Source organism: Gallinula chloropus (genome assembly GCF_964237585.1).
Source record: "Gallinula chloropus genome assembly, chromosome: 2".
NCBI lineage: Eukaryota > Metazoa > Chordata > Aves > Gruiformes > Rallidae > Gallinula > Gallinula chloropus.
Window position 1 is genome coordinate 124,410,611 of NC_140086.1, and position 72,089 is coordinate 124,482,699.

The window sequence follows — 72,089 nt, forward strand, 5'->3', positions numbered from 1 at the left end:
CTAGCAATGGTTCTTTTGATGCAGCCCAGGACAGTTTTTACAGGAGGTATCAGCTCTTTGCTGCTCTGGCACAAGGCAACCATGTAAAAGCAGGACCTGGTAAGGCAGCTCCTGCACAGGTGACCGTGCTTGCCTGGCTTGGGCTATGCCAGTGCTGTTCAGCTGCACTGAGGCAAATGCTACAGCCCCACTGGTCAGGTGCCAGTCCTGGTGATGCCGAGTCCCCACCATGGTTTCTGCACACGGGTATGATGCATTCACTATCAATTTTCCAGGGGAGGTGCAAGGTTGGGAGATTAGTCAGGAGGATTGAGAGCAGTGTCATGGCATCAGAAGCACATGGGAAATGGGGGCAGAGGGAAGCACTGGAGGAGGCACAAGCAGGGGGAAGGCATGGCAAGGAGCAAAGCCGGGGAGAAGGAAGAGGCGGACAAGGAAGCCGGTGCTCATTCAGCAAGAATTCGCAGCAGTGAGGCCTGTTTATACATATTAGCTGATAATAGCGTGATGAGAAGCGCAGGAAGACGGTGACCTCAATTTTACATCACGCGGCCCTTCTCTGCCGCCTCCTGTCACCCGCAGGCATGCATCTTCTCAGTGCTGGTTTCAGCATCAATAACAGTCACCATTTTCTAAGACTAAAAGCAAATAATAAAAACCGAAACCTCATGGAGGAAGGAGTTCAGGACTAGGGATTGTGCAAGTTCAGTGCTGACTAGGACAAAAGTAAGGAAGAAGCACGCTCTGGGTGGAGATGGGAATGACATGTGTCAGAGGGAGATGACTGCATATAGGACTCTGCTGTTTGGATACAAACTGAGACCCAGGATCTGATTTGTACCATCTTCACAGATTTAAAAAAAACAAACAACCAAAACCCCTGAGATTGTAGTGTCAAACTGCAGAAACAGAAAATAATCTCACCTTGCTATATGAACAGCAAGCAATTGCAAACGCCACAGCTAGAGAGGGTTGCCAGAAATATGAGATTTACTGAGATGACTATATCCCCTGACAAAGTTCCTGTTTTGCATTCTCATGTTCTGCCCTTCTCACAGACAGGGCAGTGTACAGCCGAGGTGAAAAAGCCTCCCTTAGAAGGAGGACTAAAGCCAAACCAAGAGGCTCTTTGTTGTAACACAAACAGTAAATATGATTTTTTGCCCTTGAAAACACCTGCAATCTCAAACTGTGGTTTGATCCCCGCTCTTCTACATCTTCTCATTTTTAATTTTTTTTTCCATCTGCTTCTATTTTCAGCTCAGCACATTAAATAGTGCTGGGTTTTGGCTCCCTAAATAGGCACAGGGAAACTGCAGTGAGCTAGAAAGCTGAATTTTATCTGTCTGAAAGTGCTTAAGCTTTGTATATTGTGTTGCTAGTATCTCACTGTTATCCTTTAACCTGACAGCAAAATACTTGTGAGTCTGTATCTGTTCCTGATTAGGGAAATGCAAGGAGAGAAAGAAATTCAGACTAATCTTTATACTTTGTAAGAGATCAGCAGAGGAAATGTTTCCTTCTGTATTTGATTTTTACAAATTTTTCGGCTATTAACATAAGCAGTGTATGCTTACTATTAAAAAAAAAAACCCCAACACACAACCAGAAAACATCTGGGCTGCCCTTCTAATAATTACAAGCAAAATTATTGCAACTGAAAAGTTGTAGCATATCTCATTCTACATGAATTATTATGTAAACCATCCTGGTTATTTATACATTGTAATAAAGCGGGACTGGTTTGGTGGTCTGAAATTGTGATTTGTTAGCAATTACACCCACTTACAGAAGTATAAACATCTATAAAGTATGTTTGTCATGAATTAAGTTTACTGAGGTCAAACTAACATTTTGTTGAAAGTTTTCTATTTCCTGTCTCTGTTGCAAGGGGCTTTCATAGACATAAATATTGAACCCATTTTCCAGTTTAAAAGTCTAGCAAAAAGCAGCTTACCAGACTTTCTGTATGTGCCAGTCCTAATTTTCTCAAGCTTAAATGCATCATCACAACGACAGCAGTGAAAAGGCTCATGCCATCTCCCAGTCTCAAATTCAAGCTGTGCAGAATGAAGGAAAAGGGATCTGTGCAAACATGTCTCTCCCTGCTATTTTAATCACGCACCTCCTTACCTTGCCCTGCTAAAGTGGTGTGGCATTTCAAGAGGGGGCTGGTGCTCATCCCAAGCTGGTCCTACAGCAGATTCAGAGCGGCAGACACTGGCAAGCTTGTCTCCGCAAGGACATGGTATACCACAGCATCATAAGGGTTTTCACAGTGCTACCACCCTCTACTTAAGAGATTAATTATAACATCTTAAAAAGAAAAAAAAATATATCTCAGCTGGTCTGAGGCACTTGATTCTTTAAGATGTATTAAGATTAACTGGAGCTGCAGGGAGTTGGGGCTTTAACGGTCCTGTAATTCTCAAGCACTTGAAGGAATTTCCTCAAACAACTGTCACCACGGGGAGAAAGCGCATGTCTTCAAAGACCAGCCATGGAAACGCTCATAACCCAGAGGTGATGAACAGAAATAACGAGAGAGAAGAAAATGTACTGCCCGGCTGAAACCCTGGAAGAGACAAGAGCTGCAAAATAGTTACTTTAAGGTGTGGCTGTATCAAGTAGAGAGAGAGACCCAGAAAATGGATGAGGCTGAAGCAGGATGAAATTGCTGGAGGTTGCTCTTGTAATGATGCTGTGGGCTATTACTGCTGCTACACTGCTGCTGTTTGCCCTGGCAGCGGATTAACAGCAGGCAACAGCAGTCACTGAAAGTCAGAAATCTCAGAAAGCAGAATTTGATACAAGCCTAAAACATGCACATTTTTGTATGTTATTTCTCGTCCACACACACATAAGTGCTAAACACTCAGTAAATCAAACTTCATAAATATAAACAAACACTACATTTTCATACTTAGTAGGCAGATGATGTATAGGCTGGCAAGCTGAGTTTCTTACATGGTGTCAGGATGTTCTGTGCTATTACAGTGTCTTTACACCTATGTTACGTGCTCATTTAGGGGGAGGGGATGTTACACAAGCAGCTATGCAGCTTAGCTGCAAACCACTTTATAGGGGACAGCAGCTATTCAAACAATTTTAATTGCATTATTTCATTACTGAAACACTGATATTTCCCCTGTAGGTTATATATTACCCATTTCAAATTCTAGGCAGAATTATTCGTGCTGCTACCACTAGGGTCACCTCATGCTTTCAGTAACTTAAAACTGCCAGATATTAACTGTTTATACTGAAATTTCCTAACCCTGAAGCAGACTCATTTAAAAAAGTTCCAGGTAACGAGGTTTAGCTGTTTCTGAGGACATGATTCAAAAAAGCCAGTTTAGTTTGTATGAAACAAAAATTCTAATAACTATTTTACAGAGAAGATCCAACATCATCGGGTTTTGAACCAGGGCTTGGAAATTTGGCTGCAGTGCATCTTTTGCCGTTCCTGTAAAACTACCCAAATCAGAGCAAGTTACAATATTTAAAGAGAAGCGTCAGTTGCTGGTGCTGAGCGGAAACATGCCAGTGCAGAGGTGCTGAATAGAGGCAGTCCCCTCCGCACCGTCTGGCTGGCCTCTGTCAGAGAGTACCTCACCAGCTCTTCTACAGCTCTGGCTCTTAGGTTTGTAGCTCCAGGTCCCTAAAAGTAATCTTGTATTTTGTCCTGGTTCTCAGTACTCCCTTTGCTAATTATGGGAGACAAGTGAAGGTATCTTTATGTACACGTATCTCCATCACTAGCAGTAGAAAGGTATTTGGAAGTAGGTATGCAAGAGAATGTACCTGTGGGGCTGCAGAGAGCCCCAAGAGTTAGGAGGTAACACAGCATGAAGGAACAAGGAGAGACACTGGTCTGGAGGAAGGGGAGACTGGAGCAAGGAGTTGAAATGGGAGGAGGAATGTGTATGCGGTCAGGAGGAAAATACCAGCTCGGGCTGGGGAATGGGCAAAGAGGCTTGTGCCAATTAGACCCCACATCCTTGCAGTACCTGCCCTCGATTCCACAACTTCAGCCTCGTTGCTATTCCATGAGCTCTGCTGTGAAGCACGTCTCTCCTTCCATCCCGATGGCTGGAGAATAGAGGACGTGTGCAGCTGCTCAGTGTCTCCAGTGGAAGAGCAGGGGTGTTCCCCACAGACCTAAAAGCTCAGTGCTCGGCCCACTTGATGCTACAATAGCAGCTCTTCATTATGCTTCCTTGATCTAGCAACTGAGATTAAAAAAAAAAATCCATCTCATGTTAAAAGAACACAAACACTGCAAAATCTAGCACTTGTAAGCAAAAGAAACAGTACTGTCCACCTAAATGTAATTTAGCTTCCATGTGCCTAAGTACAACAGTAGATATTTTTTCCCACTGCCTCCTAAATGCCTCACAGCTAGAACTGGTGCCAATGAGGGTGAGATTTGATTAGATACACACCAATGCTTCTGGCCCTGTTTGATATCCCCAGTGCAAGACTGGCAGATTTTTTGCATCTTAATCTTGAATACGCCTTTATTTCCCTCCCAAGTAGGAATCACACTCCACTACCATGTCTGGAAAGTGATGAATAGGTACAGGAAAGCTGATGAGGAAGTACACTTCCAGTTCCAGCAGCGTGAAGGCACAGGGCTATGCACTGAATGACAAGGAGGAAACAACCAAGACCTCACTAGTTAGAAGAATATTCTAAGTTGTGCCATGAATTCTGTATTTCCAAACGTTTCACTTCTTGAATTTGCTGCATCAGTGATTTTTAACAGTTACAATTTTTTTCTATAATTTCATGTGTTTCCCTGTTTCTTAACCATGTGTGCATTACTACACTATGATGCAAAACTCAGTTTATAAGAGAGCAAGGACAAGGCTAGTAGTGCAACCTAACACTACAATACTGAAATATCAAAATACAAAAACTCCTAACATATTCACCTCCTTTACAGAATGACATGGGAGGAAAATCCATGACACAAAATGGACCCACCTGATTTTGAGTATTCCAGAGATGAAGATCAGCTGGAAAACATCACAATTGCACCTGAGAATGATGATTCCAAGCACATGTCAATTCTTTGCTCCATATGTCAACAGAAAATATATCCGTATCACCTTCTTTATCATAAGACGACCCACAAAGCCCTAACCCTGCTGGGCTTTGAAAGCCTACAAACACAGACTGACAACAAAATACTTCTAGCTCAGAGACAAAAACTAATTTCAAAATTGACCAAGATTCCTAAATATTCTGAGACACAGAGACAGAAGATCGACAATTCATTTGAATTCCTTATGAACAGTCATGCTCCTGCATCACATTGTGATCTTCCTAGTATTAGCAATCCTAGTACTTTTAAGAAAATAAATAATTCTTTAATAAAAGCCTTAGCAATTTGCCAAGATAAAAATTCCACATGGCAGGGAGACATGGAAGACAGATTTATTGTGCTTGATAACTATGGAAATAGGTCAGATACATGTTTTCTGGGGTTACTCGATGGCTCTCACGGTGCAACAGCCGCAGAAACAGTGGCAGCAGAGCTTCCACTTCTATTTCTTGACCAGCTTGCTCAAATGGATTCCTCCTACAAGAAGACTAAGGATGAACAGCAAATTCTAGATTCTTTTGCCACAGTAATCAATGCAGATTACAGGGAAAGAGAAAAGATTTTCTCTGACAGACCCAGCAATGATGACACCAACAAGGCCAATCCTTATGAGTGGATTCACAAAGCCTATGCCATGTCGTTCTGGAGAATGGATAGACTTTTACGACTGGGAAGGAATGAGGTTTCCAAAGTTCGCTGGCGTGGCTGTTCAGCTGTTACCTGTTTGGTGGAAAGAGTCGACAGTGAAGAGGCAGATGGCACCAAGGAAGAAGAAAAGAAACATTTTGAAACCACCACACACAGTCCATTAGCCAGGACAGCCAGAGGTGCTGGGTTACTGCACGTTGCCAATATAGGTACGTATGTTTCACACGAGGATTTTTGTTTCTCTCTGACCAATAAAAAAATAAGCTCATCCAGGGATTCATTGGCAGTAAATATTTAGAGATAAAAAGCTGCGATTGCTTTAATAACACAAAGGAGATGTGATAAATTCCATCGCAACTGATGATGGTATCAGGCAGTACGTTTAAAGTTTATCTAAGTACCACCTTTAATAAGATATTTGAGTTAAAGCAATAAAGTCAATTTACTAATGCAAAAGACAGCTAAGGAATATTCAGTAACACACAGGTAACCCCTGTAAGAGTAGTAAGGGTAATTCTAAAAAATACATAGTTTTTCAATTGGGAGTAATTTTACAGCATCATCATTTTAGGGCAATGATAAACCCTCTGATTTTTGGTATGATAAATCCCTTGTGTCAATAACACATGCTTAAGATATTCTTTTTGTTCATTTGTTTCATTGGCAAGGGACACATTTTGCTACCAGCAAACCGAAAACATGATCCGTGGGGACCATCTGAATGATTAATTTCTGAGATTGGAGTTGTTTTTTATTTACTGATCTATTAAGATCCTTTTTCTTACAAAGAAAAGCCCTGCTTTGCCTCTCCATAGCGTAGAAGCCTAATTATTAATTACAATCAGAAACACTGATGCATTCCTAGTGCTTCTCCACCCTGCTGCAGGCAACACTTGGCAATGCTCTTGCAGTTCTCAGCAAGTCTACTTTCTACATCTTCTCAGAAATTTTTGTTACCAGTCAAGTTCTCTTGCACACGTAACACAGCTGTAGAATTACAAGATGTTTGCTCTTTCATGAAAGGAAGCAAAATTATACTTAAGGAAAAGCTGTTGGGGGAGTAGTTTCAAAAGAGTTTGTGCCTACAGTTACATCCTTTCATGCCTTTCAGTCTCTGAAGGATGCACCCAGTACTAGACTGCTTTTCTATCACTCTCCCCAGTGGTTAGTATTGGGCATGCTAACACGGCAACCTTCTGTCAACAGGGGCACTCCTTCCTCTTCAGATGAGTGTATTCACAAAACACACTAAGACTTCTTCATATTTCTTCACATGTAATTTGTCCAAAATCAATCAAGAGGGTCACAGATCAGTAAGGGAAGGGAAAACCATTTGAGAGGCTTCATTTCTTCAGGAGGAAAAAAAGAGACACCAAAACCCAAAATCCAAACCAAAAACACATTCCACTTTTGGAAAAGGTGATCCCAGGAGGTTGTTGGGTTTTTTTTTAAAGAGATGATATTTTTGCTTAACAATAACAGTCAATCCTCTGACAGCCTGAGAAACACCATAAACCAACTTGAACATGTACTGACAGTGAAATAAGGACCCAGTCTATCCCCTCCCTCTCCTTTCCTCCACTGTCCCCATGCTTGTTGCTATAGCCATACTTCCTCTGCCTCTGACAAGCATTTTTGCAGCTTCCAGAACTTTACTGTTGCTGGCACCAAAGTCGGTAGGTTAGCTCTTAGAAATTCTTGCAGAAAATGCAGTCACATCTATGATGGGATACCGGAGTAACTCAGATAAAAGTTGTAATGCTTTCAGAGCTAACAAATGCATTTGTTTTCACCTTATTGGGAAAGAAACCCATTTTTCTTAAAATGAGCTTGAGAGGTGGATGAAGGTAAGACAATTTGGTAGAGAATTCACCCAACCTAAATTTCCTGGTTCTAGGCATCTGCCTCCACCCTTCCCTCCCAGATGATGTTTTATACTGGCTGCAATTAAAAGATACCGTATATCAAGCTCTGTCATTGAGTTAAGGCTGGAAGTTGATCAGACATACTTTAAGCCTTTCATGATTGAAGTCCACATTTTTGAACCACTTCTAAATTCATATTTATTTAATCTAATACACTTAATTTTCCACCAAATGTATCACATCAAAGATTTGCACAATATCAAGCTTCATCTTTCCTCCCCCCCAAAGGAATGTGTTCTTACACAACTACAGACATGTTCCTTCAGCACCAAGGTAAGCAACTGAAGAGGATGGTCAGATATGAGAAGCAGGAGGTGGTGACACTGACCAGCTTTATCTTCTTCATTTAGTCCCATACAGATAGGTCAGTTAGCTTTTGTAGATTCTTTTGCCCTGTTCTCTGGTTTGCAGACAAGAGACTTGCATCCAAAAGAAACTAAGTTTTACTCTCTCACAGTCAAACTGTTCCACATGGGTTATACTGCACCCTTTGTTAGGCTTATAGCTGGTGGTCTTACTCAGAGGGTTCAAAGGAAATTTTAGACAATCTAGCTCTCCATGGAAATTGAAGGAAGGAGTAAGCACAAGGAAACATTCACACAGCATAACTTAAGGTATCTACATTCTATAATCAATAAAAATAGGTATCCTTCAGTTTGATATTCTGAATCACCTTCTAGAGAAATCCGCCTTCACAGACAGTGGATTAGCTGTCTCCTACACTAGACAACGCCAATACTTTCCAAGAAATACAACTATTGAATAAGCACTGCCTACTTATAAACACTTCTCATAGATCTGTGCCTTAGTATAGCCAGACGACATTAAATATATAAGTGAACACCCTGCACCCAGCTCAGTGCCTGGACAGCTACCATCCCACTCAAGTTCCTTCAGTAAGACATCACTTTCGCCCTCAAAGCCAAAAAAATGGTAGCAGACTGATCACCTCCCCTGGCATAAAAAGCAGTCCTCTCTGAGGGCAGCCACAGACCATCTTGAATAACATCACTTTGTTTCACAGCTGTTTTGCTTTACGCTCTGCATTCAATCTGACAAGATTCTAGTCACCAACAGTGTCGCAGTTTTTAACACTTTGTATCCTCACCCTGAAGGTTTCAAAAGTGTTGAGGGAAAGCTAAAGTACCTATTCCTACCTAAAGGAAAGAAGTTAGTCCTCAACTTCTCACCATGACTGAGAACTCTGGTTCCCTTAGGTCCCTTAAAGGAGATTTAAGGCATCACGCAAATAAACCAAGTTCTACACAATGTCCAAATTATTTTCAGGCACTAGAAATTTTATTCTGCTATAACAGTCTGAACCTGAAAATTCTTCACGAGATCATTCAGCCGTATTTTGAATGCATACACTCGCAAGAAAAAAGAGTACTTGAGAAAAATATGCACTCTTGCTTAAATAAAAACAGTCAAGGTGGAACATTTCTACCAGACTGCACCTTAGGCTAAACGAAAATGTCACTTAAAGAGTTTCGCTGTAGTCAAAAAAATAAGGCTCTGGAATAGCCTTCTGAATAATGGAAGGCAAACAGCTACACAGAAAGCTTTGCTGTAAAATAGAACTGATTCAGTGATGGACACCTTGCTACCTGTGGGAGTAGAGAGCTGAACTACTACCGTTTTTTTACCTAGCTTTTAGGAGAAGGCTGTTAGTTTGACAGCAGTATCTTAAAAGAATATATGCTCAAAATGCTATCTAATTCAATTTTAGGTAATGTACATGCAGTCTTATGTAAAAATGGCAAAAGTCACTGCCTCTCAAAAGAGCACAGCACTTCTAACGCGAGCGAGAGAAAACGTGTGCTTCAGAGTGGTGGAAACATCAGCACCAACGAACCGGACGGGTTAGTAGAGGGGTACCTGAGAACTACACGGGGTCTTGGACATCATGGAGATCCAGTGCTGAAGAGATCAGTCATACCTGTACCTCATGCCGTATCTGTCCCTATTGATGATACCTGTCAGTTTCTTATTTTAGCTTCCAATGGGCTTTGGGAGGTTTTGGATTACAATGAAGTACTTGCATTAACTCTAACAGCATTCACTCATTATTTGAGAACGCGTGAATGCGTTCAACAAAAGGGGACTTCTCCACTTAAGTGTCACTATGCAATGCCACTCACTGAAGACAACTTAAAGACTATTAAAGACCTGCACAATGGAACTGAGATACTGCCTTCCAATGATGACTTTTTTCTCACTGACTCAGAAGGTAACGTGAAGCAAAATAAGCCAGAATGTTCTAAGAGGAGCTATTTGCCAAATGAAGATGGGGTTCCTAAGGAAACCGATGACCACAAAAATCAATCTGATCCAGAACTATCATGTTTCAGTAACAATGAAGTAAATTTGAGGAACAGAGAGATAAACCAGTGTGATTCTAGCACACAAGGTAGCTCTGAAGAACTGAAACACTACGACAGAAACATTTATCAATGTGACAGCTTTCCGCCACAGACTGCATTGCAAGAAACAGTGGACACTGATACTTCCTGTGTGACAGATCCAGGTTGCACCCATAAACAGCTGCAGAAGAATGTACAGGCAACAGGGTCTACAGACATCACACAGCCCCCAAAAGACACAAAAGCATGCCTACCTAGTTATGACTTGGGTCCACAACTGGCAGAAAAAATGGACTCCAAGATATTTTGCAACGAATTTGCAAGTTGCACTGCTCAAGAACTAAGGACTGTATCACCAGAGGGTTCTAAAGCATTGCCACAGTTTGAAGAGGATACAAAAACATACCCATCCAATTGCAAATCACAAACTGCAGGAAAAGGCAGAGTCATCTCTGAGACACTCTATGACAATGCAGCAAGCTATGTCAGTGAACAACTGGTACAGGCTGCATTAGCTGCAGGCTCAAGAGATAATATTACTGTTTTGATTGTACTTCTAAATGGATGTGATAAGATACCAAATTACCTCAACATTTAAAAATTTATCATAGGATAAGTGGAGTGCCACAGTACATACAGTACAATTTATCTGTGTCATGAATTTACTTATGATCTTAAATGCTGACCTATGTAGTAAGTCAGACACCTTGTCTGGAACTGCACAAGCACAATAAAACCTTCTGAAACTCTCAAGAAGAAACAGTAATCAAATCTAATTTTTTTTCTTTTAAACCACTTTATTCAAACCTGAGCACCTCAATATAAAACTAAACACTGGTGAACTGTCATTTTCCTTGCTAAACCCAGATTACCGCAAATTTAAAATCTGCACAAGTAAGCTTCTGCTATCAGTTCAACATTTAAATAGACTAATTCATCTCTTCTGACACACTTGGTAGATTTCATATAATGAAAATAACTAAAAGAATTAGTGCAATATACCAGACAGATCAAAATAAAATGTACTTTGGAAAACAAAGTTGCAAAGTTCATTACTGACAGACAGCAGTACTTATGTTACAGATACAGGAGCATCGTTTATTACTGTTCTAGCCGTAAAGGAAGAACTTAGAACCCCCTTTGATTAGAGAGGAAAAAAGTTAGCTTTAAGTAACTGTACATTCTGTATACCTTTAAGCAACTCTTAAATATTACAGAAAGTATTAAACAAACGTAGACTACAATGCAGAGTACCTATTTACAGTACATTAATATCCAAATTTAAAATCAAGTTGGATGTACATAATCATTAGTGCACTATTTTTTTTCCTTAGGAGAAAAACATAAACTGTAATGGCCAGTAATGATCAAAACCAAGAAAGAAGTCACAGACACCAAGTTTGTTGTGGTTTTACTTGAAGAGCTCTTACAGTTTGTAGAGAAAAAAAAAAAATTCCTAAGTCGCAAGGTTGAATTTACTGGTCTGTACCCTCTGAACAGATTAGAAATTAAGTTAACTTGATTTATCACTAACTCCTTTAGATAACTAACTGGGTTGATATAATTTACATACAGTGTACCAACTAAAACTCCACTTTCCTGCAAGCATAGGGTTCTTAAACTTGTTAATGCAAGTATTATTTGTAATTAAATTATTAGACTATGGAATGTATAACTAAAGAGTAGATACCTGCAGAAACAACCGGTTGCATCAATACTGTGAATTAGTTTAAGTAATTTTTAGACCCTGCTTCTAAAAAGATTTTTAAAGCACAATTGAGAATTATGGAAAGTCCCAATTCTATTTATTATAACAGTAATCAGTACCAGGGCTACAGGAACCGGCCAATTAGGTCCATGGAAAGTAGTTCTTCTACACCCCTAACAGTAAGTGATTTTTTAAAACCATTCAACTGCAGGAAGTTAATTCCGCTTCCATCTCTCCTCTACTGCTGAAACATTACAGCCAGTGGTGGATACATGCATGTTAAAATTTTAGGTCAAAAGAAAACTCTGTATCATGAACTTGATTATTATCGTAAGTCTCTTCGCTGTTTGGAAGCTGTACTGGGCCAGGTTAAGCACTCCAATCCCATGGTTATTAACAGTTAGGAAGCAGAAGAATATTCAGAATAGTTTAAAGCAACTGATGTTTTAGTTACTACAACATTGACTCTTGGGTGGTTGTGTGGGTTCAGTAAGGTCTACTCCTCTTCCTCTGGCAGCGTTGGCTCCTGCGTTCTGTGGTTCGTTCTTGGGCAATTTTTTGGCTATAAAATCAACAAAAAGTAAGAGTTAAAAATGAGATCATAACCAAGATTAAATCACCTCAGTACACAGTCAACACTTTACTCTATAATCACATCATTATAATCACTATAAAATCTGATTTGATTCAGTGCATTGGTAATAAAAGAAGTTAAGACACTCAACTCCTTAATGATTAACTAGCTTATCTATGATTTTCATGAGTGAAACACAATAGCAGCACAATGCATTTGCACAGGTATGCCATGCCAGCAAATGATGGCTCTTGCAGGAATCTGCCTATAGAGATAAGATCAGGAAGTTAGTGATAAAAGGTACAGAGGGAAAAAAGGGCACAAAACACAGAAAGGGGTCAAACTACTGCCCAACTATCTAGCCACAACAACTACTTGCATACAACATATAAAACAGCCCTCAGCACTATATCAAGTCTCTTTTTTCCAAGCTCTCTTGTCTCCAAATCTTGAGAGTCAATTGACCACAATAATTTCTTTGTTGTCCTTTTAGCTCCAGGGTACCTCCTTGGTCCTGACATCAAAGACAAGGGTGACAGATGCTACCCTTCTGAGCAGTAGCTCCTTTTAACAATTTTCTGATGGAGAGAAAGCTTAATTCTACAGAAAAGGACTTGCATGGGGCTGTCTTGCCCATGTTACCAGGGACAAAAAAAAACCTCCCAGCAAAACCAACAAAAAACCCCACTGTACTGTGAATTTGACAGAGCCCTGGAACAGGCTGCCCAGAGAGGTTGTGGAGTCTTCTCTGGAGATACTCAAAACTTGCCTGTACATCATCCTCTATGTGAACCTGTTATAGCGCGGGGGTTGGACTAGGTGATCTTGAGAGGCCCCTTCCAGTCCCTACCATTCTGTGACTTAACCATTCCTGTTGTACAGTTTGGCTGCATGCTTTGCCTCTAAAGTAATTACTTTGGCCAGCTTTTTAAAGAAAACATAATCCTAAAAGGAGTAGTATGCAAGTATTGACATCCATAAAAACCAGCAGAGTACACATCAACACAATGTGGTGCTGGATATCCCAGGCTGTTAGGTAATTTCATCTGGGCTCCCCTTCCCATGAAGCACTGGGCCAGATTATCTTCTTGAGGTCCCTTCCAACTTCGGCTGTTCAACCATTCTACGATAGAGCCTGAGTTCACGTGGTACTAAGCTGCTGTGATAGTACAACGGGACAAACCACCAGCACAAAAAATGCCCTCAGAGTGCTGTCATTCCAGAATCTGGGTACACTCTAGAATTGTACGTTAACATTAATTTTTTTTCAATTGGAAGTTCTGAATGAGCTCTAAAGCAGCTAATTAACAAACAGCCACAGCTTGCATTCCTCAATTCTGTCCCATGTTATAATTTTTCATTTTCTCATGTTTTTGAAGATCATCGTCCTAAGAACTACACCCATGCTGTGCAAAAGGCCATTCCAAGGAATACTTATAACCTCGCCAAGATTTCTCTTCAGAATGCATTGCAGCGGAGATCTTGGTCTGATGCACTGACAGCTGAATTTTGCTCATCCATGTGAAAGAATACTCACACAGACAAGTAACCTTGCAGACAAAATATCGAGGTACTTAGTTGGGCATTGTTTTCTCAGATTTACTTTGTATACTTCATTTAAAAAAATGGAAAGGTAAGAATTGTTATTGATAGAACATTTTTTAAAAAATTTAAATAAGATGCAAACTGCACCTTTGCACAAATTAATTTTAAAAATTCACCAGAACAGTGTAATTTCTGTATCATTAAATGCAGGCCTATCTCTACCATTTGTGAGAAAACCTTTCCACTCATAAATCACAGAATCAAAGAATCAACTCAATCCTGAGTTGGAAGGGACCCCATATGGATCATCAAGTCCAACTCCTGGCTCCACACAGGACCAGACAAGTCAGAGCACGTGATTGAGTGCCTCGTCCCAACGCTTCTTGAGCTCAGTAAAGCTCAGTGCTGCGACCACTTGCTCTGAGGACCCTGTTCCAGTACCCGACCACCCGCTCACTAAAGAACCTCTTCCTAATATCCTACCTCAATCTCCTGTGTCACAGCTTCTTACCGTTCCCTTAGGTTCTATTACTGGTTACTAAAGAAAGGAGATTGATGCCTGCCCCTTCACTCCCCCTCATCAGGAGCCTTAGGTTGTGATGAGGTCTCCCCTCAACCTTCTCTTCTCGAGGCGGTACAAACCAAGGGACTTCAGCCTCTCCTCATAAGACTTCCCCTCCAGATCCTCCACTATCCTTGTCACCCTTCTCCACAAAGTTATAGTATGATTTATAGTTAATATGAAAAGAGTACTGTTATAAAGTGCTGCTATTGTAATAATTTGTATCTGTTACAAGTTTGAACCACACCACAAATTACTTTTTTTGCTTTACTGACTTAGAAGTAGAGGGTTAAGAGCACTTCAGAAACTTTTAACATGAAAGCAACGCTATGGGACAGTGAGGTCACTGTAGTGAAAAATATAAAAAAGATTTAAGAAGGTTATTTGACACTATTACATTATCATTCTCCCATTCTGAGCTGTTTCCACTTTCATTTACCACTGTATCATAAATGGTACATTTTTGCAGCAGGTTCTGCACCTCTTCCACGCAGGCAGCGTGAAACCTGCTGCAAAAACATACTATCAAAAGGCACACATTTATACACTTTCACTTATATTAAGACCCTAATTTGACTAACAAATAACAAGTACATCTTAATTAAGAAAAGCTGTGTAAAGTTTATGGTTACTTGTGCCATGGGAAAAGTAGGTTGTTTGGTTTGGATTTTTTTCTTATAACAACTAAATCTTAATTTTGCTTGAGACTGATGCAGTACAAGGTTTCATCATGGAATCAAAAAGGCACCCAGAACTTGCTGACAGAATTCAAAAGTAACCATAGAATGGTCTGTGTTGGAAGGGACCCCAAGGACCACAGGGTTCCAATGCCCCTACCACAGACAAGGCCACCAACCTCCAGTCCTGGATCTACACAAGGTTGCCCAGGGCCCCATCCAACCTGGCCTTGAACACCTCCAGGGACGAGGCATCCACCACCTCTCTGGGCAGCCTGTAAAGTAGCTTAGCTAGCTACATAGCTTAGCTATTCCAAGTTAATAATTCAAGTAAGTTTATCTAACTTCTGAACATCAAAAAGCATATGAAAGAGCCTTAGGAAACTTCAGCGCCAGAAATAATGTGGGTGAAAACCAAACATTTTGGGTTACGAAGACTGTGATGGTATGAATCTCATGGAAACAATTCCCTGAAATTCTCAGCTTGTTCACAAACTCACCAATTGCCATGAATATTTCATTTACGTTCATAGATGTTTTGGCAGATGTCTCCATGAACAATAAGCTGTTATCATCTGCATAAGCCTGTGCTTCCTGAAAGTTAAAGTAAGAATGCATTATTTCATAAAAAAAAAATTACACAATCTTTACACATTATACTTTTATTGCTACTAAGGAACAAGTTCTACCCCATTTTGAAAGAAAGTTTAACACTCATGTGACAACGTGCTATTCATCAGCTACGAAGAAGTTATGATTGCATTAAGCAGCTAAACATTTAGAAATGCAAAGTTAAAAATCCTTACTCATCTTAAAAATATCCAGATGGAAAAAGTCTCAGCCAAAACTAAATAATTAAAAAAATTTATAAAGACAACCCTGATCCAGATCACTAGTTCTGATAGCAAGAACAAATAAACACCAGGAAGCACATCAGAAACAAACATGAGAAAAGGCTGTCACCCTGGGAAGAAGGCAGTTTGGGAACTATCTTGAATTTTTCAACTACTAAAGCAGATGGATCAGAACAGTTTCATTATACTGGCATAAATTCACAACTGTACAACAAATAAACAGCATTACATGTCTTGCCACATTATCTCTCTTTTCAGTCTTACTTGTGATCTGAAATACACAATTTCTGTGAGGTTTCTTATTTTTGCCACTTCCCATTAGCCAAATCAGCTGAGAATCCCCAGCTTATTATGTAACTGCCATCACATTCAATAGGAAATGTGCAAAAAGCCAAAATATAAAACCCCTACAATGAAAAAAATCTACAGAATTCTATATTAAAGTGACACCTCCTAAGATCTGTTACTGTATCTGAAATAACACTGCAACAAATACCCCAAAACATCTTTGCAATGAGTCGCGCCTGAAAGTAGCCCATAAATGCAGATTAATGTGCACACAACACAACAAAAAGAACATTTGAAAAACACTAAGATTGAAATTAGAAAAAAAAAAGTAAATGTAGTTCTATATTCTGGTAATTCAATTTGATTAAGCTTTTGACTGCACACACACATGAAATTTTTGTTAAATACCACAGTTTTTCACAAAACATGAGGGTCAAACTGCTTTGTCACAACTGACACAGAAGTACAAAATTAGAAAGCCCAGATGTTGGAATTCTAGCATTAATACACCTGAGACACTGCTAACCTTCACACTCCAACTCCTATAGTTACAAAAGGATTAATTACTATACACAGCAGTACCTCACACAGTGCCACTAAATACAGATTAAAACTGTAAGAGAATTAATGACTAATAAATACAATCTTAATTCACATTCATTCAGAACTCCCTGCAGGAAGTTTTATATGCTTTGGAAGCTATTTCCTGATGACCTGGTTAAACTGCCTAGAAGATAAAAATACTGCAATGAGAACAGAGATATATTCACTAAACCAAAAAGAATGCCATGAAAAGCTCAAGTACAACTCAAACACTGCAAGTAAGTTAAGCACAATTAATCAGCTTTGTACCCTATGATAATAAAAATTCTCCAGCTGACAAGCCAGAGAGAAATTAATCTCAAACTAGTTACTGGTAATTTTGGATAGAAGTCAGGAAGAGGTCAAATCAAAGAACAGAAATTCAATTAACCTTAAAGATGGGCAAATAAATTAGTTATTCCTCAAAGTCAAATTTAAGTATTCAAAAAAGTCCATTGCTATATATTCCTTGTACAGAAGTAGATTCTTTAGCAGCATGTGTAATTTAATTAGTCTCAGCTGACGTTTATATTTAACAGCATGACCTCTGTAACAATTAGCTAGGCTATGCACATAAGCTCCTCACAGGTCTATTTACTTTGAATTCCAACAAAATGCTATTTCTATAAACAGAAGTTATGTACATACCTGGAAATCCACAGCTCTTTTGTTAGCTAGATCAGCTTTGTTTCCTGCTAAAGCTATTACAATGTTAGGACTTGCTTGTCGCTGAAGTTCTTTGACCCAATTTTTCGCTCTGGCAAAGGACTCCTGTTAATGATTGCAAAACGATGCAACTGAGTTTTATCATCCTTTTGTACTCACCTATTATCCCCATCTCTGTTATCTATACTTCAAGCAAAAGGCCAATGCAAGGCTGCTATCTTTGTCCAAAGGCACACTCCAACTTGCCAACTGAGCTTTTAAAATGAAACATTCCTACCTTAGTTCTCAAATGTGCTTAGTTGGGATAATGCTGAAAAAGTAAGTAAAGATAGGAAGATCTTTATGTAGACAGAGTAAGGAAAGAGAAGTGGTTAAGAAAGAAAATGGGAATTTTACTTTGTCCTCTAGAAGAATCAAGTTTAGGAACTGCTATACTGAAAGAGTCTCAAAACACTTAATTACTGAACACTGTTCACTATGGTATTTGGTTTCAGGGTTTTGGTTTTTAAGTGTCACTAACAAAACCAAGTGAAGCTTATCTGATCTAAGCTCAAACAACAAGAAATAAAATAACCTTAGGTTTTGGTCTCAGTGGCTTGTGCTACCTTTCCCAACCTTACCTGTAAGTTGCAATATTAAAATAAGGTCTCACTATCAGAAACAGACCGCCACCAGTAATGTGATGAGTAACAGCTCAACTCCAGGATTTAAAGGTGGGTTTGAAACACTTCTATAACGGAATTTCCTTTCTCTCCTTTTTCTAATACAATTTAAAAACACCACTGCAAATGGTCTTTTTGCTAAGTAAAGTTTACACACACAAACTAATATTACAAAATCCAATACAAAATCAGCAACCTGATCTGCTGAAAGATACCCCTGCCCATGACAGATGGGTTGGAACTGGATGACTCCTAAAGGTCCCCTTCCAACCTAAACCATTATGACTCTATGAAATTATGAATTCATTAACACAAGCCAGTGAGAAAAATTAAGTAAGGTTGATACAAGACTGCTGCCTTGCAAATCCCCCTTGTGCCTCCCTAATACAGCACTTACCTCATTTGTAATGTCGTAAACCACTATAGCTGCTTGGGCTCCTCTGTAGTACATGGGTGCTAAACTGTGGTACCGCTCTTGCCCAGCTGTATCCCAAATTTCAAATTTTACCGTTGTATCGTCGAGACATACAGTCTGGGTTAGAAAAGCAGCTACAAAAGAGATAAAGGTGCTGAAACCAGACATCTGCTTATACTTGCATATCCATATAAAATCATGTTCAAAAAGATGCAAACGATTTCCTTAAACAATTCAGTCCTATTATTAAAATACAACAGGTTTAAAACAAGCATTAGCTAACAGACTGTAACTCTTACCAACACAGAACAGTTATTTAAACAGTTTTTCCTCAAAGACATAAGAAAGCAGTAATTGGCAATTCCTTTTTCTATTTTGTACTAGTGAATTTGAGTAACCACGAGCCTTAAGTCTTCTAGATACATTACATCCTGCTTCAATGAACTATACATGATACCAGTAACAGCATCCCATCGTCCTATAATCCAACAGTTCAGACATTTACAGTTCTACACGTTTTCCTTACTTGAACTGTATCTTGAAGTCTTAGCTTCCAGTTCCTGACAACTCCACCTTAGTTAATGGGTATAGAAGAAAGGATCACTTCTTAAAAAGTTCTTGGTTCTTCAAGTAGCCATATTTTTTTACTGTGCATACAAGCGATCAACAACTAATTCCAGCATAATTTTGACAGCCTACAGTTTCAGGGAAACCTACACCCACTGCCACTACAGCTAAACGCATTACCACAGCTAAGTGTCTTCTAATTACATAAAACACTAAGTACCTTATTCCAAATTTTCAAACAGTTACTCTGAATAAAGATTTTCCATTCACATTAGGGTACGTGTTAGGAATATGGAAGCAAGTAACCCATATTGCAGACCTAAGCTAGAATCACAAAAATTTCTCAGAGGGGCAGGGAAGCAAGATTTCTTTCTACTGAGATTCTCTTCTACCTTAGCTTTTGAAGTGTAAAAAAAGCACACAACTATCACAGTGTCTGACAAGCTGTCTTCATTATGTGCTTTACAGTCATGTTGCTTTCCCAGTTACAGCAGAAAACGCAACAATTCCAAGAATTTAGATGAAAGTTTGAGCAATCCAGCATAAATGCTTGCAGTTGTTTTTCCAGTCACGACAAACATTTAGTGAAATACTGTGGACTGGCTTTGCCCTTGCTCCTTCCACAGACAGTAACATAAACCCCCGAAGACCAGGGCTCAATGAAACGTTAAGGGAAGCCCCCTTACTTGGCTGAACTGGGGACCCTCATCACTAACCGTATTGACAGATTGTGGTGGATTTAAATTGAACATTTGGAAATGCAGTGACCCATAACTTCTGCATAGCTGGGACGTTACCCCATCCCACATACTCTATGACATCACAGCCTATGAATCATTCCAAGAACTGCTGCAACTTTAAACTCAACTTATTAAAACAAACCAAAAGCAAGTCAATCTTGCTCTATAAAGGACACTAACTGCCATACAGAAGCTGAGGTCAGGTGCTCCTGCTTCAGGGGTATTAGCATCCACCACAGGTGAGCAGGCAGGTTGGAGAAAGTAAAGGCTTTGATGTTCCAATGTTAAATCACTGTAAAACTCTCTAAATGCTAAATATCCAAGCACTGGTAAAATAGGCTCCTCCCTGTAGGGAGCAGCCCAGAACCCAAATAAAGAGAAAACCCCATACATACTGCACCAGGCTAAGGGCTTCCTCCTAACAATCAGCTTAATGTTATATTTCTCCAAGGCTGAGACAAGATGTTAAACAAGCAGAATCTGAACATTATTCTCTTCCACACAAGAATGTACCTACACTCTGCAAGTAAGGAGAAGTACTCAGGAAGAGAATTAAAACAAGGGATTTATTCTATGATAACCTCTTGTTTTTGTTGAACATTTCAACCACCATGAAATTCCACTTCATTTCAGCAAACAAGGTAGCTTCTATCTTCCAAGGCCACACTAAATTGACAATTAATCAGCTGTGTTAATTATCTGAAAGCCTATCATCCTTACTAATCATACCTTCGTATTAAGCAACTAACAGGTATTGCTGCACCAGTCTGAAGTGGCAAAATCTAGATGTCAAACACACCACCACCCAACATGTCTGCCTTTAACTGCAGATGGTTTTTATTCAGATTCACAATGCACATAATCCTCTCTTTGTTAAAAGGCCCTTTTTAATACAAAGAAAATCATGCCTTAGGCAACTACAAGCTATTAAGTTAGACAGCTTTCTCTACAGAAAACTTTTCTGAATCCCAACATTTAATGTGTCTCAGCTGTATTGTATTGCGTTTCCTTGTTTTCATTCTATATAAAGAGGTTCAATTTAACAGAGAGATTACGTTAAACTCTATATATCTGAACTTTAACTTTAGCTGCTGTTTAATCTTTGCAAAGATTTTAAACAGCATAACAGAGTTTGTGTTATCCCTAGTTCTAACCAGGCACTAAACAAACAAAAAATCCCCCAAAATCAAAAAGGAGGTGAAATGAACTGGAGATTGCTGAAATTGAACAATGAATTTCACTTAATTGCTTATTAAATTTAATATCACATTGATATTGGGAAGATAATTCTTTATAGATCATTGGGAATGCTCTCTGTGTTACCATGCAGATGTATGAAAACACAGAAGCCTTTCCCACTAACACTTATCATAAAGTCATTACAAAATGCACAAAACCAAAAGTGAACATTAGACTGCTAAGAGAAAAAAAGGTGGCTCTCCATTTATGCTGACAGATACATACAAAAAATACATGTAACAGCTAAAAACAGGGGAAAAAATGATGGAATGAAATTCAGCTTGTATTTATTTTTGTAACTTTGGTAGATTTTTTTTACAGTTCAACAACTGTTCACGTTAAAGGCACATACAGACCACCAAAAGGTCTTCACGTAAATATTACAAGGGAAAACTGATTCATGCAAGCAGCAACAGGGACTACCAGAGAACATTTATTAATATATAGAATCCCTATTTTGCTTAAGTCTTTATGGCATTAGGTAGTTTTAGGATAAGTTTAAATTTATCAAGGTGGAATACAGCTCAAAGCACAAACAACTTCAGCATACAATATGACAGAAGAAATCTGCCAGGTGGGTGAGAAAATCTGTTCACAGGTATTATTTTTTTAAATTCTACTAGCCAGCACCTGTTTTGTTTGAAGTCACAAAATGTAAAAACAGCACACTGGATTCTGTCATTACTAACAAAGGGAGGCATATCCAGAAATGCAGAAAGTTGTCCCAAATCAAAAGTGAAGCCAGGATGCATAAATGACAGTAAAACCCTTTTGAAAGATACAGTACTTTGTTTTTCATAGAATAAAGTTCTTAATTCTTAGTAAGCAGTTATTCAATGCATTAAGCATACAGCATAATTAAAATACCCACACATCCACCCACAATCAAATGTAACATCAAGTCCAGCTTACAAAATTATGCAGTTCAAGCACACATTTGCTTTCCTCACTTGATGTGGATTCTTGCTACAGTCTTGTGCCAACTGTAACTTTTAGTTTACAAAGTTATGGTTATCAATTAGAGCCACAGAGCTCAGATTTGACTGTGCTGTCAATGACCCATTCTAGAAGTGCCATTACATTCAAGTTTGACAAGGGCAAGGACAATATAAACTCAAGGTGAAACAAATTAACAAGGTAATTTTCTCACCTCCAATTGTACTTTCTTGAAACTCATGAAACTGTCCTTTTACAAAACGAAGCACCAAACTTGATTTGCCAACTGCAGACTCTCCTAAAAGTACTAGTTTAAACTGGCAAATTTTATTTCCAGCATTTGGCCCATTGGGTCTTGTTGCTCCTCGATTAGCCATGCCCAAATTAGAAAGAAGTCCTTTGTTTCAAGCTCTTGAAAGCAAGTTCCAGGATTCAGATCCCAGTGGCGCTTCTGCCAGTAACAACCTGCTTATGAAAAGACAGTGGGTGGTATTAGATTTACAGATCAAGTAAGAAGAATCTAATTTGCTAATGCAACATATAACTGATCCTGATATTTACCAAAGCCAAGGGTCCAGAGTTACCATTACGATGTCGACTATACACAAAATTTATGACAAAAAAACCCAAGTTATCTTCTTCAATACCTACTCCTCCCACTAAACCTTCAAATTATGACACAGAAATCCAATTATACTTCTTCTTGCAGGACTTCATTCTCATTTCTTAACATAGCAAGATTGAAGTGTCAGGACTCAGACTTTCATATTATTGGTAAAATATCAAATGACAAGAAATAATATTTTTCCCTGTAATTTTGCTATTCTTCAGCAATATTTCAAAGTTAGCACTTATTAAAATAGTAGTAACAACCACGTCAAGTTCTTTGCATATACTCTTCAATCTGCTTCTATCACAAGTATCAAATGCAATTTCCTTAAATAACAGTACTGAAGATCTTGATGCACAAATCATTAATACCTTCTGTAGGTAACAACTGTGCTTTGAGAAGCAAATTATAAAGCCATACGTTTTATTAAAAGCAAATTAGATTCCATATGCAGTAAAAGGGATTCTCTTGACCAGTAAGAATTCCAGATCACTTTGTGGAAGCCACCAGAACTACCACATGAATATAAACTGCTATTTCCAATACCAACACATGTTAGCAGATCAATATTCACAACAGAACTAACTAATCTTCTTTCAAAGTCCTTTAAACCCCCCCCCCATATTTATTCAGATAGATAGGGAAGCTTCTAGGCTCTGTTGGTATCACTTCTGAACCCAGTATTTATGCTTTTACACACTAAACAATAGAGATTAAATCTTTTTGCATGTAGGCCTTGCTGTATGAAAGACTAGGACAATATTTTTTCTGGATTCTCTTTACTCCTCCCAGTTCCCGAAATGAAATTCTAAGCAAGGCCACATGAAATATACCTAAGCGATGGTCACTCAGGTCTTAGCAAGAACCTCTGCTTCTGTCTTTCTTCTAAAAACCCCCCACAAATCACCAATACAAAAAGTCAGCCTATACCTTTGCACTACCTGGGATTTAGTTGAATTGTGCACTTTGTGGACCATACTGTGCTTTTGGCATCTCAGAGGCAAGCAAGTTAGTTTATAGCATAACACAAAAAATGGCTTTAATACGTATGTTGCAAAAAGTAAGCAAACCTACTACTAACTTCAAATGACTTGTTGCTCTTTCTTCCTTACAGTATAGCACCGACATCTTGAATCAAGCAGTAGTCTTCAGATGTGCTCCCATTTCAAACCACTTCGCACATTTATCAGGCACTTCAGCACTCCAGTTTGCGACACACCTAGCTCAGACACTAGGCCTTCATTCTCCTCCCTAACTGTCCCTTTTGTAAGCTCAAATCCTCAAGAACTGTCTTTTCTGGAAAGTGCTTCTAGCAGAAGAACCCCATCCTCCATTAAGAAACCCCCTTACTAATTCCTGCACACTGAGAAAGTGAATGAATAATGCCAAGATTTCTCATGGTTGAAAAATTATTATTTTATTTCTCCACTGCAAACAGAAGTTGAATATAGGTCTTAGGAAAAAAAAAAACCTTTAAGATGTCCCTTTTCCTATATCTCTCAAAATAACTTAGCTTCTTCCAGATATCCTGAACTGAACCCCGTCTGTCCTGAGTTTGTGTGCTGGTTGACTATTACAGCACCTTTAAATCAAGAGATTTTATTTTAGCTGCACATAATCTAATAAATACGTGTTTTAGATACACATTCTTACAAACATGTGAAAGTATGTTTCTATGCAACAAAAAAGCCCCTGCACATCCCACCACATTATTATTAAATACCATGATAACTAGATAATAAAATTGGTATTCATTAAATTAATTTTGTTGAGTATTCTAGAATACAGGAATGGTGCCTGTTATTTTAGAAATAATCAGACCTTTCATCCTTACAGCATAAACCAATTCACACACAGCTCGTGCTGGTTCTCAGACAAGACTCTTCTCCCCCATGTGCTGCTGAAATAAATGGATCAGTGACAAAAGTTAATCTGTCCCTAATTATACTACAAGAGAGAAAGCAGCCAAAATACAGGTAGCTTAGAATACTGTTAGCCATTTGTTTATCTTTTCCTTTGGAAAAGTAATGAAGACAATTAAGTTATTTCTGGTTTAAAATGAAACACATGTGCTTGCTATAGCATTCTATTGGGATAAGCCTGAAGTAATTAAGAACCCTTTAAATTTAATTCCTCCCATGTTTTTCTAGACTCTGCAGCATTAAAAAAGACATAAGGACTACATCCAGTGACCACTCGAGTTAGTACTCTTCAGAGCAAGTGACTTCTAGATGACACACAGCAAGGAAACCAACCCACTACACTGGTTGCTCAGTATTACTACTTTTTTTGCCTACTGTTTCCCATATCAAAGCAAAAGGAGGTATGATAGGGAACCAGGAAAGACTGACTTAACCCACATAACATCTGTTTGTTCTAACTGGTCATTTACAGCTTTTAGTTATTCAGATTTACATCACTTACAAAACAGTAATTACAATACTCTGAAAAGCTGCTTCAAAATCCAAAGCTGAAACAGGTTGTCAAGAAAAATATCTAATTCAATATTTATAGATGCCCCAGCTACAGAAGCTGTAGCTATCAGAGAACTTCAAAGTTTACACCCTTATAACACCCTTTCCCCCTCAACAGAAATATTTCTAGACATTCAAGATGCCACGTACAAAAATAACCATCTCTCAACCTGACAGAGCCCATGCTACCTGAGAGGGAGGCCATCAAGCCCAAGAAACATAATGCAAACATCATTCAATAATCACATCTATACATCTCATAACTTCATAAACCTATTACAGCCATGCCAACCACTTTTAAACATCTTGGGATTAAAAAAAATTAGTAACAATGAAAGGCTGAAAACATGACAGAGCACATCCAGATGATTTTGATACATTAATAACAGTCACTAACATTTTGTGTAACTTTATATGGAAATTTTAAGTGTCAGATGATATTGAAACTGCTCAGTAATTTCAAAACACACCAACATACAAACAAGAAATATGAGTGAAAGATTTTCTTCAACTAAAGAGAAGCAGTAGTACAGTTTGACATTGCCATTACAGAAAGTTTTTGGCCTCTTCTTTTCACATTTGCATCCTGAACATAGTTTCTGGCAAGGATTTAAAAGTAGATTTCAATGCTATGCTCCAAGCCTCTGCTCACATTCATTCTCCCTTACCATAAGTCATCTGTTAAATACTAGTCTTGAGAATGGTAAAAAAAGCACCACACAAGAGAGGAATACTATATTCTCTGTGCATGCTATACACACCCCAAAAATTGAAGTCTTTCACTTTCAAAACAATTCTGAACACTTATTTCAAGGGCTTAGCAGCCATACTTTTTTTTTCTAAACCCCTAGCTTTGGTGAAAATTTCCAAGAAAAGATCACTAACATCCTGCTGTGATTTTTGTAGGCAAAGCAAACTTTGTAATCAGTATGTCTGGAACATTTGAAGAAAGAAAACCTCGATAAGACTTTTCATTCATCTACACAAAAGCAAGTACACAATTGCTTGACTCGATCACAGTTCTTACACTGATACATATGGAAGTTATGTAAGGGAATTACTTACAGTAAAAAAATCTGCTGAGGAAAATACTATCAAAGTTTTAGATCAATGGCTTCATATGGATAGAAACAAGGGAGATTTTCTTACTTTTATGGAGTTTAATGTGAAAACTCCATCATATATTAAAAGCAAGGCCCTTTTGCTGTCTTGGGCACTATATATACACAGATCCTTCTGTCAAGGACTCTCACTCTCCTCTTGAATATCCCCCCTGAAAGGCACAGCAACTTCATGCTGAAATGCCAGAACAACAAACTCTGGAGCATACTATTAAAGTACCCCAGTTAATCCTACCAAGTAATTTACCAGATGCTGGATATTTTCATCACCCTAGAGCAGAAATTTATATGCCACTAAACAGTCTCTGTTGCTGAGTTTTATTTATGAGAGTGATCACTGTTCTAATACATCATCACATAAGTGTTATGTTTGAGTCTGTGTACAAAATACCAACAGACCTAGCCAATACCTACAAATACAAATACCACAACAAAAATTTGCAGTAACTTTAACACTGGAACAGTCAACCACTTTTATATTTCAGGGTAAATGACAGTGGTTCTTACCACAAGCCCACTTACTATTGTAGTAATATCTAATAGACCTTTTCACACTTTGTGAGCACAGATCATAAAATGCTGAGGTTGCAACTATTCTCTACTTCAAATTTGTTTATATTGGACTGTCTTGAATGTTTCAAAAAGCATTACCTAAAAAGCCTTATTAGGCATGCCTGCTAACCAAGTTTTTTTGCTATCCCTTTCCAGGTTTGGCAGAATTAGGGTGGTATCTCACTGCAGCATTCAAGACAGAGATACACACAACTATCAAAACACTTGTCACGTGGAAGTCAGTTTATATTGAAACATAATTAGTCAGTAAGTTAAACAAGTGAATCAACAGCCAATGAAAAAAAAAGCCTAGACAATAGCTATCACATAGGCTCATATGAATGATGCATATAGTACCAACTGCTTTCAGATAATCTGGTTTATTACACAGGAAATATAAGTAATGATGACTGTACTATCACTGTGTGTAGCTACCTCACGTCAGACAACATTTTGTTATTACAGAACAATAGACACAGGCCATCTAGCCTGCCTGCAACTCTGAAGCCACTACCGAATTGGAAAATACAAAGATGACATGCTTTTTACTCAGTCTGAATATCACATGTAAGAAGCTGATCTATTTCAGCTGCTTAAACAGCTATTTAGCCTCTCCTTTCCACCCCCAAGCTCTGAAAGAGGCATTAAGTAGAAGAAAAAAAGGCAAACCCAACCATTGAAAATGCTGAGCATAGCCTTTCAGGGCCCTATTGTCTGGAACAACTTGATAGTTCTTAAACAATTCAGCTCCCTAAAACACAAGAGGGCACAGATTTCTTTTCCTCCACCACGCTCTACCTTTATGTCCAGTTTTAATTAAGTCTAACGCATAGCACACCCAAGACGCTAGGCCTGTCGTGATGGCGATCTGTTGTCTGAGTATTTTACTTCCCACCTTATTCACCGTTCCTTCTCCAGTCGCAAGCGAAAGGGAAAGCTGGGACCCATCACTCAACCTCCCCTCCCATGTCTCACAAGCAACTCGAAAGGAACAATCCTGCCTTCGTAGCCGGACCCAGGCGGCGATACCCCACTGCAGGAGAGCCCGCACGCAGGGAAAGATCCCCGCTCTCCCCTTATTGCCACGGCCCAGGCCCAGCCCTTCCAAGCCACCCCGCCGCCGCCACCTCCCCTCCCCCGCGGCTCCCTTCCAGGCACAGGAATAAGGGGAAGTGGGAAAATCGGGGGCGCCATTTTGAGACGCAGAGGGAGAGATTGGCCTCTCCTCCCCGCACGCCGGGTTGCCCACCTCGGCAGCCCGCACCACGGCCCAACGTCCTCGCAGAGCCCGGCGGCGGCGCCCGGGGGAGGCTGACGCCGGCAGGAGCCCAAACAACACACGCTCCCCCCTCCCCCTCGCCGCCGGGACCCCCCTCCTGGCCCCACGAGCGCGGCCCGCCCGTGGCGGCGGGGCCGGACGGGCCACGCCGCTGCCTCCTCACCTGGCCGGGCCGCGGCGGCCGCGCGCGGGGGAAGGGGAGGAGGGGGAGCCGGGCGGCAGCACCGCGACGTCCGCCTGTTTGTTTATCCGTGCGTGCGTCCGTCCGGCGGAGCTGGCGGGCGAGCCGGGGCAGGGTGAGTGGAGGAGGGGGAACAGGGGAGGCGGCTCCTCGGCGGGGCGCAGGAGAGGGGGTGGGGGCGGGGGTGCAACCGTGCCTCACCCAACCCGCCGTCAACTTCCGCCGTCACCGCCGCCTCTGCCCCGACCAAAACACACGCAAACACGTACTTCCGCCGCTGCAGCCACGTCACGGCCCGCACGCCGCATGCGCTTCCGGGTCGCCCGCCCGTCACGTGACCATCTCCCCACCACCACCATTTTCACACCCCCCTCCCCATGGCTTCCTCTTCCCCTCTCCCCCTGCCCGGCCGTCACCATGGTAACACGGGGGCTAGTACCCCTCCATACCCCTCCCGCAGCCTACCCGGGAGGAGAGGCGCGGCGTGGGGCCTGCGGGGTGGCGGCCCCGTCGCCTGTGCTTTGTAGCCGGGTAAGTCCCGAGGAGCCACCGGTTGCCGCAAGTGCGGCCTGTCCGCAGTGGGGAACTCCGTCCCTTGGGGCCACAGCGCGTCCCGTACCTCCTGCTTCTCCGCACCGAGGAGAGGGGGCCTGGGGCGGCACCGCGCATCTTCCTGTCCTTTGGGGACAGCGGGTGTAGCGCAGCCCGAGCGGGCCCCTGCAGTGCCGGGGATGGGAGCTGGGGATCGCACGGACAGAGGAGCCCTGGTTTAAGGCCTTAAAAGAACGAGAGGCCAAAGCTGTTAGCCGGCCAAGTTGAAAGGAGGAACTGCGCAGGAAAATCTGAATCACAGTTGGGAATTTACCTAACTTTGTGAAAACTGAACAACCACAGACAAAGCCTCAGACATTATCTAGTTATTGGGATGGAGCTAAAACTTAGGAGGACAGGTTGCTAACACAGGATAGTCTTGATGGCTTAGCAGTTAGATAAAGTCTGATTTAATACATACAAATATTTAATCATGCCTTGCTGTAGAAACTGTTGGACATTCAGATAACCAACGAGGTAGTTCTGTAGGCGTGTTTATGGCTGAAACTGAGGAAGAATGCAGAAGAATTTGAGGATAATTCAGGGGTGGCCTTTAAGAATGAAAAACTTGTCTCACAGTGGAAGATGCAAAGACCCACTCTGAGAGAGAAGGGTGGGGATCAGTTGGTCACTGACTGAGCTCTATAGAAACAGCGCTGATAAGTGCTTCTTCAGTCTGGCAGGTTTAACAAGGTCTGGTAGTTGGAATTTGAAGGAAGTAAAACCACAAGTTTAGCAATAATGGTATTTAATAATTGGTACAATTTAATGAAGATTGTTTATGTACTCCATTGCTGGAAATGCTGAATCAAGATTTGATGTTGCTGTCTTCTGAAAATATGGTTTAGTTCAACCATGTATTTAATAGAAGCAAAAATTAAGTTAGGCAAAGCCTGTGGCCAAGTGTTATACTAGAGCTGAGGCTCCATTATGCCATTCATTCATAAAATACATGGCTTTAGTGTTGGTCATCCACTCAGTGCCAAAGCAGATTTATCTTCTGTTGTTGCTGCTGCCTTAGTAATATGCTGAGAACAGAAGGTATAACCATGTCACACACTTTTTAAAAATCCTTTCCATTTATAAAATACAAGAGCCAGTTGCCTTGTAGAATAAAAGGGAAATCAACAGATCTCACATCTGTCTCCTTTTGTGTTTTCTTCATCTTTTTTCCCTTCTCTCATATGACCATACCAATACTTCAAAAGTTACTGGACGGAATAAACCCAGATTGTTCTTTTTCTTTTCATCTTATTGAATGCTCCCTCCCCCGCCCCCCCCCCCCCCATTTATTTTTCTGTTGTTAGCAAAACAAAGATTCTGCTTGAGTAAGTAAAAGTTAATCACTTATATGAATGCTTTTCATAAGGTAAATACGTAACTCAAAGATGGAAAAGATCTAGAGCTCACAAGTGATACACAATACCAGACTAGTTCCAGAGAAACCTGTTTGAAAGTACAGAAGCTTTCAGAGCTGCGAGTTTGTTCAAAGTGTACAGTAAAAATTGCCTTTTAGAATACTGACAAGAATTGCCCTTTAAATCAGGTAATTCTCCCCTAATGTACTGCCTGTTTGCCATAACAACCTGACTGGTTTCAGTACGTTCAACTGGGCTGCAGGATTTTCTGAACAAAACATCAGAATCCTGCTAAACAGATGGCTTTTACTTTATGGATTATGAGCATACATCCACACACCAGCCAGCATCCAACTAACCTGGCAACTGCTTGCTTACCTCCCTCCAACAGGGCAGCAAATAGGAAGAACAAAAGCAAGAAAACTTGTGGGTCAAGGTGAAGACAGTTCAGTAGATAAGTGAAAGAGGCAAGGTGGGGGAAGGCAACAAGAAGGAAATTACTCACCACTTTCCACAAACAGACTGATATCCAAGCAGCAGCCATCCTGGAAGCCAGTGCCTCCAATTCCTATTGCTGAACACGATGCTATGCAATATAGAATATCCCTTTTATCGATTTGGGTCAGCTGTCCTGGTCGTGTTCCCCTCCCACGTTTCTTGCCCACCCGCAGCACACCCCCTGGGTGGGCTTGATGATGAAGCTGGGAAAAAGAAAGTCTTGACCCTGCGGAAGGACTGTTCAGCAGCTGCTGAACTATTGCTGTGTTTTCAACAGTTTTAGTCACAAATCCAAAACACGGCACCACAGGGACTGCTACAAAGAAAATCAACTGCATCCCAGCCACACACAGTGCATACATGAACAGTTTGGGATTAAAAAAAAAAAGCTACACCATGAATCTTTAGAATGACTTGAGTTTAAATTCAATCTAGAGATTAAATGCTTGTGTCATACATGGCATTTCACATTGCACTTTATCCACACAAATGAAGAGCTGCTGATGGAAGGTATGATCCTAGTCCACATTTGTGTTTCCAGCTGCAAGCTTGTACCTCTTGGGTAAGTTGTGATACCCTGCAGCTGCAGAGCGAGTTGGATCAACCACTATTGTCATGCATCAGTTAGTTGCCAAAAGACATGATTTTGTATCCGCTCAGCTAAGCCAACTCAGCTGTGGCTGCAGGCTGACTAGATCTGGTACAGATGAGAGTGAAGAAGCATGAGTTCAGAGAAGGAAAAACAGCCAAGAACCACCTGTTTGGCAGTAAACTTTGGTTAGGAGTAATGTGAAACCATGTGCTTAGTTTACACAAGAAGAATGAGAGAAAATACAAAAGGTAAATATGTCAGTGTTCTGAAAAGAACAACTGCGACATTCCAGATGAAGGGATCAGATACTCTGTACTTCTAATACACATACACGCTTTAAACATCTAGAAGAATCTTCCAGATTAACAAATGTATCTGAAATTCAAGGCTGAATGGATTTTCTTGATACAGAAATCATATCACTGGAATATAATTGCACTTAAGTGATAAAATCTTTTATCACCTGAGAATTTTTCTCTTCAAAATCCTTGAGCAGATGTAAGATATATAGGCCATTTTGCTGAAATGGCTTGCATGAATGCAGATCTCACAAGCTTTTTGTCTGTTAAGTATATAGGTGGTCCATGTTTTGGATTATGGGATGGATACCGTCAGAGACTCAGATCTTGAGACAGCAGAGCTACAATACTGGTGTGCTGCTATCAAGCACTTTATATGCGTGAGGTTCCTACTGGGTAATTAACTCACTGACAGCAACACAGAGCTATAGCATGTCTCCTTTGCTTTGTGAAACTCCCAAATTGTTCATAGCTGGTTGACACAGGGTAAGCAAACAGCAAAGATTCACTGTGAGTCTATGAAATAGAGGCAGGAGAGCATGTGGTAGTCGTCAACTGTATTTTAGCCTTTTTATATTTTGGCCTGTGAACATGAGTTGTGAAGAACAGTTTCTTCTGTTGTAGTCTGGACAAATAGCTGTTTAGGAAAAGCTCTGAAATCATTCAGGTCATCCTACTGGTGACCATGTTTTCATATTTTATGTTGTCTTGCATTGTGTCAAATAACAAAAGCGAAACTGTTGGATGATTTTAAGAAAAAAATAAAATCATGTTAGGCATGATTTCACCAGATGGATTTTTATCTATTTCAGCATTTCTCTGTAGAGTTTAACAATATGCACTATTCAATCTCTTTGTGTATAAATCTGACATCTGTAATAACAAATGGAAGTTGACTTTAGAGGATGTGCAGGATCTCTTTATTCCTTTTGAACTTCCCAATTTTTTTTCATGTGTCAATCTGTTTTAGTATCCCTTTTTTTCTGTTTTCCTCCATCTCTGCTTGTGCATATTGTCTCTACATTGATGGGTTTTGTTGTATCATAGCTTACAGAATGTGTGTGGTGCATAGCAAATTACTGCTTTTCTATCTGTAAATGAGGTGAAGGAAAAACATTCAAGTAAACCAGGCAGTAACAACAGCAAAGTCTATCAGCATGGCTGATGCCCTTCAAGAGTTTCATAAAATTTGCAGCATTTTACATCAAGTTCTCTGGCCTTCACAGACCTTAAGAAATTTACAGACTTAGTGCTTTGGCCGCCATCTATGCCAGCACCCTAGTCAGAATGAGAACTGCATTGCAGAACATGAGGTCTTTGTGCTTCATAAAGAAAGTAAAATACAGGGGTTTAGGCAGTTTCCATTCCTCAGTTTTAGCCCAAACAAGACAGAAAAAGGCATGATATTGTGAGAACTGGATGCCAGCAAATAGCGGCAACTTTCTAGTGACAAGCACTGTTCAGTTAAAAACGTACTGCTGTGGGAGGGAATATTTTGTTCAACTTCTTCTAAACCAGATTTCTCTAGAAGTCTTTTTTTTTTTTTTTTTAAACATAGATGACAAATGATTGCTGTACTCAAGAAAGTTTTGATTTTTTTTCCCCTAAAATAAGAGTTCCATTTTTTTGGTGAATTCATCAGCTTATCTTTAAAATTTTCAGATCCTTCCTGCCCTACAAATATTCTTCCTGCACACCAACTAACTTGGAAAAAAAAGGACTGAGTTTGACAATGATTCCAAAAATGAGCAGAATTATTAAAAATTTGGGAGGAAGGACAATTCTTCTATTGGATATACCTGCATTGAACTTCCAGTTCACATTTTGCATGTACACTATGGCCTTAGGAAAATACCTAGTAAACAGAGGTAAGAAAATTTAGCTTTTACTACCCTTTCTCATACTATGCTGAGAATGTACTTAGCCTGGCTTTTACCAGGCTGTACTCTATCTACTTTTAGTACAGTTCATATAAAGACAAAATCTTTCCAAATTAATCTACTACTATTTTAATTGCTGTGACTTCAAAATTCACTTAAAGATTTTTTTTTTTTTTTCTGAAAGGACATGAAAATTTCCTAGAATTAGAATGGTTTGCATTGGAAGGGATCTCAGAGTTTGTCCAGTTCCAACCCCCCTGCCATAGGTAGGGACACTATCTTGACAGGTCACTGGACCAGGTTGCCCAGAGCCCCAACAACCCAGCCTTGAACACTGCCAAGCGAGGGGGTAGCCACAGCTTCTTTGGGCAACATCTGCCAGTGCCACACCACCCTCAGAGGGAAGAATTTCTTCCTGATAGCAAAATCCACCCTATTTTAGCTTAAAGCCCTTGTCTTGTCACTCCATGCCTTTGTGAACAGTCTGTCTTCAGATTTCCTGTAGGCCCCTTTATGCATGGGGAGGCTGCTATGAGGTCTCCCCAGGTCCTTCTCTTCTCCAGGTTGAACAAGCCCAACTCTCCCAGCCTGTCTTCATAGGAGAGGCGCTCCAGCCCTCTGACCATCTTTGTGAATGACAGATGCAGGTTTTACAGATTTAATAGTAGAGTGTTTTTATATAGGCTGAAGAGCTGTATTCTCTACCTTTTTGCTAACCAGTTTTCTACAGTATCCACCCTGCTATAGTAATTTATAAGAGAAGTAGCTCCTGCTGTTAAAAATGTTGTCATGTTTTCTCTGGCATCTGTTTGCATCTCTCTTGGAAAGTGGCCAGTAAGGCATTTCCCTCTTCCACAAAGAGGCTAACAAATGAGAGCGTTTCTAAGGTTTGTATCTGAAGGGGTATAGGATCTGCTTCCAGGAGATGTGTGGAAGATACCCAAGAAGTGTGTGTATTGTTAGTAGCTTGCAAATTGATTCATAAAAACTTGCATTTCTGCTGAAAAAAAAAAAACAACCCAGCAAAAACACCCAAACTAAAACCCAAAAAAACCCCAAACCCTAACCACCCAACAGAAGAGCAAAACAGAAGGCTGATGTTTTCTACTTGTTTCTGCCACAGGCATTCCTTTTAAATTGCCAGGTCCTATTTTTCTGCCTTTGACACAACCCCCTCCATCCAAACTGACTGGATTTTTTCAGTTAGCAAGTGTGGCCACCTACTGGGAAAAAAACAATGTAAAAATACAGTAAATCAGAAATAACAGAACATACAAAAATGGCAATACCTCGAGCACAAGTAGATAGCCAGCTAGAAATACAACAAACACAAGAATAACAATTCAAGTCCCTGTTTCCTTTGCCCTATTATTAGTGTATAATTTTGGTGACACTATATTTTGCTCTTCCTCTGTATAAATAAGTTCCCTCTTTGGACAGCTTTCTCCTCACCCAGTTACTCCTCTCAGATCATATTCATCCCTGATTTCTAACGCCTGCAGTTTTGTTCAAACCCAATTTAGCCTTTACTAGTTAGAAATGGCACCTGACAGATGAATGGATCAACAGGAAAGAGGTAACTGTTTTACTTACTAAACTACCAACATTTGTCGTTTTATTTAGCAGGAGCATTCTACACTTTGTCACAACAAATATGACTTAAGTATAAATGAACACTTTAGTAAGAGTTTACAAGAGCTTCCCAAGTGGTAGTAAGTGTTCTGTATTAGCAATGTTGTACGGCTATATCTACGGGAGAAAAACACACCTACTTTTGAACAAGGACACCATCAATTGCTACAGATAGATAATAACCAAAAAGAACATATATTATCTAGAAAAAATTAAGCTATATTCGTGCATGCTTGAAGCTAGCTGATCGTCAACATATACCATCCATACCTCTGACAGCCAGAGTAGATAGTCAGGCATCCCTTCTGCCCAGTTGAAAAAGAGCAATTGCTGCTCAAGCCTCTCATCTTCTGTTTGTAGGAAAACAGTATTGAGAATTCAGTTTTAATTTAGCTTCCTTCATTTTAAATCCTTATCAAACAAATGTTAGAGCTGAGACTAAAATGGCAACAGCTGGTAATGTTTGTTAATTAATTAAAGCTAAGGTGTGTATGTTTATCTAAAATTGTCTTTGCCTTCAGGACTACAGAGAATGGAGCTGGACGTGATTAAATTTAGATGTTTTGCTGGGCCGAAGGGGAAAGTTTACTAAATGTCACCTGAGAGTAGAAGTCTTTGTAAGAGCTGAGGGGCTTTTAAACAACAGCGGAACTTATTCAGCCTTATCCATGCTGCTTTTCCAAGATAATCCAGATCTGTTTCTAAAAGGCAAATATAGCTGTTTAGATATACATGTTCACTCATTTAAGACAAACAGAGCATTCACGTGTTGTGATATATTGGTAGTGCTGACAGGCCCCTCTTGCCCACCTCTGTGCAGCTGCATGCATGGGGGTTCCATGTTTCTCTAGAGAAACAGACTCTGCATGAAATATTTTATGTCTGTGCACATGACAACATTTCTGAAGAGGGCTGTGCTTTTTATTAGAACACTTAATGAAGTTTTAAAGTTTGATCACGCTTTGGACTACATAAGATATTCTTTTAACCCAAAGATGTCCCAACCCTCCTGTCTGAAAGCTGGTGGATTTTCAAGGACTTAAAAAAATCGGCTAAGAAACGCAGATCTGCTCTTGAACTTCAACCATCTCCTCAGATCGTGACGATTATATAAAATAGCCTGAGTGCAGTTGGTTTCCTGGCTCTCTCCTGGGGGTGCAAGGAGGTGGGGCAGTGGCTATGGGGTGTGAGGGAAATGGAGGGAGGGGCGTAAGGGTGGCCACCCCGCCTGGGCGGTGCCGTCGCTGTCTCTAGAGGGCAGGTGGCGCCGCCCGCCGCCGTTACTAAGCGCGCGGGGTAAGCGGCCGCCGCGGCCCCGTACCGCCATGGCGGACGAGGCGCGGCCCGTCTACGAGGGGAAATTCGCCGACAGGTTTCCCCAGTGGCCGGCCGTGAGTGACTTCGCCAGAACGTTCCCATCGTTACCGCGGAGCCGCCGGCCCCGCTCTCCGCGCCTTACTGGCGCCGGGGTCTCGCTGTGGGCTGAAGGAAGAAGCTGGAGGAGGGGCAGCGTGTAGGACAGACAGGCGCATCTCACGGGGGTCGTCCCCTCTTTCCCCCAAAAAATACGCGTGGCCCCCTTTCACCCACCCCCCTTTTATCCCAAGGGGGACAATTAGGGTCTTCTGCGAAGTGTCAGATCCTGATCTGGCTGGTTGTGCTTCATAGTAGAATGGGTTTGGTTACAACTTATTTTTTGATTGTATTGTTTAGGCTGGAAAGTTGCTTCCCACTGGTGATACAGCTGCGAGTTGCCTTACTGAGGTTTTACCCAGGGTGAGTTGTTTTTTTAGATGCTCCTTGTGAAAAGTTTGCAGTAACTTCCATGTAGTGATTCTGACATAAAATCAGTGCAACCTCAGTAATTTTTCTACATAGCTTCTCTTTAGAAACTACTGGGTTTGGGATGTTTTATGTTCATTTTTGTTACATGGGATCACAGAAAATGTCAGTTCTTTGTCACCCTGTATGTTTTTCAAAATTAATGATGCCTGGTCAGCTGGGACTAGAATTGTCATGGACAGTTTTTCTCTAGTAATACAGTTATTTTGAGTATTATTGAGATCCTTCTTCCATACCAAGGATGCCCCTCGGAATTTTGCTTTCCACTCATCCTTCCCCATGCCCCTGAAGAGTCAGAGGGCACTGAGACTTAAATGGATCCCTTAAATAGCAAAATGGCAGCTATGCCTTTAAATGGATAACTAAAAAAAAACCCATAAAACAACCCCAAACTGGTTAAAATAATTTCTAAAGTTACTTAATTGATGGTGGTGTTGTTGAGAATCAGGTTAAAGGTTTCTGAAGCTGATAAATGTAGCATCTACTTTTGTGAGGAAGCTGTTACCCATCTTAAAGATGGAACCAGATTGTTGAAACTTTGCAGTGCCCTCGTTACTCCTATTGCTGGATTGATAAGATTTAGGCTGGGCTGTATTGACCTTAGAATATCAGCATCTTCGGGAGTGTACGCATGTGCTGGTGCCCTGATGCATCCTTGTGTTCCTAGATCTGTGGAATCATACCGAAATGGCTGCAGTGCATTTCCTTATCCCTAATATTTTGTGAATATCTGGTGTAAAATTGTTTTTGCTTTGCCTTATATATAGCCCATTACTCCAAATACTGTGCGGAAGTTTCGAAATACAACAAATCCAGCTCCTGGTGTTGAAAGAATCTTCTATGGCAGAGCAGATGATCCAGACATTGCAACTCACTTGACACATGGCATAGCATCGCGCCCTTCACCAAGTGTAAGAAGACTCTCTTACTTTTGCTGAAGAATGCCCTCAATAAGTTCCTTTTAAACTGCAGCATTTCGTCAGTGTTGTAGATTATCCAAATTCTAAGTCAAGTTATAGGGTTTAATTAATGTGATTGAAATTAAAAATAAATTGAAGTTCAGTGACTTATATGAAGTTTTGCAGTGACTACTGAATTATTAATTTCATTTCAACTTTAATAAGTTAATAAGCAGTAATCCACCCACAAATTTTGCTGCTTTCTTCTTGACTGATTACAGAGGTAAAACCTGTTGAGCCCTTAGCAAGACAACTGCTATCTGAAAATGTGCTTGTAGTTCCAGATAATTATTAGGTATTTTTTCTTACCTTTGGGTTGAAAGTGATTTTGTTAGCTAAAAAGTGATGTTTGGATATGTCAGATTATTTTGTGTGCATCCTTTGCTTCAGAAATAATTTCTGTAAGGTATAATTGAGCAACTGGAGAGCTCATTAGTGACTGTATCACTTCATTATTGTTAAAATCTCTAGAAGTGACAGTTGTATTAGTAAAATACACTTTTTGGATGTGTTTTATCAGTTGGACTTGTAAATCAATAGGTTGCAATTTTACAAATGAAGAAGTAGAGTCAAAGAGGAACTCAGGTCTCAAAAAAAAGTCTTCAGGTTGAAATGCATAAGCCCTGGTATGATAAATGTCCTAAACAACATCCTCTAAGACTTACACAAAATGAAAAAAAACAAGGATCTTGGTGTTCATCCTCAGAAATTTTACACTGAATGGATTGATTTGTTTAGCCTGCAACATCTGTTGAAGACTATTTCACTCCGCATTATTAATTAAATATTAACTGGAGAAAAAGTTGGAATCTTAGTGAGTTCTCCAATTGTGGGATTGGGTCACTTGTGTTTGCTGCAACTGCTTTTAGTATTTCTTTATATAACGCTCAAGAAGAGATTAATAATAAACCCTCTCTCAAGTCTGCATTACTTTCATGGGTAGCCTGAAAATTAAGTTTATTTTGGAAATTCATAGTACACTGTTTTAATTTTTTTGAAAATGTTTCTTTTAGACATACACACACACACACACACACGTGTCCCCTGTCTCTCCCTGGAGTTGATCTAATTTTATAAGCAACTTCTGTTGACGCAAGCCCAGTGTGTACACTGGGTGTGTGTGGGGGGAAATGTCCAACCTACTGCTAGGCTTATAAAACCCCTTTGAAGTAATTTGTTGGTATGTTGTTTTAGGATGCAATATTGATGTATATCTCACCATACTGTCTTTAAGTTCTCACTCAACAAAATTGAGAGTAGCTGTTTAGACAATAGTTTAACTGCTAGACAATAGATGTATATAATCATAAGCACCAGGAGACTTTGTTCCAAAGGGGTTATGACTATAATAATTTTCACACTTACGTTTTAGTCACATTAGAATTTAACTGTAGTTTCTAATACATACTAAGAACAGATAGGCTGCCATCTGAAATTTTGTAAATTAACAGGTGGAGATAAGAAATTCTGTCTCATTATGTGTATTTTATTTATCTGGAGATTTACCACAGCATTTATATTAGTGGTATTCTCTCAAAATGCAGTTTTGTTTTGCAACTTGGTGGAAAAAAATATGTGAGAGTAATCATATAAGATGCCACTAGAACATTTGCTATCAGACTTTTGTTTGTGTGTGTGAGGGGATAGCCATATTGATACATGATTGATTAAATTTTGCTGTTTCTTCTGATGTCTTTAGGCAGCTTCATTGATAAATCCACTTCCCAAAACTTATTTTCAACAAAAAATTCAAGACAAAAAAGAAGCAATCTACTTTAGTAATCGTCAAGCACCGTTGGGCAAATCACATGATCAATCTTCTACGTTACCTGAGGGCTTGGATATAATTAATACTACGTTTGGAACAAAAGTCATTCTAGGTAGGAAAATTCAGTATTGAAATGTATTTTTTCTAAATACAAGTTATCTGCAACTTAGTATCTTGCACATATTGCATGCTTCCAGCTTAATAGAAATGTTACTATTTTAGCAGTCACTGAAAGATATCAGAATGTACTGTATTTTTCAGTTCTGGTTAACAAACAAACAACTGAGAACAGTTAGTAACTAGTAGGGCTTTTTGCTCTGTTCCAGATCTGTCTTTGTCAATTTTCCTAGAGAACTCTGTTTAGGTAGCTGGCAACTTACATTATTTTTCCCAACTATTCTAATAAAAGATTCTAGCTTGACCTGTGAAATTTTTGCTCCATAGATTGGAGCAAATCATATCTCTGTTGACCATGTAGCTCTCTTGTGAATGTTATGTTCATCTCAGTTGTGATTCCTCACTGTGCCCGCCCCCCCCCCCCCCCCCCCCGGCCCAGTTCCACATCATTATATTGTAAGATTCCTATAGATTGACTAGAAATGTGGTAAAAAGTATCATGCTTCCTCATTACTGGCATTTTCTCTAGCAAGATATTGTTTAAAATTAAGAAACAACCACACAGAGCACCCATCCCCCTTAACTCCCCCAACCTTTTATTTATTCCTTACTTTCTAGATGGACCAGCTGGAGAGCTTATAAATCCACCAAAAACTTTTGAGGAAGTGGATAAAGAATCCAGACAAGGACATGATCTGTACATTGTGTCACACAATGATTATTATGTGGGTAAGTTCAAAGACTCATAAGAAACCTCATAGAAAGCTCTAATATAAATACAAATACTTGGTTTCCTTTGTTCTTAGATCTAATTTAGGCCAAATGTTGGCAGAATCTAGGTCCTCAGAGGTTTGGGGTGGAAGAAGATGGCAACATTTTTTATTGCTTTGTTGCTATTTCTTACCAGCATTTTATACTGGCATATGTTCAGTAAGAGACCATTTATGCCATTGAGAGCAATCTTAGGCTTAAAGGCACAGATTGAGCCCAAGCTATTCCAGCACTTTCACCTCTGGTTCCTGTCTTTTATCAGGATCCAAAGAGTATTTCATGGAAGTTAGACTTTCTGATGGAGAATTTCAAGCTGCAGAATGGCTGTCTAGAATGCAGGTTCCTCAGCCTACAGCATTCTGTCTGTGAGTCTGTCCCACAGCATTGGTCTCTGCCCTTTCAGTGGGCTGTGCCTCCACTGGGGGCTGTATTTGGGAAGTGGTCTCAAGGATAGTTACCAGTTATCTCATAGGTCTGCACACGGATGGAGTGACATACAGCACCTTGAAATGCCCTACGTGTTTTACATGTAGGTTTTCCCAGTTTCATCATTTCCACAGGCTGAGACTAATTTTGCTAATCTTAGAGAGCAGCTATGTATTATAATAAAATTGCCTATTGCACTGGTACCAACAGCTTCCTAATTGTAAGCCAAATGTAAGAAAGTGCAATATAGAGATTTCAGTCATAATAATGTGAATTTTACGTGGGGGCAGTTACATAGAGGTAAAATTACAGTAGCGTATTCTCTCATTGAGAAATTCTATAAGTACTACGGTACAAATTTATACTATTGGTATAAGCTTGTGATTTTATTTCCCCTTTTCCCCACCTTTATTAAGTGTTATAGTGTTTAATTTACCTTAAAGCATTTGTTTCTGTCTCCTTTGTAACGTCCCTCCACAGCATCATGGAGAGGCCAAGCCAAAACCAGATGGACAGCGAAGAAAATAAAGTCAACTGTCTTCCCTGGTTTGGAACAGCAACATAAAATACCATGCTGCCATACAGCCAGAGAAAGCCCTTATTAAAAAACAATTAGTGAATTATATTTTTTGAAGGTTCTAATTTGAAAGTTTTTCAAAAGGTGGTTGAAAAGAGCAGGGAGAAACAGAATGGCATTTTTTTCTGTGACAAGAAACGTGTTTGCAGCTCACACAGTGTACTTATGTAATATTCTTCTATATGAAATTTCATTTTACAGGCAACACTAGCTTAATAGATTCATGAAAATGTAGGGTATTGTTTACAGTAAAGTCAGTGGCAAAATTTCCATTGAAGTCAACTAGCAAAAGTATATCTGAAAGTGTATATATAAAAAGTATATCCTTTTTAGTGCTTTGTTTGTTTGTTTTGGGTTTTTGTTGAACAAATAGTAAATTAAATGGTATATGCCTCTGCTCAGGTGTGGACATCAGAAAGTGATTTGTTTTCATGACTCTCACACCTTAGGCTATCTGCAAATTTTTCATTAATTCTGTTGGGCTTGTCTTTATTCAAGCTTAAACAGGCATACAACTGTTTTACCATTTTAGCAGATACTGCTTTTTATCTTCGCTTTTGACAATGAGATTATTCCTAACTACTTAATGCGGGGAATGCAAATTAATTATCTTTAATTGAACAGAAGTGATAATCAGTTATTTGCTTTTGTTTCTTCATTGATTTGTCTTAAAAATGAAGATACTTAGTATTTTATACAGTTTGAAATTCTTTTTCCACAGGGGAAGCAATAAATAGGAAGTATGACTCACCAAACTTCAGCAAATCTTTCACTTATGGAGTAGAAACCCCTCACTTTACGGATGGGCGATGTGTATCCAAATCCTTAAATTGGGTCTATGATCTGCAATCGTAAGTTGCAATGAGTTAAGTAGTTAATTAATGGTGTGGGCTCTCAAGAAGAGTCTTCATATTTCAAGTTAATTTTACATCTTTCAATCCCACCTTTAGCTGTATTGAGTAGAAAATGCAAGGAGTCCTTTTCATAATAGTTTATCCAAATTCTACTGCAGTATAAGAGCACTTAGTATGTCTTTAGCATTACATAATGCTATATTTGATTTTTAATAGCAAGTTTTTCAATTATGCAACTTGTGTTTGTCTTGTAGAGGAGCTGCTGTTTCCTTCTAACAAAAAAATATGGTATTGCTGAAAAATATTTAATATTGTTGAATATGTGAGAGTTATTTTCATAATCTGTAGGAAGAGAGCAGCAAATATCGTATCAAAACGAAGTGATGATTTCAAGGAGAAGTTTCAACCTCAGCTTGGAAAAGTCCTTGATCCGTAAGTTAGCAACAACAAAATTAACTCATTTTGTTCCAAGAGCAAAATTCACTCATGTTTAATGAGTCTTCAATATCTTTTTCTGTCTTGGGAAAATAAATTCTAACTGTGCACTCGGTGTTTCCACTGCAGTACTCAGTTACAGAAAGGGACTTTCAACCTGCCCTAATTAGGCTGATAACTACGCAATTTACTAATTAGGGCTGCATTGTGTCTATATGGTGAAGTTAAGACTTACTTGTTAAATGGTTGATATCTGGATTGATCAGATTTGCACCAAGCAAATTGCAAGCATGCTGTTAATGTTCCCCTTCCCCTCTCCACGCCTTGTTTTGCAGTTAGGAGGGCTTGAAAGAACTGAAATGCCTTGCTTACTGTTTGGGGATTTGACCATTCTACTTTGACATTTTTGGTCATCTTCATTACACTGCTTGTGTCTTCACGTTATTGCTTCCTAGGAAAAGGACATGGAGCTCAACTGTATTATTAGCTAGCAACATGTATCAATCTCAGTTGAATCATTACAACACTTCATAAATGTCTGGTGATCTGGAACAGCTTTTTCATTTCCCAAAACAGTACATATCAAGAGCTATGGTAGTTCTGAGGTACAGTGTGGTCAGGATCCAGCTGTGCTACAGATCTAGGGTTCCTGAATGTGTACAAAGCATGTCTTTGTAGATGCTTGATATTTCTGCAAACTTGTGTCTGAAGACTCACAAACAATGTTGTTGACTACTAGAAAAAAATATTTTTAAGCTAGGGAACAGAGGCTTAAGTGACTCAGGAGAACAACACCCATAGTACCTGTAGGGAGTGAATATGAATGTGAGCCTCCTCTCCCCTTCGCTGTCCTCTAGCTTACTGTGAAGTAGATCTGGAATGTGAGCAACATGAGGCAGTATAATCAGTCAGGGAGTATGGGTTGCAGTGCAACCTCAAACCCAGCCCTATTATTATGAGATAGATACAAGGTAACGTAAATATGTTTAGTGAATTTTACACCATCTACATCCTATGTGTAATATGAAATCAATAAAAGAAAAATACACATAGTAGGTTTTAGATTACAATGCTTTCATCTCTGTGGGGTTGCTTGCTTTGTATTTGAGAGCAGAACACTGGTTCTCTCTTCAGTCTTGATGGCAATCAGAATGTCATTTAGATGTGGTTTTGTTTTTTGTTTAATGTCATGAACAGCGTCATAGTTTTCTGATAAATTAAATTGCGCCAGGTTTTCCAGGGGAAAATTAGCTTGGTTTCTGGTTTTATAGACACAAAATTGCATGTGAAAAAGCAATTTTTCCTCTTCAGCCAAAAGTAGCTAATTTGGAGACATTCTTTCAGTTGAAGATCTGGTTTGTCCTAAGCATTCGTATTATTTGACTGGTATAAAGACTTTTCTCACTCATTTCTCTCATATCTTAGGGGGGAAAAAGTATTTTAGCATAGAATGTTTTTCTTTCTAATGAGTAAAAGCATTGAAAAAGTTAATTTTTACATTTGGTCCTGTTATATTGCAAAGAGGAAATGTTCCATACAGGTTTATAAGGTGATGCTTTTCTGGAATGGCATCTTTGATGTAAAGTACTGATAAACTTCAGGTGAGCTATGTGTATCATTCCTAGTTATATAACAAATGATCATGTTCTTTAATAAACTATTTGACAATTCACAAAGAAATGTGCTTGTTGACAGTATAGCAGAAACTATGAATGTTCCCCCAGACCATACATTTGGAATGTTACGCCGAGATAAATATGGTAAGTTCAGGGGCAGAATAAAATTTTTGTACCTTGCCTTTTAAGATTTTCTTTAGGAAAATACTGTGCTGAAGCAACTGCTATTAGTTATATAGCAGAGTTTTGTCAACAGGAAAAGATTTAACAGTGACACTAAAGTTTTGGAGGGGAAATTGGAGAAGAATCGAAATTGCTAGTGGAAAAATTAATTTCAGAAACAAAGTTTAGCTTTTGGATGTTGGGGGTGGTGGTGTTGTGTGGGTTTTTTTTTGTTTGGCTGTTTATTCCCCCCCCCCCCCCCCTTAAGCCTCTGTATCTGAATGTAAACAAAATAGGAAATTACATTAAAATCATAGATATTGTGGTGGTTCAGCCCCAAACAGTGGCTGAGCACTCACTTCCCAGAGGAGAAACAGACAGAGCCCCCATGGGTTGGGATAAGGACAGCTTATTGACAAAAGCACCATGAAAGGGGAACAATGACAGCCTGTGGCAATTTTTTCTGATAATGCAGAGTACCTTATCGACCTGATAGTAACAGAGTACTGCATAACATGAGGCTCCTGGCTGTGCCCAGGAGCACCCCTCCCCAGTCAACCCCTTTTATGGGGGAGTGATGTCAGGTTGTGTGGAAAACAGCCGAGGCTAACTCAGCTCACCTGTGCTCACTGCTTGGGGAAGTTACCTCTGGCCTGTCTGGAACCAGGACAGATACCAAAGTGACAAAGTTAAAATAGCTAATAAATCATTTATACATATTTCCTCTCTATGATTTTTCTAGCACTTATATAAAACCAGTAAAAATCACAAGTAATAAATAAGAACAATGATTTTGAATGTAGCAGACAGAAAACAATGAAAATTAAAAAATTCTAATTTTCATTGTGACAAACTTTTGAAAACTAGTCAACTGAAATAGTTAATGTAGGGATTCATGGTGATTTGATATGTTTAATATATTTAATGACTAGGGAATACAGTGAATAGTTAGGCAGCAAGAAATTTTAAGTGGCTCAAAGTTATTTAATTAGCCAACAACAAAGAATGCTTTTATATGTGCTTTGTGATGTGGGGTAATGAAGTTAAATATTTTAAACGTGTAGGTACACTTGGTCTATAAAAAACAACAGAAGGAACTGAATACAAAAATTCATTACTAACAAGTAGAAGATAATGTGTATGTTTCTGTTAGAAGGGGACTAGGTGAGCTACTACTATTTGCTATTGGACTGTGAATGAGCTTATTGCACTTCAGAAAGTGACCTTGGCATATTGGAGACTTGGATGAAGGCTGTAGGTCAGTGTGCCAAAGCACTTAAATGTATTAGTAAACTTAGGATACATAGAAAATGGAAAGAGTAACACAGAAATAGTACATTGTCTTTCTAGAAATCAGTGGTATATAATTATCTGAAATATTACATTGATTTTTTTTTTTCCAATGGTTCTGGCAAGTATCCTGAGATGCAACACATTGGAAGTGATAGATTCATAGTATGTGTTGCTTTGCTTTCAATTTTGTGGACATCAAGTAAGTCTTGCTGCTGTCAGAAGCTTTTGGAAGCAGTGGATGGATTTGTAGAAGCTATATTAATATTTTTCAAAACTTTTGATATTACCTGCATGTAGGTAGAGAAATCACCATGTGAATTATTTGATCTTTTAATGAAATGGACACACCAGATGTTCAGCAGTGCTGAAAATTAGAAACTTGAAGCTGAAATTCTCTTTTTCTTTAAGACTCTAAGCCATTATTTAAAATGTTTGTTTTCTACATATGTACAGCTAATTGAGAAAGTTTTTGAGTTTACTTTTATAGGAGTTGGTGATCTTCTCTGCTGCCGTGTTCCATGTGAGCTCCTCCATGGTAAAGACAGAGAAAAAGCTGTCTTAACTGCAGTTCGGCAAAGTTTGAAGAAAGATAACTATGAGAATTTTGACATGTTGCTTGAAGCTTTCAGGCATTATGATAAGGTGAGTGGTTTGACAAAATGTAAAGGAGTGTGTGACAGCACTCCTGTGCTTTGGAGATACAGGCATGAAGAAACACAAGCATAGAAATGCAAATGTACATGGATACTGTAAAGACAAGGTAGATTCATACTTATTTTATGCTTAATATGCTGTGATATGCTAAGGAAGGGCCTTGTAGGCAGAAATAATCTTAGCATTTTTTGATCTTCAAAATTTGGTATTTCTTAAAAAAATATGGTTGAAGGGTTTGTGTTCTCATTTTCTTCCAAGCTGTACTTTTTGACTGAGCCATAACAATTCCATATTTTTTTTCTTTTTTCTCTATAGAGGAAAAACCAAATTTGAAAAAAAAAAATTGACACACATGTGATGTTAATCATAAAGTGTACAGAATGATTGATGCCTTACTTTCAAAAGAAATCTTGGCTTTGCCTCAACATTTATAATTAGATTATTATCTTGTCACAATACCTTGTCACACTGACTTTCTTTTAAATTCAAATCACTGTATTACTTGATGAAAATTATTTATTGACACTTATTGAGAATTTTACTTCTAAATTACTCAGGATTTCTTTTTTTACTCAACAATGTTATTCTTCTGAAATAGTGTGTCTGGCACTATGTGCATATCTCTGTATATATGAACACGTACATGTATTCCTTTGGAGTCCTTTTGTAATGATAACAACTGCTTTATTTAATTTATAATAGAATGGTGATGGAATGATAGACAAGGACGACCTACAAAAGTCTTGTTTTCAGCTTAATCTGAATCTAGATGATGAGCTACTGGATTCCCTGTTTGACTGTTGTGATTTGGATAAAGATGGTTTGATTAATTATCTGGAGTTTGCAAAGTTTCTGAACTGGAAAGACAAAATGGCTATTAAAGAATTTGAAGAAAAAATAATTGCAAAAGGTAAGTGGCATAATACTGGGAAATTGTGGAGATGATCTTGTTCTCTTAGGACAGCTACTGAAGGGAGATTGCTAGTGTAGACTTAGGTGTTCCTTAAGAAGTGTAGGATTTAGAAAGTGCATTTGTTCCTTACCTGCCACCAGCACAGCCTCAGATACAAATGTATTTCAGAACCCTGGAGTTTGGTCTTGCATATTGGGAATGTCCCATAAATCAGGATAAAGTAAAAAAATCTTATAGATTCATTATCTGATATGCAGATTAATTGTCCTCTGTCACCTACTTCATATTTTTTCAAGGACTCAAGCAATGTTTTTTACCTCTTAGGATTTATTATCAGCACTTTATAGACTGACTGTACCATAACTTTTGGTTGTAGGGAAAAAACAAGATCCTCCTGTTGTGCCTGAAGACACAAACAATGAGCCACTGCTGAAGCAGGAAGATCTTGTACAAAAAGAACCAGGAAGCTCAGAAAAGACACCAAAACCACCTACAAGATCAATAGAGCACATATTTTCAAATTATCAAACAACTTCTTCTCAGTATAATGCTGTAATAGGTGGTCTCCCAACAACCTGTAAGTACATTGGACTGCACTTCTCACTTCTAATTATTATTTAAGACAAAATCAGGAACAACTTTAAAAAGCATTGATGCATATTCTACTAATGTATAACAGTGAATTTGTTTATTGAAACAGTTTGTTTAGGATTGTGGCTTGAAAGTTGGCTTGGCTTGGGTGTTTGGCATGGTTAATCCATTCAAAACATGCAAGTTAGTCTTTGAGAAAATATGCTAATCATTTTAGAGAAATATCTTATTGGAATCACGTAAAACACTTTTAGCTGGAACCACTGGCTAAATAATAGAATATTGCTGAAAGGCTTCTTGTCATGTTTCATGATGTAGCTGAATGTAGGGATTCTAAAAATCTGAAAAAAGAGATGAAGAATAAAATTATATAAATTGTTATGGAACCTGCATGAGATGAAGTATCAAATTTGTTCTCATTTTACAAAAAGATGTTTAGTTCTCCCTGGCACTGTCTTTACATGCAGGCTTTTTCATGCTACATGTTGATTGATTTCTACAGGCTATCCAGTGTGTGGTGTTCCAACTATTCGTTCAGATCTTCCTGCTCCTCGAATCCGACGCATCAGTGACAGGACTAATTATGGTGATGAGGCCAATGCTTATGCATTATTGTTCCCTTCTGTCTTCAGTCAGAAGGGGGTGTATGAAAGAGACTTTTTGGAAACAAGACCAAAGGCAGAGGTATAGGGCATTTCTTCACAATATTTTTCCAAGATAAATATACTTCTTGCCATGTTGGAGTGGAAAGTTACATTATCAGATAAACAGGTTGTAAAATCTGAAAAATGTGATGCCCTTCGCGTTCAAAATTGTTCATAAAGATGGTAGATACTAGTTTTATTGAGATCCAACTTCAATAACTAACGTAAGGAAGTATGTCAGGTTGTTAGTCACATGCTTAAATGCTTTGTCAAATGAGGGTTGGTAATTAGTCAAGGGCTTAAGAGTCTGAGACTCATGATTTCTGCTGTGTGGGAAGAGCAGAGCAGTTGTCAAATTTCCATCCTTGCATGTATTCAAAATTCTGAGCAAGGTCCCAAGCAATGTGGGTTAATGGTAAAGTTAGCCCTCCTTTGATTACGTGTTTGGATGTTTGATGTTCAGAGATTTCTTCCAACCTAAGTTATTGTATGAGTAGTCATCTTAAGAAGCCACACAAGATTTTACAGGTGTATGAAACTAGTTTCTGTCACAGAGGAATGGTCAGTAGAAAATTTGACCCAAAACGTCTCTCCTCAAACCAACTTGGATGTTTTGCTAATGGCAAATTCAGCAAACCACTTGAACATATCTTTTAAGTGCTCTGCTGATTGATGGTCCTACAAAGGACATATACAGGGAATCACGTAGCAACGCTGTGCTCACTCATATTTCTGCAGAGAAAGATAGGATGTTTAACTGTAGGGACTTGAGGACTCTGATTTTTCTGTGATCTCTGGCGGCTGCCACCACTCTTATCTCACAGCCCAGACTTAGTCCCACATAAACACTAAAACTACTTTACTGCTTCTTTATTTATTCTCTTGATTCTACATTTGTATGCATTTTCTAGTGAAAAAATATGAAGAGATAACTTCATCACCTTAAATATAATTTATGACACATTTGTAACAAAATGTGGAATTCCAATCTAAAATGAAAAAAAAGAGCCATGACAGCCTCTCCCTCTCTGCTAGTCACTGTATTAAGTATTCAATCCCATATGAAAGTGGATCTGGAACTTGAGTATATATTTTACAGAAAAGAATGTTGCTAATTAGTGGCTGGGGATGTAAAAGGTGTGGTGTGATGTTCTATACATAGCCGTGAAAAGGCTTGTCAGAATGTGATGTGCAGGAGCATTTACCATTTTATAATCTAGCTCTGAAGCAGGAAATCTGTGCATGCAGAATACAGCTTACAGTAAATAGAATTCATGCTTCATTGAGAAGCCCATTATACCTGTCAAGCACTAGATAGAACTGTTCAGTGAAGTTATAATGTGCCCCGAGGTGTCACACACCATTGTAGGCTATACAGAGTTCAGTACAGAGCCACTTCTGAGTGTGTTAAATCACCCAATAGTCATGAAATGGGCTGTTTCAGTATTTTACTGATGGTCTTTATTTTTATATGGAGCATTAATTATTTTAAACATCATAGCTAATGAACAGATTAAGCCCAAAGTAATTTAATACACCCAGTTTTTGTATAGGCTTGTAAAAATGAATGTGAATTCTGACTACAAAGCAGTTTCACGAAGTGACACCTCTTGTTACAAAAGGGAAAAAAAGGTAGTTTTAGGCCCTGCAGTTTCCTCCACTGGAATTCATCGTGACCTCTTGAAGGGGAATAGAAGTTATGTAACTGAGTATTAGTGTGTGATTTGTGTTCAACATCATGTTGATAATAGATAAGGATCAGTTCAACCCATCTGCAAACTTGATAGTCTGGGGTTTAGTTGGTGATTATTTTATGGCTGTTGATGAGCCAGAGAAGAGTTGCATCTTAATATGGTGAAGCCAGTTTATGCAAGCTTCTAGTCCTTTATGATCCCATCAGTGGTATCCTGTAATGGAATGTTGCTTTTAAGGTTAACTTTTAAATTTCACTAGCTTGTTGAAGAGGTAAGGTTAAATCTGGTTTGTTTTCTGCATGAGTAATACTGATTTAACTGAAACCACACCTATGCTTAAAGAAACATTTAGTCCATGTTTTCTTCCTGTAATTTCAGCTGATGTAAGCTGTCATAGATTTATTGGCTAAGATGAAGCTGCAGATTTGCTGTAGTGCGGATCAGGCCTATATTTAGAGACAAGACAGTTCTAGAGAAAGATATGGCATGGCTGATTTTACTGTGTTAAAGGTCTGACTTCATCAAAGCATATGTAAAATAACCAGGGCATAAATATAACACAGATGTGCACACACACAATAGAATTGAAGAAGCCAAACATTTGCAAAGCGAACAAAAGCACGTGTCAGTATTCATACAGAGCCACCTTTCTCTAATCAGTCAACAGGTCAGTGTAATGAGGCATGCAGCAGGAAGTACTGAAGTGAGAAAATACGTGAAAAAAGATTTCTACTGAATTACTTTTGTGAAAACTACAGCAGCATACAGAGTTGGTGTGAACCATTTCGTTTTAGTCACTTCACCCATTTATCTATACCAATAGAAGATCTTGCATATGGTATTTTGCTGTGAAACACAAACATGTATACAATATGATTTATGTCAATAGTTGCAAACAGTAAAAACAAAATGTATGAACAGGACTTGACTTAAGGCTTTTAAAAAGCATTTGCTTTTCCTTGAATCTTCTATGGGTTTTTTTTTCCAATGTTGAAGTTGCATGGATGTTAATTTATTAACTAAAGACAATTTCATGCACCACAGCTTTCATCCCAATACAATTCAGATTTACCCAAGTAGGCATTTCTTTGCTTAAGGATGCTGGATGTGGTTGGTAGTTTTTACTTAAGAGTAGGAAAATATTCTTTGGCAAATAAAGATTGCTAGTATGTGTAAAACCAGACTGTATATAGTTTGAAGAAAAAGCTGACTAGAATTAAATTAATTGTATTTTTTTGTAGATTGCACAAATTCTCCTCAACATTGGTGTGAACATTTCAGATGAAAAGTTTGAAGAGATATGGAAGGAAGCCTGTAGGAAACATCAGAAAGAAGAAGTTTGTATAGAAAGCATCAGGAATGTACTGGATGAGATACATGGGTCACACACAAAAACCAGCTGATAATTTCTGTCTTTGGGCATTACAGTTATTTAAATTGACATCAGTCACAATTCTGATCCTGGATGCAATAAACGTTTTCAATAACCTTTGTTTACAGAAATGAAGTTGACCATTTATTATCTTCCTGGATAGTGAGTTCACCACATATATATGAATCATACTATTACCATTGCAGTTAGTAGGAACTGATACCCATAGGAATAAGACAGTATAAAGTGTGTTTGTAAATAGAATGCAAATATTTATCTTACTTTTTTTTTCCTAGTGTTTCTAAGTCTAAATAATAATTTGAGTGTGAAGAAGTTTTACATTTTTTAATTTTTTTTTTCTCTCTTAGACTTTTTGGAAGTGCTTAAGATAAGTGTTTCAGGTATGCAAGACCTCTTAAAGATTATTATTATCATATAATAGCATATCACCTTGGTTCTAATGTTCTGTCACTTCTTGTCAACAATACGGTAGGTAACAGAGATGTGGTTGTGATAAGTTATTTGGCAAGTTAAAAAGTTCTGTGAGAAAGTGCTTTACAGAAAGATACTAAGAAAACTGCATAGACAGTGGTGTGGGATCTAAAGTGCTGTCAGATTCCATAAGAACCAAGGGTTTAAGAAGTGCAAAACAAAAATGCCCAGTTCTGTGGCAGAGGGCTCATTCTTTATGTGAGCTCATGGCTATTAGGTAACAGGATTGAGCTTTCACAAATAAGAAAAAAGAATGGATATTTAGAGGTGTATGTGCACATTAGGTAGTCAGAGAGGTATCTTCACCTGTGACCAATGTAGTTTCTTGGGAAGAAGGATGTTCATAAATGAAAAACACTCAACGATTATTACAGAAATCTCAATGAATGTATATGAAACTCCAAAAAGAATGAACAAGAGAAAGTAAATATTACTAAAAGCTACAATTGAATTGGAATGTTCACTCTTCACCTGCAGTACTGAGCTTGGTATAAAACTTCTGTTTTAATTGTCTTAATCGTTCAGTCTTGACAGTGAGAATGATTGCTTTTAGACTTTTTGAAAGTAATTAAAAAGAAAATTCCTTGCCAAATGTAACCTTAACATACGGTATTTCAGGAAGGATATTGCTTTGTTGCCTATTGGTGCTTTAAATACCTTAAGATTTGAAGAATGATGCCAACCAAAAGTTTTACTGAGTTCTACAATGTAAGTAAAAATTCCATGTATCTTTAATATTAAGAACACTTAAAAATTTATTGTAACATTTTACTCGCATGTTTGCTAAGACTCCTCATTTGCTGGTATTCTGGGAGTTGTAATTTACTAGCTTGTTGTGAGATCCACAAGCCAGGCTCCTTTGTACATTGCTATTGTAGCATTAATAGTAGCTGTCTTGCATCAAGTAGAAAGAATTTGCTTTCTGTTATCTCCAGATGGGTGGTAGAAATGCAACTTGGTGCAGGCAGGTTCTTTCCTGCTGTGAATGAAAGTTGTTCTGCAGTGTTGTTGCCTTGCCTTTCCATCCTTCTGGAACTCTGTGCATGCACTGGGAAGCAGGTTGTGATTGTCTTCAGTGAAATCATGACAGAAAGATGAAAGTACTGGTAATTTCAATTGAATTTATTATGTCAGGATTTCATTGCCTCCAGTGACATTCTCTAAAACCCCTCTTCTGCTCATAGAAGATAGAAGGGAAGAATCCTCTACCTTAGTTCTGCTGTGCTTCCTAAAGCATCAGACACAATTACTTTTCTCCCTCAGTAGAAAATTTTAGGTGAAAGATTTAAGTTCAGTTCAGGAAAAAAAAAAATACCAGATTTGTGTGTGTATATATGACATCTGTTGTGTTTGTTCAGCAGCTGGAAATTCTGTATACCCTATTTTTTGAATCTACTGTAAAGATACCCACTTTCATTCCTCTGGTTTCAGTAGAATCTTGTCTTGTCATGAAATGCTGGAATTACCATTGTTCTTGGTCAGTCTGCTAATTAAACCCAGAATAAAGAAGGCTGATAAATCGTGGTTTAACTTTTTGCTGGGATATTTCTAACCACAGACTAAAGGTTTCCTTTTGAGCGTGGTTGTGAAATGAACTGGAAATGGTATTCACCTAAACCTACCTCTTCTGAAGCTTTAAAGGATTAGTCACTGAACAGAGCTGTAAGTTCTACTTGTAGGTGCTTGTTTTTCATCACAACATACATAGGAGGCCCCAGAAAGATTAAATTGCTGTGACACAACCTTCTGTTACTTCTCTGGAGTTTTCCAATCCTTTTGTTTCCTTTTGTAAAATGCTTTATGTGCACACAGTCTTGGTGCAGGTTTTTGTGTTTGTTTTCCCAATGTGTGTGAATTCAAAGGCATATTCATAGGCTTTAGAGCTGCAGATTGTGCTCTGTTTGTTTTTTTTTTTTCTTTTGTCATTCCCTTAGCATACTCCAATTAACAGAAAAATTAAAAATGGCTTTCATCTATATTGCAGCATAGTTGCCTTTACCTAGGTACACAGTTGACTTAACCAGGACAGCACACTGTCTTTCACTAACCCATGGGCCGTACCCAAGGCAAAGTTTTCCAGAAAGGGTTAGCAAAACAACCCTCACTAGGACTCAAAAGCCAGATGTGCTAAGGGCAAATGTATGTATTTAGCACTTGAGCGAATTTGTTCTGTTAACAGTAATATTACAGAATCACAGAGATTGTAACTATGCTGATTGAGACTTTGTGGGTGAAACTGATAAATATTTTGGTTAACACCTCCCTCTCCCCCCCTGAGTTCTAGATGCTTTGGGACAAATTTTCTTCACAGAATTTTCATGAAAGTAGACACTGTATGAAGACATTCAGATACTTGTGCATGATTTCTCTGTTAATCTTGCCTCTCTTTCACTACAGTATTTATTCAAAGAATAGCATTTAATAGTTATGCATTTTTAACTGGCTCTCTCAAGGGAACTAAGCTCCTCTTAACTCAGATATATTGGGTTTTGGGGAGAGAGCGGGGAGGTCTTCCTCCCTACAGAAGTAGAGGTGAGTGTGTTCTCCCCAGAATCCATGCCAGGGACATTGACTTTAAATACCTGAAAACATTTTACCTATAAAAGATAAGGCTGAAGACTTGAATATGCAAAATTACTTGTTATTCATTCTGTATTTCTGCCACTGAATGTTAAGAATGTGAATATTAGCACAGATGAGCATACAGCTAGTACGACTTATTTGGCAGTGACTTGTACTATGTAAAGCAGATGTTGGACTCTATTATCTGGTGGAAAAATGTGTAATAAATTCTGGTTTAGGTGCTGGAAGATCCAGCCACCTATCTTCTGTAGAAATGTATGTACAAATAAATGATGACAGAGTCTTGATATTATTACTACGTAACTTCAATAGATGTCTTTAAAAGATTAAGTAATTTTTTTCCCAGTAAATTCAGAATTGCTGGTTTTCAGCTATTTACTTGATGCAAGTAAATTCCCTGGTCATGGAAATCAGAAGTGAATGGCTAGTTTTGTTTGTTCATTTGGTTGGTTTGGTTTTTAAACAACTGGGTGCTAAATAGAATGCTAATAACCCTTTATGCTAACGAGAGCATTTCAAATGGATGTCTAAACAGAAAAGGAGGTATTGGGGCAAAGTGCCCAGAAATATGATTTAGTATGATTTGTTCAACAGATATGAATAGGTAGGATGTTTTTGGAATGGTTTATACAGCCTAATTGGTTGGTGTTTGCCATTAGGAGATATTTCTTTGAAAACTGGTTGTTTGCATTTGCCAGTTTATCATTACGCACCATCTGCCCATGTGGTTTCACCTTGCTGAATGGCCAGAATGCTTTTCTAGCAGATGGGTACGAGTTTGGGCGTGCCAAGGAAACACTAAATGCTGCGTGGTTGAGTTGTTGGGATAGGATCTATATATTTTTTTTATGAGTCTTTAAAGCTGTATTAATTTTAAAAATGCTAATATAGATTATGCAAACCTGTAGGAAAGGTTTTTGACATCTTTGACTGGGATTAACATGCAAAGGGAAAGGTAGTTAAAATGGCCTTTGTGGGGTCTGATTTGCTGCCAAATGTGTGTGGCCTCTCTGAGCAGACTGGCATAGACAGAGAACTTGTACATCCTGGATCCACATTCCTGACTTGCAAATGTCATAGCCATGGAAAATTTACAGTCCTTGAGACACAAGTATGTGCAGCTGTGTTCTAAAATTCTACTCTAGGAGACGAGGTGGTAAATTCTCTAATACTGAAACAGTAAAACTTTGGTGTATTCTGCATGTTTTCAAAGCTCGCTCCTCATCCCAGTGTCCAGATGCAACTGAAAATGGCAAAACCAAGACTTAACCTGGAAAAAAGAGAAAAGCCTGAGTATCACTGACAGATTTTATTCATGTGGCTTTTGTTGGAGCACCTCTTCCTCTAGGAATGGGGATCATACAATCTGCATCTTAAAAAACAACCAACTAGTTTGCATGAGGTGTGTACTTTCTACCACACAATCAGATCAAAAGCACACGGAGTAGCTTAAGAACACATACTTCTTGAAACAGCTTTTCTATAGGCCTTGAAATTTTCTTCAGATCCTACAAAATGTCAAGTGTTTCTTTGAATCTGAGGTGGAACAAAAGACTGAAGTAAGAGCAAAAGGGTTTTCAAATGCTACCAGTTAATCATGGGGTGATTTTGTTTTCTCTGCAGTTTTCAACAGGTTATAGAGACACATATGCAACCCCATATGAGTACTAAAAGTTAGGGCTATTTTTTGCTAGTGCGCAATGAACGTAACTTAAGAATGTAAAGAGTGGCAGGGCAGCCCAAAAGTTCCATCCCTGTGTCCCATCTGACACTGATAACATGATTAAGAAGTAGCAGATAAAGGCAAACATTATGATGGCTCTTCCTAGCAGTCAGTGCTTTGACCACTTGAGCTTCAAGTGGCTGAAAGGAAGAAAGGAAATTTCTGAAAAGTATAAATTGTCCTTATATTTGATGACCTTAAACACATTTCTTGTCATGAACGTACTCGGTCTGTCCTTCAAACTTTGCCATATTCTAGCCTCTGCAAAACTTGTTGGCAAGGTGCTCCACAGCTTTAGCAATACACTGAACTGAAAGGCTAGCCCTTTTGCTTGTTTTAAACCTTCTTACTGATGGCTTAATGTGATGTAAGATAATTGATCTATTTAAAAAAAAAAAAAAAAATTTCTGGAAACTGTCAGTGATACAGATATTTATAGACTTTTTTCACATCCCTCCTAAGTCCCATCCAGGGACTGCTTGTCTAGCTATTGCCTGTCTATAAGTTATTTCAAAATGCTATGTAACTTTGTTTTGTTCAATTGCAGGGCACCTAGCACAGGCTGTAAGGCACTGCTGAGTGCAGCAGCCTTGTCATATGTAGTTGTATGCTTAACACAAACCCAGTCCCTCTTATAAATACACTGAGTCAAGTGGATTTAACTCCAGTTTGCATGTTGTTGCAAGAACAGAATTTGGTTCAGTTTACACACCTGGACAGTCTGTGTGTTTTCTTCTGTAAAATGCTTTGGAGGTGTTGCATGGAAGATGAAACCTAAGATTATACTGGCTTTGATTTAATAAATACTGTTTCAGTGCCGCCATGGTATGTACAGAAAGGTAAATGGTTTAGGTGCTAGTGAGAGATTTTTATTATGCTGAAATGTAATTCTTCCTCTGCATAAATTCAGCAAAGGAATCAAAGCTATCTTTGGCATCTGTAACAGGCCGAGATGAGTGCACAAGCTTGTGCTAACCCTGTGAAAGTAAAGATCAGATTCAGTCTGTTAGCTTTCTCAAATGCCAGGTCTCTTGATGTAGGGCCAAAGCTAATGCTGTCTGCCAGTGTTCTTTTTGTTGGTCAGTCGCAGTGGGACTACAGAATAATGCTATCCCTGTACTTAGTGGCTGTCTTATTCCAGTGGATTTATATGGGTAACAAACAGCACTCATACAGTGATTCACTCAAAGTATAGTACTGCTGAAAGCCAAATGTGAACGGGTTCCAGACTTCTGATCTCACAATAAGCATCTCTTGAAGTCCTTATTTGCTCCCTCTTTAGAATAGGAAGCAATACAAAGAATTTCTGAGGAAAAAAGCTGCTAATGATTAATTACCTCATTTGAACTGGACTTAAGTTACAGTTAAAATAGTAACATGATGTATAGACTTTTTAAAATTATTTTTAGTCTGTTTTTATCCTTTTTCTACAGGTAGGGAAACAAAGACTAATACTGACATTTTGTAGGACAAGTGTTAAATGCGTTTGTAGCTGTGTGGCTGTCTACCAAAGACAGTAGGCAACTCTCCATGCTTACATGCAGGTATCTAATTGTCTGTCACAGACCTGGTTTTCTTTTCCTATTTAATTGCACAGGTGGCTAAGTAAACCTGCTAACCCTTGTTAAACCATCGTCAATGTTTAATACATCCTTGCTTCAGATAGTACATGGTTCACCTCTAAAGTTGCTTTGACATGAAACCTAGTACCAGTAGCAGAAGGATAAGTTTGGGAGATACCATAAGTATTTCTCCCTTGAATGATAGCTACTGTTTCTTAAAGGTTGGGAGGAAGGGTGGTTTATTGCTGGAAACAATGCAGTAGCCCAAGTATATTGTCAGAGAAAATGCTAGTACTTCGTTACTGACTCAATTTTTGCTTCAAGCCATTTCCCACCATTTGTGTTTTTCAGCTTTTTCAGTTCAGACAGTTTTCTTAAGGGTAATATTGAGGACAGCAGGAACACACAGCCTAATAGTGTTTGCAGGTAGGCAGAGATGTGCTAACAATGCTCCAGTGTCATGATTATTGGTCTTATTATTTGAGAACAAGAAGAACTGAGAGATTATTGAATAAAATCCTGCATGACAAACATTTCTTCATAAAATGGTTCAGATGAGTAATGATTGTTTCCCTTGCTACTGCTTCTTCACTGGAGAATTAGGCAAGCAGAGTGCTATCCTGAAAAGAGCTTTGCGTGAATTGAAGAGCTTTGGACCCTGGGCCTTGGAAGATGTCAAATGTCATGGCAAAGTCGCCCTCTGGTTAACCAGCGAACAGAATCGGTGGGGGGGGAAAAAAGGACCCTGTTTGGAATGAAAGGAAAAGAAACAAATGTTTTTTATGGTGTTACACAGATTCTGTGGATTATTCTGTCGTAAGTGCAAAGAAAAAGAAAGAAGCTAAGGGAACAGTCTTTATTCAACTGAAGAAAGTAGAGCACACACAGTAAGCAGAAAACAGGAGAAAGTGGGGGAATTAGAAGAAACGTATGAAAAGGCAATTTTTCTTTTCAAGAAGAAAACCTTGCATCACAATGACTTTGTTTTTCTTTGATAAGAGGAACAAAAGTCTGAAGGGGCTTTTCGGTCAGCTCCATCTGTTTCTGCCAAAGATCCTACGTGGAAGAAAGCTGTGATTCTCTAAAGGGAAATGCCTGAAAGTACATTGACCCTTTCTTGAAATACAGCAGAGGGTTTATGAGAAAAGATGTATTGTACCTGTCTATAGAGTAGTAGTCATTCTTCAGTATTAAAAGGTGATTTGAAGCATTGAGAGAAATGTTGTGTATTGGGTTGTATGACAGTGGTGTGGCAGTACAATGTGTGCCTGGCTCCCCAGTGTGTGCAATATGCAGCACCTTTTATGAAAAGACTGTCCTCTTTAGAAGTCATGCCACATGACATATTTGTTTCATGTCTAGCTATGCTTCTTAGGACTCTAAGTCCAATTATAAATTCCTGTACTGCAACAGCAGAGTATAGAAGTATCTGGAGGTCGTGAATAGGTTATTGCTTATGCAGTGATGAAATAATTCTAATAAACAACTTCAGTTAGCCAGCATCTCTTAAACTGAAAGGCAAATCCTGTTTCTCTGCGTAGTTTTTTTCAAATAGAAAGTGCTTATTTCTAACATGAAGGGCACGTGAGATATTCAGGCAGTGTTTTATTGTCTCGAGGTGTGGGAAGAAACATTCCCTGTTAGGCAAATGATTATATTGTAGAGAAAGATGAAAGAAATGAGGGAAGGAGCAAAAAGAGTGGGAGCAAAGAAATTTCTACAGAATGGGAGTGTGTCGGGTTGTCCCCCTCCCTTAAATCAACAGAAGAATTTTCCATAGAGGGGATTGCTTCCTGTCAGTCACTTTATTAGTTAGAAAAAGACAAGTAAAGGCAAAAAGATGATGATGACAGCCTCCTTCTTCCATTTTTACTCTCTTTCTTATTACGTTAAGGAAACACTGATACTTCTTAGACATACCTATTGCTTGTTATGAACTAGAATAATTTATTCTGCTGATTCTTTATTTTGAGTGGCTGTACAAATATCATGATAAATCGTTATTCTTCTCTAAGTTGTTAGCCGTGCAATAGAAATACAGCACTTTATTATTCTCTTTGATTTCCTTGGAAAAATGTTGGCATATTAATAATTATGATGTGATGTGAAGAAAATACTTGCCTTAAGTATTTTGTAATGTCCCATACAAGAGGGAGCACATGTTGCATCACTTCACTTCAACTCCATTTTCCTGTCTGAACTGAGAGCTGGGACAGTGTGCTCTGCATTCCTGACAAGCCACCCACGTGTTTGAGCGTCTTGGTGTCAACCACATCCTTAATTTCATGATTACGGGTCAGCGCTGTTATTCTGGAATTGTGAGTTGCCCTAAATATTTTCATCCAGCATTCAAGAATGGATTTAACTACAAATACCATAGCTGAGATACATATATGTAATGAAATAGGACAGTTGGTGGCACTAAGCACAAGTTCTCTATGCCTGTTAACTTAACTGTAGACTTCATTGAAGCACCAGCTTGCCTAATGTTTCCCTTATATTAAGCAGCCAGAAAGATGTACGCTTGTCTGGCAGTTCAGTTTTTCAAAACTTTTTCTGACTTTTCAAAGATTAAGGGAAGGTTTAGAACCACTTTGACACCTGAGTTAAGCATGTGAGCTTGGTGGAATGTTTCCAGGCTCAGCACTTTAATTAACTCACCTTCTTCAGTCCCTATCCTTCCTTTGTGCCTTGTGTGTATATGGACCTTTAATTACCGTCCGATGGAAGAGAGGAGTTTTCCTTGAGATTAAGTTCCTTCCAAGTTTAATTTATTACTTGTTGCTTTGGAATTTTTGGGGGGTTTGGGTTTCTTTTGGGTTGGTTTGTTTGGGTTTGTTTTTTTTTTTGTTTTTTTTTGGTTTTTTTGGGATGTGTGGTGTTTTGGTGGTTGGGTTTTCTTGTTTGGTTTTTGTTGTTTATTTGTTAGGTTATTTTAAGCCAAAGGCCTTGTTTATAGCACAGTCTTTGCTCAGCATTTGCTGTAAGGCCTGACGCGAGATGTAAAGCTCCCTGTGTTTCCTGGGTGGCAGACGAAAGCCTGGGGAGAAATCCTGTCTCAGAGGAAGAAATTCTCGCCTCGGAGACAGCATTTAAAAGTTTATCCAACGCTGGAGCTTTTAAAATTGAGCACGGCTGGGAAAAAACCCGAAGATTTAAGTGTGTGTGTCCCCAGCCGTGTCCCCAGTACCCCTTGCCTCCCGCCTGAACGGTCTCTCCGTAGCGGTCCCCCCGCTCCAGCCGGCGGCAGCGGGTTGAGAGGAGCGCCATTCCAACGGCAGGGGGCGCTCTCGTATTTCCGCGCCGGGGAGCGGGGCCGGGGAGCGGGTCCGGGGCCGTCCCCGCCGCGGCAGCGCCCGGCACGGGCAGGCTCCCGCGCAGCGATAGTAGCTGGTAACCGGCGGTCGGGATCGCTTATCGGGACGTGTACCTAAAGACTTTCCCTCCCCACCCCACTATACAGGTCTGTATGACTCACCGCGGGGTTTGTAGAGTTCCTATGACTGGCTTCAACGTACCCGTTTAAGCAGGCGGCAGGTTTTGCAGTCCAGTTCAGTAGGTATCAATGTGCAAATGCTTCTGCGGATGAACCCAGGAGCGCTTTGCCTGTGGGGGTCAGAGCTGCAGTAGCCCAGGCTCAGGGATCTGCAGGAAACACCACACTTTGTCATACATTGATTGGGATTGGGAGGGACTCGGCACCCAGTTCCAGTGCCCACCATCCTCACAGGGAAGAATTTCTTCCTAATACCTAATGTAAATCTACCCCCCTTCACTTTAAACCCATTACCCCTTGTCCTGTCACTACAATCCCTGCTAAAGTGTCCCTCTCCATCTTTCCTGTAGGCCCCTCTAGGCACTGGGAGGCTGCAGTAAGGTCTCCCTGGAGCCTTCTCTTCTCCAGGCTGAACAAGCCCGACTCCCTCAGCCTGTCTTCAGGGGAGAGGTGCTCCAGCCCCCCGCAGAGTTGTAAAATATTCTTATCCCTTTAACGATAAGTTTGTGATCTGACGTGTGTAACAGCTATGGTGAATGACAATTAAAATGGGAAAAAGGAAAAAGCCTCAAAGGATCCCCAAAAGCAACAGGATGGGTTTTTTATGGTATTTTTTTATTTTATTATGTCTTACTGCAAAAAACAATTTACAATAACATAACAATAAGGGTAAAGGATTCATTAGTGAGTGGATGCATTAGAGAAATAGTTATGTCTTAGCTGCTAATATACAGGTTTTTATCAATCAAAAGGCCAAAAAGTTTGTTTTGTTCTTCCTTTGTTTACTTGTGTTGTGGTTTTGTGTGTTGGGGTTCTAGTGGAGAAGATGGGGCTGCAGGGGTGGCTTCTGCTAGAAGCAGCTAGAAGCTTCCCCTGGGCCCAAGAGAACAAACACCAGCCGGCTGAAGTCTGGACCCATCGCTAACCAAGACTGAGCCCGTCAGTAACAGTCGCAGTGCCTCTGTGAATCACATTTAAGAGGAAAAAAAACCACAAGCAGCTGCTTTTTGCCACCAGAGAAGGGAGTGAGAAGGTGTAAAAAACTGCAGGCACTGAGGTCAGTGAAGAAGAGTGGGAGGAAGCACTTCAGAGGCTGGAGAGAAAGATTCCTCTGCAGCCTGTGGAGAAGACCATGGTGGAGTGGGTGTGCCCCTGCAGCCCATGGATGATGACAGGCAGCAGAGATCCCTGTGAAAGGTGCCACACCTGGACCAGTGGAGACACCTGAAGGACTCTGTGATCCCATGGGAAGTCTGTGTTGGAGCAAGCTCCTGGCAGGACCTGCATCCCGTGGAGAGATGGACTCACACCAGAGCAGATTTGCTGGGGGAGCTTGTGACTCCATAGGCAACCAGGCTGGAGCAGTCTGGGCCTGAGAGACATTCTATGACTGCACCCCATAGAAGTGACCCATGCTGGGGCAGTTGGTAAGGAGCTGAAGCCCTGTGGGAAAGGACTCATATTGGAGAAGTTAGTGGAGGAGTGTCTCCGGTGGGTAGAACCGTCTCCCATGGGTAGGACCCCACACTGCAGCAGGGGAAGAGTGTGAGGAACGCCATGCTCTCACCCTTCCCCAGCTTAGAAAGAAAACAACTTGTTAGGAGCTGACTGAAACCCACATCCCCATTTCCCGCTGTGACAACGGGGCGGGGGGAAAGGAAGGAAGAGAAATCATAAGTCTACTAAGAAGTGAGGGGTGGGGGGAGGTGTTTTAAGATTTGGTTCTGCTTCCCATTATCCTTCTCCGGGTTTTCTGTGTGTGTATGTGTGCATAGTGTAATAAATTAGATGCTTTTCTTTTTTTAGTCCATTTTGAGTCTGTTTTGCCCATGACGCTGATTGTGTCACTTATCCCAACTCCTAAGCCTCTCAGTATGTATTTTCTCCCCAGTCCAGCTGAAAAAGGGAGTGTTAGAGCAGCTTTGGTGGGCATCTGGCCTCCAGCCAGGGTCAAACTACCACAGCTGGATTGTTTTTAGTACATCAAGAACATAAAATACTCTTGGACTGGAAGGATGGCAAAATTACTTTAAAAAATTGTAAATGGCTATTCATACTTTCCTACTGATACCCTGGTAACAAACGTGTTTTGAATTAAGTATTTGGCCATGTAATACTTAAGTATGGGGTTTCAGCAGTCAAATGGTTACCCTCTTGCTCAAATACATACTGGCAATGCACTTTCTGTTTGATTCTCAAATCCTCTGAATGCTAAACTTACTTCATGGTAAAATACACTCCCATTCACCCAGTAACATATTCACATTGAATATCTGCCCCCAGGAACTGTTGCAGAGCAGGAGACACAAGCTGGGGAATGTCACGTTTCCAGCTCTTGAGTTTGAGCTAGATTAAAACCTATCAGTCTTTCTCTGTAGAAAGGAAAACGAAACCAAAACAAATTGAACTAAAAATCAATGGAATTGTTCCTGTACTAAGGAAAACCTGAAAGTATATGATTTTTTCTCTTAAATCCTCATCTAACACATTTCTTTTTCAAATAAAACCCCTAGACTCTAAGCTAAAAGACATCTTTCTGTAAGGTCATGGAGACAGGGGAGGAAACGCAGACACTCTCCTCTTTTCAAAAGGACTTTATTATTTTTGTTGGGTTTTATTTAAGTGCTGGAGATTTAACTTCCCTTTTTTTTTTCTTGGATCACTTGAATTACTTTTAAGAGGTCTGATATCTCAAAGGGTAGGCTATCAGCATTTTCTAAAAGTAAAGGCCATTAAAGTTCCTCACACAATAACCTGAAATGTAGGTGCTTACAGGCAGAAGACACTACAAGCAAAGTAATATGTCTTCATATTGCCTTACCTGCAATCTTCCAGTGATTCATACTCTTTTAACATTGTTACAGGGTTCCTGAATTTAACTTCTGCTTTAAAAGAAGTGGATAGGAAGTAAATCCAAAATTGGTTATCACACTCTCTAACAAATTGAGTCAACTTCTCAGTTCTCCACTTGCATATTACTTTTTCCTGATTAATATATGGGACAATTAAGTCCCAGATGTTGTCAGGTTGTCTGATGTTTGGGTTTTTTTCTGAACATTTTCTTAAAGCTTGATGGAAATGCTAAATTTTCAGCTGAAAGAGCAACTACAGCTCTAAGAGTGTTTTGATGCTGCTTGAATCTACTCAGGGTTGAATGGGAAACATGCTTTGCTTGCAAAAGCGTATCCTCTCCAGTGCCATCCAGCAGCAAGACATCACAGCCCTTGCAAGGAAGTCTCTATATTAGCAAGAGCTCTTGCTGCTGGCGGTGCTGCAGAAAGTGATGATAGTGACAGAGAAGTTGCTGACAGGCTGACGGTGCATATTAATCTGTGGACAAATGGCTCACAGTCAGACCATTGTGCAAATCACCTGGGCTGTGTTCTGTACTTTCTTCAGTGTGTGGGCTTGTGTATGGAAATGAAGTTATTTAATTAAGGTCTATTCACCTACCCACTGTTTTCTTATGGTAGTTGAAAATTATTTCAGATGCTTCCCTAAGTATAAGTGTTTAGTTAAATGGAAATTATTTTATTTGAACTACCAAAATTATGTCTTTTATTAATTTTTGCTGTTGAATGCATTCACTGCCAAAGCTTTCATCTCTGACTGTACTTTTAGAACTCTAAATTGATGCTGAATTTCAGTTCTTCCCCTTTTCTGCAAACTCTCTTTCCTGACATCTATCCCAAGGTTCCTCCTATGGTCTTATGATGGAGGCTCCTCCTCTTTATGAGTCTTTCAAACTACTCCCTGACTTTCTCTTTGCTTTCTCTCCTGGAACCACAATCTTAGTGTCTTTCTGAAGACTTTTCTTCTTCTTTGCTTGAGTCCATCTTGCATCAGATTCCTTTATATTGTCCTCTGAAAGTATTCTTCCCCATCTGCTTTAACACAATCGTCTTTATCTTCCAATTTATCATCCCCTTACCCCTTTGTTCCATTTTAAATGATGCAAATGAAATTGCTGCGGTGTGATTGTACACTGAACAATGTCCTATTGTTCTTTTTAAAGTCTATCTCTAAATCCTTTGATCTTTACCATGAAGTTTAAGTGTATCTTCTTGTCAATGAGGCTAACCCCCTCTGGTAGTTTGCCCTTGTTACGTCTCTCTGATCCTGCTTCCTTTACTCCTTCCTTTACTAGTGTTAGCCTGTTGTCTAATGCCATGACTACTCCCACTACTACTTTTATGCCTTTACCCATCATACCCTTTGACATAAAAACTATTGTAGTATGTACCAAATGGATTCCTTCCCTATACTTAAACATTTCTTTCTTTAATATATGAATTTTGCTTTTTGGTAGTGATACGATAATGATACTTCCCTGAGGAAGGAACTGGACCCAACAAGGTATTTATGTACACATTTCAATAAGCGATCCTATCTGATGGTTAACAGCTACTGTTCCCAGGTTGGATTTAACCAGTGTGATTCAAGAGACCTACTTCAAGAGTGCTGAAAGACGGTGGTGAGCTACAGGGGACATGAAATTCTAGCTCCCAATAAACAGAAATACCTAAACTCAGGGCAAAATGAGAGATGCTGCAGTGCTTCCACAAGAAGCAGTATTTTCAGGCTCTTGTTATTTATCTCTATGATTAATGTTGAATTTGGAAAAGTAGTTTAATTGGATTTGCAACCCTGAAAAAGCTGCCAGATTCTGTCGCTCTTTGCCTTGGACAAATTTTAAACTATGTGATATTCATAGAAGCAAGTAATTTCTTGGGAAATTTATGTGTATATCCTACTGGAAAGAAAAAAATAAAAATCTCCTTGCCAGTGTTGACATTACTACTGATATGTACTTTCAGGGCAAAGGAACCAAGTAGATGGATGTTTCATATGGTTTAATGAAGACAAATGCCAGTTGTAAGTTACAATAATAGTAGAGTACTGATCTGAATTTTCCACAGTTCCAGAACATTTTCTCCTTGCTGCTTGAGGCAGTAGGTTTTGTGTGCACATGCATATGTGTACAGCTTGGTTAAGAAGATAAGTATTAATCCACAGGTGTAAATACTGTTCCTGAGACAACCTCAGGCATCTATTTCTGTTTTAATTTCTTTAATATCCATTTTTGTTTACATGTAACTGCAGTGTTGCTTCTTTACTTACAGCTTTTCAGTCATCTTTTTCCAAGGTTCTTTGAGAAATCCATACTTAAATAAACTTATGGGCCAGCTGTGATGCTTAATGCTGTATCTAGCCACCTGCACTTTTATTTTTCTACTCCTCTTATTTACTTCCACTGTTTTTCAAAGCTTCATGTTTTAACTCAAATACAACATGTTTCTGTACTTGAATAACTAATTCACTAAATTGCTATGTCGGCTGAAATTATCAGGAAATATGTCCTGTGTAGGTATGCTTTTTTGGTATTCTTAAAGAAAAGACACATGATATTATTAAGTATCTTTGTAATTTAAAAAGATTAAGCTGTATTTGTTGTACTTACCCCATTGTTTTAAAGACTGAACAAAGGTATGTCTGTTGGTCCATACCTCTGGGGTTAATGCATGTCCAAGATGTGGAAAAAACACCCTTGAAAGTTTTAGTACTTCAGATACATCAAGCTATACAGTGTTTATGTTCTAGTTACTCAAGTTTCATAAATACAGGAAATTTTGAACAAAAAAATAGTAATCAGTAATTTTCAGAATAATCTTACATAGTAAGATTCTTCTGCTTAGCTTCTTATTATAAAGATAAACATTCCCATGTACATAACCTTCTCATAAAATTTTTCTAGATTCAAAGGACAAGTTGGCAGAACACTACCTTTATTTTCGTGTTTTCCATAGTGAAAATTATGACTCTGTAATGGAATACAAGGAGAAACAATATGAAATGTATTAGTAAAATGGAAAAGAGGGAAAGCATTGATAACTGAGGAACTGATTTAATCCTCTCTTTCGTACCCAATTTACATGTGCCATAGCATCGCCAACAGTGAAAGGAACACAATGTATTTTACCTCTGCTTCTTCCTCATACCCCTTCAGGGAAACAGAGGCCAAGAGTGGGTGGCTTTAGTGGATAACAACTTTAAAAGAAAAGTAAAGCTGCCTACTTAGCATATTTTGGCAGTTATTTGTCACTTTCAAAACACAACCTTGTCTTTTTGTAAAGCAATCAGCCAGGTTGATAGAAATTATTGCATCTTTCTGTGGGCTTAGACCAATCTTCTTGTCTCTCCCCTAAAACCTCCTCTTCCTCTCCAGTCTCTTTTGCCCTTTCTGCCAATTATGCATACTTTAATTGCACCGGGACACTGTATCAGAGTTTCAATAGTCTGCTCTCAGCCTGAAAAGGAACATGAGGATGTCTTTCACCTGGGAAGAGTCACAGCTGCTCCTGTTAACTGAAAACACCTCTTAGGTGGAAAAAGAAGCTTTTCTCTCCGCATGTCTCCCTTTGTTTTTTCACTCCACTGTTAGGTTGGGATCTTAGGCTGGTGTTGTTAGTGTCTCCTGATATTCTGTTTCTGTGGGGAAAAGGGTGGAGAAGTCTTAATCTGTGAGGTATGGCAGAACTGGGCTTCTGCTTTCCCCTGTCTGCTGATTTTGCCACATAGTGATAGGATCCTAGCTAATGCTGCAAGGATTTCATGTGGAAATGGAATGAAAAAAGGTACATGACAGTCATCTTGGTGTTGTTAATTCTTGGGGTATCTCTGTGGTTTGTGTGCTTTTGTCCAAGGTGCTGTTGTAGAGATAAATGAAAATGTTGCTGTGACACTTTTTTTTTTTTTTTGATAATAAAAACTTTTCTAATTCTTATAGCTTTAAAGAAATGCTTGAAAGAGCTACTAGAATCTACTATGGGTAGAGGATGGAGCCATTTTTCCTAACTCATAGGGCTAATTAATGCTGGTTTCATAAAACATGCCATGAAGTTTTTTCAGGCTGGGCAAATAATGCTTGAAACTGGGATATACAAGTGTGGAAAAGGCCTGGAACTTCAGGTTCTAGTATGCATATTTCTTTTTCTCCTTTCCCTGGCACCCAAGAAGCTGCCTTAACAAACAGTAAAACAGTCTTTATCAAAACTTACTTCTCTTTGTTTTTCTTTAAAGTTTTGTTTGTTTACTGTCAATGTTTCTGAAATTCTCCTCTCAATGGAAGTCATTCTCTGTAGCCTCCTACCCTCAGTGGCAGTACAAAAACTGCCATCCAGATTTCATAGATTTTTTTTTTTCATGGATATGAATCAATATATCGTGTTCAGACCCATGCAGAGAACCTTCTTTATCTGAAACAGTTACTGTATGTAAATGACTGAAGTATTACTACAGTGTAGATATTGTGGTGTAGCATCAGCATCCCCCCCGCCCCCAGTACCAGATTTCCTCCATAGGAGAGTTCTATAGATCGTTGGAAGACAGTCAAAAAACAAATTAGGCTTTGGCCCTGTCCTTTCTGATAAACAAAAGCAATGCTGATACTAATTTGTTAGAGATCTGCCTTAAGTGTGTGATAACTGCTGGGTTACAAATCCTCTTTACTTCAGTGCTGTCCAGCTCAAGAATTTGGTTCTGCTTGCAGCGATGCTGGTTATAAACAGGCTTTAAACTACCTTAACGCTAAATGATTTAAGGAAGTTGTCAAAGAGATGAGAGCAGAGCTAATCTCTCAATCTAGCTAAAACCAAAAGCATGAAAAGCACGGTACAAACGCTGATTATGGTCTGATTGGATGCAAAATCAGACAATACTGCTGTCCTCAGTGGCATGCTGAATGATGAATAAAGCTCTACAGAATGATGGCTGTTTACGCTTTTCAGTGCTATCCTTAGAGAGGGAGGATGTGTGACAACTCAGTACATAGTGCCTATGAGTTTAGTGCCTGGTCCCCATATGTTTAGGAGATTTGAGTACTGGTTATTCAACTTGAGAAAGTGGTGTATAAACCTTGAACTGCATGGCCACATTGGTTTTTTTTTTCTATAAACTATTGAAAATATTCATATCAGGAAACCAGTGACCCTGTTATGAATAAATGTATATAGAACAGAAGGTGCTCAGATTGTTTTTTTTTTGCTAGTAATGATGAGGAAAATGTAAACACATGAATAAATGGTGATTGCAGAGCATTCTGTAATGAGGCTGCAGAAACTCAGCTGGAATGTTCCTTAAATATTTTAATTTTGTCCTTGTAACACAAGATATTTCTCACCAAGAATGTTTTGGCTAACATCACAAACTGCCTTAGGTTTTAAATCCACATGTACTGAATATTTTTCTCCCTTTCTGTCTGAAGGGGAAAAAAGTAGTATTACTACTGGCTTCACTAGATAAGAAAACTATAGAAGAGTTATTTTTTTGTACTTTTTGTGCCTCCTTGCCCAGAAAATGGCTAGGGAGGAAAGAACAGAACTGGTTTTCAAATACTCAGTCTCTGGTGTTATACTTGTTCTTTTAACAAGATTTCCAAAGTGAACAGCTCTAGCTGTATATTTTTTATTCTGATTTCAAACACCCCCCTTTCTTTTCTTTTGTCAGAAGAAAAAGATTAGTAATCCTTTCTTGTAATTTTTTACTGAATTCTGTTCTCATTTTCTGGCTCTTGCTAGTCTTTATTTGATGCTTCAGAGGAAAAATGATGTCATACTGCTGCAATAATGCCTGTGATTTGACAGTTCTTCCTTTGTGTCTCATGAAGCAGACTAGAACGGGATGAGATGGGTTATTCCCCTTTCATTGCACGTAAGTGCACAGGAAAGACAGGCAGCTGTTGCTTCATGCAAAGAAATCTGCTCTAAAGGCATGGCTGCTGCCCCTGGCCCATCAAGGAATAATCCTTGTTCAAGTTCAGTGGTTGTTAGTTGTACAGAGTGTCTCCTAAACCTCTGGACTGTGTCTTTGTACCCAGTTCGATGCCTGGGGTCTGACCCTTACATTTCAAAAACACTTCTTGTATGAATGATGCCATGAAGCAAACACTGTGGCTACTTTATTTTACCCTGGTGCTTATGCATAATTTTGTCTTTTGGAAGATTAGTTCTGATCAAACTAACCACAGTTTGCTAAATAAGAGCATTTTAGGCATTTAGGTATTGCTGCTCTAAAATGGAGGAGACTCTACAGATGGGAAGCAGTGTTGTTAACTAATTCACTGCTTAAACAGGCTTGTGAGGTGTGGGCTGTTTTTATTAATTATGTCTTGGATATTTCAGTGGTCAGTATTAAAATACTAACTGAACTTCTGACATTCCCTGAGGTATTTATCCTTGTTATTGTAGCCTGAAATCAAAGGCGCTGATATCTGCCTCCTAAATCTTTCTAGATCTTCATTTGCCTATTGACTTGTCATGTCAGGTAGTGGGTGGTAATCTAGGCAGTTTGTTCTGGAATCTTATGAACCTACTGCTTGGAGTCCAAGTTGCTGAGCTATTCTTTCTACAGTAGAAGAGAACTACTGCTGAGATAACTATTGAAACAATCCTAAAAATAAAGATCAGTGCTTTTGCTTTCTTACTTGGGGAAGAAAATCTGCCTAATGTTTCAAAGGTGGAAATGGTCCTGGAAATTTCATAGGACCTGTTGCAGCAGTAATTAAAATGCTACTGAAAAATTCCCGAGAAACATCCCATGTACTATACTACATCATGTTGCTATTTGAAAATTCTATACCTCAAATAAAACATCAGCTCTGTCTGGGGTTTTCAGAATAGACAGATCGTTCCACTCTTCTAAGAGGAATGCTCCTCCATGAGGATTTTTTTGCTTTCTTGTATGGCCCTCAGTGCTTTAGGAACTTTACAGAGAGCTATTGGAAGAGTGATCTTCTTTAAGGAGCCTTCAGCATAACTGAAGGAAGCAAGCAGTGGCCGTGCTCTGGTGGTTGTGCTTTCTTGGCAGTGATGTGGATTGTTGCCCATGTTCTCTTTAAGGATTACGGGTGTGTTGCAAGGATGGGGATCAGCAGGTGTGTCATTCAGAAGCTATTTTTGAGAATCTGGTGGTTTTCTCACCAGTCTCAGGAGTAAATTCCAATTGTCTTTGTTTGCTTGAGTATGCTGTGAATATTTTTCTTCATGTGATAGGTTTAAGTTGCTTGAATAGCCCCTTTCTAAATTAATTGTTTTCACAGAATCACAGAATTGTAGGGGTTGGAAGGGACCTCAAGAGATCAGTGGGTCCAACCCCCCTGCCAAAGCAGCTCCCTAGGATATATCACTCAGATAGGCGTCCAGACGGGTCTTGAATATCTCCAGAGATGGAGACTCCACCACCTCCCTGGGCAGCCTGTCCCAGGGCTCTGTCACCCTCACTGTGAAAAAGTTCTTCCACATGTTGGTGCGGAACTTCCTGTGCTCCAACTTGCAGCCATTGCCCCTTGTCCTGTCCCCACAGACCACTGAAAAGGGGCTGGCTGATTCCCCCTGCATCCCCTGCTTCAGATAATTATAAA

General features: G+C 39.2%; 3 protein-coding genes across 3 annotated transcripts; 2 read left to right on the forward strand and 1 right to left on the reverse strand.

The window, feature by feature from the left end:
* Positions 1–4,979: 4,979 nt before the first annotated feature.
* Positions 4,980–10,644, forward strand: PP2D1 (protein phosphatase 2C like domain containing 1; the record flags this gene model as incomplete). The annotated part of the gene is made up of 2 exons (XM_084260667.1): positions 4,980–5,967; positions 9,413–10,644. 2 exons carry the CDS (start codon positions 4,980–4,982, stop codon positions 10,642–10,644), a joined length of 2,220 nt encoding a protein of 739 aa, XP_084116793.1.
* Positions 10,645–10,822: 178 nt separating this feature from the next.
* RAB5A (RAB5A, member RAS oncogene family) lies at positions 10,823–28,276 on the reverse strand. Its single transcript, XM_084260911.1, has 6 exons — positions 28,261–28,276; positions 22,276–22,526; positions 18,562–18,713; positions 17,485–17,607; positions 15,613–15,706; positions 10,823–12,316 (listed from the first exon to the last, which is right to left on the reverse strand). The coding sequence occupies exons 2-6, from the start codon at positions 22,436–22,438 to the stop codon at positions 12,201–12,203; spliced, it is 648 nt and encodes a 215-aa protein (XP_084117037.1). The 5' UTR covers positions 22,439–22,526; positions 28,261–28,276; the 3' UTR covers positions 10,823–12,200.
* An 8,177-nt stretch (positions 28,277–36,453) lies between these two features.
* On the forward strand, positions 36,454–51,847 carry EFHB (EF-hand domain family member B; the record flags this gene model as incomplete). The annotated part of the gene is made up of 13 exons (XM_084260668.1): positions 36,454–36,597; positions 36,842–36,904; positions 37,738–37,881; positions 39,629–39,809; positions 40,433–40,543; positions 42,310–42,439; positions 42,791–42,874; positions 44,573–44,637; positions 46,436–46,590; positions 47,305–47,512; positions 47,892–48,092; positions 48,609–48,790; positions 51,686–51,847. 13 exons carry the CDS (start codon positions 36,454–36,456, stop codon positions 51,845–51,847), a joined length of 1,830 nt encoding a protein of 609 aa, XP_084116794.1.
* Between the last annotated feature and the right edge of the window lie 20,242 nt (positions 51,848–72,089).

Excerpts from the sequence above, each read along its gene's own strand:
- RAB5A (XM_084260911.1), bottom strand. The coding sequence starts at position 22,438 with ATGGCTAATCGAGGAGCAACAAGACCCAATGGGCCAAATGCTGGAAAT. Across the intron at positions 15,707-17,484 it reads AAAGAGCTGTGGATTTCCAG|GAAGCACAGGCTTATGCAGA; the intron begins GTATGTACATAA and ends TTTAACTTTCAG. Across the intron at positions 12,317-15,612 it reads TGAAATATTCATGGCAATTG|CCAAAAAATTGCCCAAGAAC; the intron begins GTGAGTTTGTGA and ends TTGATTTTATAG.